This window comes from Silurus aristotelis (genome assembly GCF_946808225.1).
Source record: "Silurus aristotelis genome assembly, chromosome: 12".
Lineage (NCBI taxonomy): Eukaryota > Metazoa > Chordata > Actinopteri > Siluriformes > Siluridae > Silurus > Silurus aristotelis.
In genome coordinates this window covers 13,813,165-13,868,659 of record NC_139585.1, presented here as the reverse complement: position 1 = coordinate 13,868,659, position 55,495 = coordinate 13,813,165, and the positions used below count along the sequence as shown (strand labels likewise).

Below are 55,495 nucleotides of genomic sequence, written 5' to 3'. Positions count from 1 at the left end.
TTCATGTTCCTTCTCTGCACATGTCCAAACCATCTCAATCTCGCCTCCCTCACCTTGTCACCAAAACATCCTACATGTGCTGTCCCTCTAATAAACTCATTTCTAATCTTGTCCATCCTCGTCACTCCCAACGAAAACCTCAACATCTTCAGCTCTGCTACCTCCAGCTCCACCTCCTGTCTTTTACTCAATGCCACTGTCTCTAATCCATACAACATCGCAGGTCTCACCACAGTCCTATAAACATTCCCTTTCATTCTTGCAGATACTCTTCTATCACAAATCACTCCTGTCACTCTTCTCCACCCACTGCACCCTGCCTGCACTCTTTTCTTTACTTCCCTAACACACTCTCCATTACTTTGCACTGTTGACCCCAGGTACCTGAACTCCTCCACCTTCTCCACCTCTTCTCCCTGCAACCGCATCACTCCACTGCCCTCCCTCTCATCCACACACATGTACTCTGTCTTACTCCTACTGACTTTCATTCCCCTTCTCTCCGGCGCATATCTCCACCTCTCCAGGCTCTTCTCAACCTGCTCTCTACTCTCACCACAAATCACAATATCATCTGCAAACATCATAGTCCAGGGAGACTCCTGTCTGACCTCGTCCGTCAACCTGTCCATCACCACTGCAAACAGGAAAGGGCTCAGGGCCGATCCTTGATGCAGTCCAACCTTCACCCTGAACCAGTCTGTCGTACCTACTGCACACTTTACTGCCGTCACACTGTCCTCATACATGTCCTGCACCACCCTCACATACTTCTCTGACACACCTGACTTCCTCATACAATACCACAACTCCTCTCTCGGCACCCTGTCGTACGCTTTCTCTAAATCCACAAATACACAATGCAGCTCCTTCTGTCCTTCTCTATACTTCTCCATCAACATCCTTAAAGCAAATAAGGCATCTGTGGTGCTCTTCCTCGGCATGAAACCATACTGTTGCTCACAGATGGTCACCTTTTCTCTCAGCCTGGCTTCCACTACTCTTTTCCATAACTTCATGGTGTGACTGATCAACTTAATTCCCCTGTAGTTACTGCAGGTCTGCACATCTCCCTTATGCTTAAAGATCGGTACCAGCACACTCCTTCTCCATTCCTCAGGCATCCTCTCCCCTTCCAGAATCCTGTTAAACAATCTGGTTAAAAACTCCACTGCCATCTCTCCTAAACATCTCCACGCTTCTACCGGTATGTCATCTGGTCCAACCGACTTTCCATTCTTCATCCTCTTAATCGCTGCTCTCACTTCCTCCTTACTAATCCTATCTACATCCTGCTTCACCAACTCCACATCCTCCAACCTTCTCTCTCTCTGATTTTCCTCATTCATCAGCTGCTCAAAATACTCCCTCCATCTTCTCAACACACTCTCCTCACTAGTCAACACATTTCCCTCTCCATCCTTTATTGCTCTAACTTGCAGTACATCCTTCCCAGCTCGGTCCCTCTGCTTGGCCAATCGGTATAAATCCTTTTCTCCTTCCTTAGTGTCCAACCTCTTATACAGTTCCTCATATGCCTTTTCCTTGGCTTTCGCCACATCCCTTTTAACCTGCTGCCGCATCTCCTTGTACTCCTGCCTACTTTTCTCATCACTCTGTCGATCCCACTTCTGTTTTGCCAACCTCTTTCTTCTAATGCTCTCCTGCACTTCCTCATTCCACCACAACGTCTCCTTGTCTTGCTTTCTATTTCCAGATGTCACACCAAGTACTTTTCTAGCTGCCTCCCTCATCACTCCTGCAGTAGTTGCCCAATCATCCGGCACCTCTTCACCACCACCGAGCCCCTGTCTGACCTCTTCCCTGAACCTCACACTACACTCTTCCTCCTTCAGTTTCCACCATCTTATTCTTCTTTCAAACCTTACTTTTCTCCTCTTCTTCTTCGCCTCCAAAACCATCCTACAGACCACCATCCGATGCTGTCTAGCTACACTGTCCCCCGCCAACACCTTACAGTCTCCAATCTCCTTCAGGTTGCATCTCCTACACAGAAGATAATCCACCTGTGTGCACCTTCCTCCACTCTTATACGTCACCCTATGATCCTCCTTCTTCTTAAAATACGTGTTCACCACTGCCATTTCCATCCTTTTAGCAAAATCTACCACCATCTGCCCTTCCACATTCCTCTCCTTAAAACCATACCTACCCATCACCTCCTCATCACCTCTGTTCCCTTCACCTACATGCCCATTAAAGTCTGCCCCAATCACCAATCGTTCTTTCCTAGGTACACCATCTACCACTTCATCTAATTCACTCCAGAATCTTTCTTTCTCCTCCATCTCACAGCCAACTTGTGGAGCATAGGCACTGATGACATTTATCATCATCCCTTCAACTTCCACCTTCACGATCATCACCCTATCAGAAACTCTCTTCACCTCCACTACACTCTTACTGTACGCTTCCTTCAGAATCACCCCTACACCATTTCTCTTCCCATCCACACCATGATAAAATAGTTTAAACCCACCTCCAATGTTCCTGGCCTTACTCCCTTTCCACTTGGTCTCCTGAACACACAACATATCTACCTTTCTCCTCTCCATCATATCAGCTATCTCTCTCCCTTTACCCGTCATAGTACCAACATTTAAAGTACCAACCCGAACCTCTACTCTCCTACACTGCTCCTTTTCCTGCCGTCTCTGTAGACGCCTTCCTCCTCTCCTTCTCCTCCTTCGGCCAACAGTAGCCCATTTTCCACCGGTACCGTCGGCTAACGATACCTGTGGCGGTCGTTGTTAACCCGGGCCTCGACCGATCCGGTATGAAATTCTAATTTGTGATCCGCATATTTGATTTGGCACATGTTTTACGCTGGATGCCCTTCCTAACGCAACCCTCCCCATTTACCCGGGCTTGGGACCGGCACTAAGAGTACACTGGCTTGTGCCCCCCTAATGGCTGGGTTAGGTGCACTGAAAAATATGTCCATTTTCCTTTTCGCAGTTATTTTATCTAGTCTATGACACTGCAAGGCAAGTTTATTTATACTGTAGCACATATAATAAACAAGGGCAATTCAAAGTGCTTTACATAAAGAAAGTAAAACTATCATAAAAATATTCACAACAATAAAAACAAGGAATTAAAAAAAGGTTTAAATTTGTATTTAAAATTAATTTAGACACTTAAGAACAGAATAGAAATTGATTATACAAAAAAAATACAAGGATGTCAGTTCGGACGTAGCATTTAGTAAATGCACATATAAACAATATGCTCATTGTGTGTTAATGTTAACATTATGTCAAGTCATCCCAAATAAAACACTGCATGGGAAATGGCTTTGGCGTGTTAGTGTCAGTGCACTATGCTACAAGCTATTGTAAGCAAGCTAATGTTAACTAGATAAGTCATATTTTAATCGTTAATAGAGCAGATTCATGGGAAATTACATCGCTAATCAGCATTTTTGCCGCAAATAATTTATGAATGAGTCTGCATCTACTACATTAAAGAGAATCGCTTTATTTAAAGTGAATAAAATACCCTAGTTAATGGAGTTGAACATTAATTGAGTCGCAGACACACACCTGACTCGTGTGTGTAGAGTAGGTGTGATGAACTGGGAAAGCAGGCAAAGGGTCAAACCACTGTGAGGAAGGGGAGGGGGGGAACTCAACTGTTTCTAAAAGCAGTTTTTTCATTTGTTTTTTTCTACTTACACAATTATTTAGGTATACAAACATATATTTTTCACACTAGATAGTGCGATATGTTTTTTTTGGGGGGGGGGGACGACAATCCTTGGCAGGGGGGTGGACATGTCTTCTCCGCCCTCCCCCCCCCGGGATTTCATCCATTGGATAGAAAAACTGGAAGGGGCAGGAAATGTCCGAGTTAAAAAATCGACTCGAAATCTCAGAGAGAGAAAAAAAACTCAGAAGGTTACAAGAAAAAAACTCACAAATTGAGCAGGAATAAACTGGAAGTTTTATAAAAGTTTTATTATCGGATTTTAAAAAAGAACTGGAAGGGGAGGGGCAAGGAAATTCCGAGTTGAAAACTTTTCAAGTTGTAAGTCGAAATTTTCAATTGTAGTGAAACCTACAGTACAATGATAAACAAACCAATTTATTGTACAATTAGATCCAATGACGAATACAGCTATTCAGAGATATCTAATGACAGTCATGAACCTGATCCTTTTTAAAAAAAAATTTTTTTCTCCAAATGCCATTTCCCCCTCTTTCCCCCTCTTCTAATTTGGCTAAGGTGGGCCAAATCAAAGGTCACCATGGGCCAGTTTGACCTGTGGGCCCTAGTTTTGAAAGCTCTGCCCTGGCTTCTATTCACCCAGGCCTTTTTTTAAAAATTGTTTTTATTGAAATGCATTGCTATGTAGTGTTTCCCTGGGCTCTAAATACTAATGCCCTCATCCTATTCCTACTTTCCTTTGCAATAATACACACTTCACTCTCTTAAGTGCTTAACATTACCATACCCCCTGTGTGTTTTATTATCAAGTAAAGTGTTTACAATCCATGCAAGAAAGGGTCAAATGTACTTTATTTTTTACATCTTTAAATGTCTTAGCCTTTTTATATTTGCACACTGCATACCGCATGCGTGATAAAAGTAGGTAAGTCGCTTTGTTAAATTTTCTTCATTTATTTACAGATGGGGCGCACAGCTATTTGGATGATTTGATTTACTTCCTGATTTCCATACTGTCAACATGATAGCCCCTTAAACTTTGTAAAAACATTACGGTATGATTATCTAAATCAATCCATTTCTCAGAAGCATGATATATTTTGCATCACTTTGTATAAAAGTTGTTCATATATTTTTATGGCTAATGTTGAACATATTAGCTAATGTTAAAAGTGCGTTTAATATTCCAATCATTTTAATTCCATATTTAGCACCCAAAAGCCATAACACAAAACCACTGACAGGTGAAGTCAAAAACTTTCATTATATCAATAAAATGGCACCTGTCATTCTTGAAGATTTTGGCAGGTGCCATTTTAATAATATAATGAAAGTTTTTGATGTAATAGGAATAAAGAGCAAACGTAATGATCTATGCGACTTAGACAAGGGCTAAATTGAGATGGCTGGACCACAGGGATAGAGCATCATCACAATCACAGGTCTTGTTAGGTTGTTCCTAATATGCAGTTGTGTCTGAACCTATTTATATTTAATCATGCTTTATAACTCAACAGCGTTGTCCCGCTAATGCTTAGCCATGATATTCAAAACAGCCTCCAAACTATCATTTGCATACAAAAGCTTCTTATTAAAATTTCCCTTTTCCACAGCTGTGGTGCAGGTCGACTCAGATTGTCTGGCAGCAATTTCAGTACAAAACAGTGTAAGAAAAAAATGATGAGGACAACGAAGATCGTAATGAAGAAGTTTATAACAGCGTAGCAGTGACAAAATACACGAAGCACTTTGGGTTCATCGGAGTCAAAAAGAACCCAGAGTAAACTCTGCCCAGATATTTTATATTGTTCTTCCCTTTGAAGTATAGACCAGAGTATCCTTTAAATGTAAAATAGACATAGGACATGCATGAGGGAACAACTAGCTGGGTGATCGAGGCGGAGGTCTCTGTTGTTGACACCTTTGCTGGTGCCGGCCCCCCAGCAGGACAGGATAGGGTATTGTTTAAATGATAATCATGGTCTCAGACACCTTTTGGTTAGAAATGGTCCTTGAAGGCTTGCTGTCTCTCCCAAACAGATTCAATCAACACTATGATTAGGATTGATACAACTGAAATTCTATGTCAAACTACATAAATACTTTTGTGAAATTTAAGCCGTTTTGCGGATGAGCTTAATTTGATATAGCGTGGGGTGGAATCTGGGTTGAGGCATTCTGTAATTCTTAAAACATTTACACTTTAACTTTATAAAGGATTTAGAAACCTTTAACCAGGACTTTCTCTTTACAAAAGCTTTGAGCAGAACTCCTGTGGGGGGGCAGGGAAGTCAGCCTTCTCAAGAACATTCAAGGAGTAGAGAATTACATATTAAATGTTTGGCTCAAACTGTGCTGGCCTCCAGCTGATCAGGACTTGCATTTGGAATCTATGTCCTGCAAGTACAGGGGAAAAAAACCCCTTCCTACACAAAAAAAAAACAACCAACCTACGCCCCCTAGAAGGGAAGTGTTGCACTGGCCTTAAAACTCGGACCTTTCGGCTGTGAGTTCGGTTCAAAGTTTAAGTGCTCCAGCGACCAATCACAATAATCTCCTCATATTAAGTCAGCTGGTCAGATGTACAGGGTAATGCACGAGACTTGAATTCCCGCAGACCTTTTTTTCCCTCTCTAACACATTTTTGCACGACGTGAAATAACGCTGGTTCGAGTTTTCGACCTTGTTGCTAACAACAGTTAGGAAAACTCGGCTTTTTACAGATTTTTTTATTTTATTAACTTTATATACATTTGCATCTGAAAACTGCGGCCAGCGGTGGAAATGTGTGTCAAGTTTTTGTCAGTTGTGCGCGCGACCGGTGTCTTATCCAAACTGCCGAGACTTCTGCACAGGACACGTATTTTATCACCGCAACCCAGCTGGTAAGCCATGACACTTACACACACACTCACACACACACTCACACACACTTCTGAATTTTGGCAACTTATTATTCCCCTAAATCTTTCACGGGACTCGAATCTCCGTGCCAACGCCCTATATGCTATTTTATGCAACAATATATAACAATATATAACATTATCTCAAACATCCTTTTTCCATTTGCACTTCCTGTTTACTGCAGCCTTAAGGTACAGAAAAAGAAATGTATCTTCTGCTGTTTTTATTATTTTATCTTCCTGCATAGAGAGCAGATGAACAGGGGGCTCCTGGGTATTTTAAGAGCTATGGAGATATGGTTAAATCTCAAATGGCTCCCTAACCCCCTACATAGGTTTCCTAGGTTGTCTCAGAGAAAACAGATTCCATACCATATGCTGTGCACTGTATATGTTATGGGAAGTGATTTGGGATGCAGCCTTTTTTGGGGTCATTTTTATTTTCCATTTCATGCAGATAGACCACACGTTGGTGTACATTTTTGTAATTCATAAAAAGCTTTTTGTCGTTTATTCACATGGGCTTAATAGAAAATCACTTTAGGCATAATCAGTGCATCAACATATATATGTGCTCTGTGTTTTGAAATCTTAATAACTTCTATGGCTCTCACAACTACCCCAATGTTGCCAGTATCAGTCAGAGCACAATATATTCATTTCTAGCCCTTTTATGCTTTTTAACAAAGCCATGTTGTCCTTTCCCTGTTTCATTCGTTTGTCACTTCCATGCGTCAACTTTTGTAAGTCCAACTCTGAAGTTTTTAGGAACAAGTCGTTCCATTCTAATAACATTTTTGTTTGCTATTTGAGGGATTCTACATATAACACATTCCCATATGCAAATCCTTGTAGAGATCTACATTAGGACCTTTTAAGCGGTTCTCCAGAGGCACAAAGCAAAGAATGCATCAGAGTTTCTGGCTTTAATCTTCTGTTGTTCTGAGCTTATGTTTTTAATTAACTTGTAATTTAGCAATATTAATTCTTGACCTGGTTTTAACTTTTTTTTTTTTTTTTTTTTTTTTTTTACCCAGTTCCATTTATGTAGACACTCCTCCCAGTGTCCCGACCCTCACCACCAGCTATGCCCATGGAGTCACCTCATTTTCCTTCCAGTCTCTCACCGTGGGCCGGAGCCTGCAGCTTAGAGTGGAACGCAACCCTGATCGCGAAGCTGTAGTCTTCCTTCAGGATGGCATCAGGAAAACTTTTTCTGAGTTCCAAAATGACGTGAGTGTGTCACTCCTTTTGAGTGCACTGAAGCAATTAAAGAGGGAGTAATAAAAAGATGATCTTTGGTAACATTTGTTGCTATGCTTTGTTTAAATTTCAGCCACTTTGTTTCCAATCACAGCTTTAATGTTCTTTCATGTTTCTTTTTTTTTTTTTTACTTCTGCCCTTCTACTGTTTCAGATTAATTCCTTTATAGAGTTAGAGACCTATAAAAGTCAACATGGCTCTTTGTGTGATGTAATTTACAGTCCAAAGTTCAAGTGTGACATATGAAGCACTGATACGTTACATTCAACATCAACTTATTTCCACTAAAAGGAGCTTTTGAGTCTGACTGCATGTTTAGCATTTAATACTTTTAAATGCTTTCATTCAGCATTTTTGTGAAGTTGAGCTGCACATCAATAGCTAGTCTAATATTTATTCTAAAACCACACATGCCCAACAAATAACACTAAATGCTGCTATTATTATTATATTTTTATATAGTTCATACACATTTAAGGCTTTTAATAGTGAATACGTTCTACTACAATCTATATAAAAAGTTAAAGTGTCTGTTACTTTCCTCTGTTTTTTACTCCCTCAGGGAAATGAAACATTCTTTCATAGTTTTTCATAATTGCATGTATATAAAATTAAAGATGATTGATTGTTCATGTTGAAGTGATAATGGTCTTATGTAGGTGGATCAGGCAGCTGCAGGACTGTTGGCTTTGGGACTGAAGAAGGGTGATCGATTAGGCATGTGGGGACCCAACACATATGAGTGGATTCTAATGCAGTTTGCCACAGCAAAGGCTGGCATCATCTTGGTGAGATTTGCTTTTGGTGTTTCAGTAGGCAGCATAAACAGCAAATTCCTTTTATTACATTTTAATACCACCAATACTACTACCACTAATACCAATTAATAAATTACCTTTTTAAAAGCAACTTTACATCGGAATCCGCAGACATTGACAGGAACTGACATAACCTACTACAGTATTTAAAAAGCTTTTACAGGAGTTTTTTTTTTAAACCTCCTGTAGGGGGAAAATTGTAAAAAAAGACAAGGGTTTTAAAGTTTTTAAACTCTTTGGTAAAAGGGGAAATGAAAGAGCAGTTTCTAATGGAGAAGAACAGAGTGCCTCCGACAGTGGACAATCATGAATCTGACCCCAAAGTGAACAATCGGTGTCGGCTCACTAAAATGAATGAACAGTAGGGAGTGTAAGGATTGATGACATTTTTTATGAGATAGAGGTGTCTCTCCATTAATGTTAAAAATAAGGTTTATATATATATATATATATATAAAATGATAAAATGGCTTAGCTATACATTTACACATTTGATTTTAATTTAGGCATCATTGACATAACTTTAGATGTTTGATAGGTATCAGTAAAAGGCAAAGATGTTCCCTTTAACATAACATTAGTAACATTAGTAGCTGAGACACAGTACATTAATATTTCATGATTTACAGTATCAGAGCTATGCTGAGATTAAGAAGTAGGACATTGTTCAAGGTCCCACAGAAAGGTATAATGTATGTTATCTAGGTAGGACCTATGAAGTTTTTACATGCTTTATAACTTTGAAGAAATGTTATCTTTTTTTATAAAGGTATCAGTGAATCCAGCTTATCAGTTGCAGGAGTTGGAATTTGCACTAAAAAAGGTATAGCTGCTATTGATGCTAATTATAATTTTTTTTTTGCATTTGGTCTCTATATTGTTCTTCTGAGTTTGCCTAATGATTTTCCTTGGTTTAGGTGCAGTGCAAAGCAATTGTTTGTCCAACTCAGTTTAAAACCCAGAGGTACTATGACATGTTGAGGCAGCTCTGCCCTGATATAGACACCACTTCCCCGGGAGGCTTAAAGAATTCCAGGTGAACATAAACATCTTCAATAACAAGCCAGGCTCGAGAAATATGACCTATATTTTCTTTAATATTCATGGTAATTCTATCACAATAATAACTTGCAAAAATTGTACTGTGATCATTAAAATATGAAATCACAAACATGCAAATATTGCTATTTATCAGTAGATTGGTGTACCTGTGGTTCTGTTTGCTTTTGTGTTCTCTTTTGAAGGAAACAGCTTAATGATTAATGCATAAACTGGATTTTAAAAACTAGTTTAAGTTGGTCTAGTTAATAAGTCTTTCTTTTGCAAGAAACCCTGTGGTGAAGTGACCAACCATAACAGACACCATGTGCTTTCATCTACAAGAAAACAGTCTAGTTTGTAAATAAACGGGAAGAGGAACTTTTTCGGTTGACTGAATATCACCGCAAGAGTCAGGAAGTCTTTACCTCATTACAATACCAAATTTGAAGAATTCACTGAACTTATTCTAGTTTGTATGTCTAAAAAATTATATCTATGATGCACTTAAAATACTTGATGTATTTACAAACCTTTTTGCGGTCTCTTCAGGACTGTATCTTGACTGAGGCACTTACAGTATATAATTATTTTTTTTTTTTCTGCCTTAGGTTGCCAGATTTAAGCACGGTAATTGTAACGGACAGTAAGCAGCCTGGTGCTTTCCAATGGAATGATCTGATGCAGGCTGGAAGCAGCCAGCATTACCAGGAGCTTGAATATTTGCAGAAAAAACTCAACTTTGATGACCCTATTAACATCCAGTTTACATCGGTATTGGAGTGTGGTTTTGATAAGAAACGTACTTGGAGAAAACTTATTTAGCTATATAAACCTAGCATGCAAATTCTCTATATCTCGCTAACAATTCTCTCATTCCAGGGAACCACTGGGAGTCCCAAAGGAGCTGCTTTGACGCACCACAATATTGTCAACAATGCATATTTCATCGGTTTACGTGTAGGATATGATTGGAGGGTGAGTGCTCTGTCATGGTGTGTGGTGGAATTTGGACACTAGTGCAACAATTTGATTGGAATTTAAAACGTTTAAACAGGAAGTGTGTCATTTTATTTACTGTAAATGTATATTATTTGACTGCTTTTTCCCCTGTCCTCATTCACCCCCAGCGGAGGATTAAAGTGTGTTTGCCAGTTCCGTTGTACCACTGTTTTGGCTCAGTGGGTGGGGGGATGATAATGGCAGTACATGGTGCCACACTGGTATTTCCGTCTACTGCATACGATGGACGTGCCAACCTGGCAGCTATGCAGAATGAGAAGTATGCATGCATGTCATACTGTCTTACTTATCTTATTGTCACCTTGTTCATCTTTTTTTTTCATACACACCAATCATTTATAGCATTAAAAACAACTGCATCCTGCCTCAATTGCACTTTGCCACACTGCAATAATTGTTCAGGAAGGCTTTCAGATCCTTTTGGTGAGTTCAAGGTCAGACTTGGCCCCTAGATTCCCCTGATCTTAATCCAACATGAGTAGAATGTGTGGGACAAACAAGTCCGATTCATAGCGGCCCACTTACTTTACCAATTACAGGACTTAAAATAACATCTGCTCACGTCTTGGTGCTACATACCACAGCACACCTTCAGTGTGACCTCAAGACCTTCAGTCTTGTTGAGTAAATGCCTCGGCAGGTCAGACCTGTTTTGCAGACACCCATACAATACTAGGCTGGTGGTGTTAATGTTATGGCTGATTGGTCTTTGGTCTATAATGCTCTTTAAAATTCTTTGCTAACCCACATGAGATTTTAGTTACTGTGATTTTCCAGTGAAAGGACAAAGATTGAAGTGTACTTACCTGAAATATGACTTAAAATGTGTCTCAAATTTTTTAATAAACTAGATCACAACTCTTTTCCTTATGCAGATGCACATTTGTCTATGGCACCCCTACAATGTACATAGACATGCTGGGACAGCCTGACCTGGCCAAGTTTGACCTGTCCTCTGTTGAAGCTGGTGAGTGATATAGATTTAATTTTAAAATACAAAACATATTTTTAAATATGTGTGTAGCATGATACATATCTGATTTCCTATTTATTTGGTGGTTTATTTCTTGTATGACAGGAGTTGTTGCTGGCTCTCCCTGTCCACCTGAAGTTTTGAGGAAAGTAATCAAAATCATGGGCATAAAGGAAGTGACGGTGAGTACACTGGATCAAACTGAATACTACAGACTTAATCGTAATAATTCACTAGAGGGAGACAGGGCACTCTGCATTTTGGTCATTCCAGTGATCTAAATTTAAACTGAAAGAAAATTAGCTTTTTTTTTTGTATTTAAAACAACTTTTGTTGTCACACTTTTGTTGTCATCATTACAAATGCTGTCAGTAGATTTCAAAGTATTTTGAAAATAAAATCCTTGAATTTCTGCATTTCTTTATTGTGGTATTGAATGGTATATGTGTGGGGAAAAGCTAGAAAATTGTAATTTCACACACTTGTCTATTGTATCAAATGGTGCAAATTTCAGATGTCTCCTTGCCATAGTATGTGTGCAAATCCAGATATTCTGATGGCTATATCTGCACACTACATTATGCTGCTATAATACTCACACTAGACCTCATGATCTTTTATTCATTCATTATTCTTAAGCAATTTATAAAATCTATTCATAATGTGATTGTGCTACCTGTATTCACCAATGATGGGCTTCAGGAATGCAATTGCACAATCATCTGGCTAATGCATTAAATCAAAAGAGCATTATGAAAGTAATTCCGGGCTGAGCTCATCTCATCTAGCAATTTTCTTCCTGATTAAAATTTTGCATTTCATCCAAAAGCAAAATTCCACACATCACATAATTAACATAAGTTTAAAAGTTTAATAAAATGAGTGCTCTGTAATTGTACATAATAGTGTGGCATGCAGCTTTGGCAAAAAAAAAAGTCCATTAAATTTTTTGAATATTCCATCTGTATTTTAGCTTCCTGGTAGCGTAAGCATGCACATTTTTATTGGAATTGAGACGCACCATAAAGAAGCAGCACATGGTACAATTTATGAAATTATGAAGAAAAAGCTTGTGCTTAAGTTTATGCTATCCATGAGCAGGTTACATTCCATAGTGTACTTTGAACTTTGTTCTGCTTACTTTGTGTAATGTTATAGATCTTTCATACAGTGTCGTATGTTTATGCTTCAGACTTTTATACAAATCCAGGATTTAAAGGGTTGGTTTAATATTGTAAAAATTAATTCATGCAGTTTTCTGCTGATAGTGAATAGATGTTTTTAATCAGAGCAAACCGTTCCTATTGGCTTTCACACTTATTATTCCAATTATCTAGTAATTATTGCATTTCTAGATCCAGATTCTGTAGTGTACTGTATTGATTCTCCACACACTTATTGTTTATTAGCACCTTGTAACTACTGAAGTTGGCAAATGTATTCAAGCAGGATGAAGTTTGGCAAATGTGCAATAAATGTTATAAATGGATCTTGCAAAGATTTACGATTTAGTAGAGAAAATTTATTTGAAAAGGAAAATTTATATAAGAGGTCTCATGAGTATGGATCCTAATTGTTTATAGTTATAAATAAACAGGATTATAAATGTTATTACCACAACTGAAAATGAAAATGCTGGAAACTACATCGAACATCCTCAGAATGTTTAGATTAGGGGTAGGACCTATGTATGGCTCTCTGGGTCTTTTATTCTGTTTTCCTTACAAACTCATTGTTTTTCTTATTTTATTTGTTACAAATTGAGTGTTCATATATGTGCTGTTTCATATAACTAGAAAGAAAATGGATAGTCCTGAAGTAGAAAGTAGCATTTCTTCTGTACTCTGGACATGGTGCCGGTCCCCTGAACAGACGTCTCCTCTAAGTCTCCTGTGGAAAGACACAAACAAGGGAGCCAAATCAAACAGCCAAGCCAAGTACTAAACATCCGTGGCTGGCGTAACCTGTTCTAGCCATGGCAAGAGAGAAAATGGAAAAGCACAGAAAGCCTAAAGGATACATTTAAGCCAGGGATTAGTAGGAATAAAGCAATCAATGACAACAGTAAGAGGCCATAGTTATAAAACAATTAATCAAATTATTAGAGAAGTTGCATTGATCTCCCATTTGTGAGATCTAATAGAAATCATAGCAATTTTAAGTAACCCAAATAACACGATACATTTTTTAAAATATATATATTTGTAATATATTTATTATATTTATTTGTAATTTATGTTATAAATTATAAATAAGCTACTATTATTAATATTTTATAAAAGCATAGCATGTGAATGGTGCGTTTAAATGCCATTTAACAAGCAAACCCTTAGAAATGCACTTATAAGGAGCTCTCTTACAGAGTTCATGGAACAGATGTGGTTTCCTTCTGGAAACCACTTCTGCCCTCCTGACAGGAAACACTTTTGGCTGGACATTGATCTCCCAACACAACAAACTATATATTTTTCATGATTTGTTTATATTTACAAGACATGGGAAATGTTTTAGATTGATGTTTTTAGGGAATTCCTTGTAACGATTACACAAATTTCTGTACCAGAAATAATCTAACCTAAAATTGACTGTTTGGCATTTTTAAATGTGCCATTTCTAAATATCTTTGAAATATTATGATTTATAATAGATCTAGAGGAAGAACGATCACATCACAGAACGAACAACTGTTAATGACCTCCAAAAAGCAATTTGTTACCTTTTCAGTGACGTGCTCCCTTTTTGTCTTTCTTCATTTTGCACTTGTTAAAGGCAGGGCTGTCTCGGATTTGTTTCCCTTTTTGATTTGGAGGTGATGCACAAATTGCATCAGGACGATGTTGACTGGAGTCCATCCATCTAGAGATGCAAATAGGTTGAAGAAAAGTTTTATTTAGCATCTTATCTTAGTATCGTAGCTCATAATTCCTCATTTACTTATAAGTAATAATATTTTTTTTTGGTGGTTTGTTTTTGTTTCTAGTTTGTGATTCATTAGTTGTCTTGTTCTTACCTTCTAAGGTTGGCTAGATTGCAGGTGCAGCTCCATGGATTGTTGAACATAGTGAGATTCTGCATGTTGGTCAAAACCAAGTTGCTTGGTAGGATCTTTAACTTGTTGTTCTCGATATGCAAAGACTTAAGCACCGTCACACCCTCAAAAGCTGCATTAGAAAACTGATTGGATGGAAATGGTGAACAATGCTTAATTCATCTGAAGATATGGGACATGATTCTGTTGCTTTTCTAGCTGTAAATCTTGAATTTCTGAGGTAACTGGGCTTTACTTTTTATTTTGAATGATGTTATCTATTGACCATTGTGTTGACATAGCACTGCTTACAGACAGACCTCGCTTCTTGCATAACTTGTGGAAATGAGCATTTTATGAATATGAACTTGGAGTCAGGACTGGCTATGATTTTTTTCCCCTTGAGTTGGAAAGGTTGTTTCACATGAATGAGGCTTCACAGTCCTTCTCTTGTGCCAGTGCTTGTGTAAACCTTTCTGCACTGCCATCCTAACCTTCCATTAAACTTCATAAGCAAATGCAAGACTGTTAAAAACTTCACTGAGGTGCTAGAAGAACAGTTCTGCATGGTGTGAGTGACGCTCAGCTTAAAGAGAAACCCAGGGACAGAGACATTGCAAACAGGATGTATATATATAAAACTGAATGGAAATATTATTATTTTTTGTTGTTGTTGGTTTTTGTTTTTTATTTCCAACCAAGTCAAAGAAGAGAAAGGAGCTAGAAAAGTTGGACATTTGGGACCTATGGATGATGATGTCCAGAGGGAATGTTTTTGCTCACTCTCCTTTCTCACCAAAATGCCTTTTTGCCAAAAATGCCTCCAAAGAGACCAGTTGTGCATTCAGGTGAGGCAACTGGACCCTAAAAATACCTCTCTTCGTGGGCCTGAGAACATCATGTTACTGAATTACCTGTCCTCTAACCTTCACTGACTTCTTTACAAAAATTCACACATTAAAATAACAGTTGCATAATTATAAGATGTAGGAACGTTTGGATGGGAACCGTCAAGCAAACATACTAAAAATATCCTTGTTAGCTAAGTTACTTTTATTCATGGCTTTCCCATGTCATAACATTAATGTACATGTGAAATTTAAATGAGGAACAAGAGAACTCCTGTTGTACCTTCATGCACTATGTTCCATAGTATTGAGGAACTCAGATTAGTAAGATCCACACATCACATTTAACTGGGACTAGATTGCATGTGATATATAAATGTTTTTTAATTTTTTTATTTAGCTAACATATAAAGGTATCAGAGTTGAACCTGAACATATGGGCTTTAAAAAATCTCTGTTCTGGAGATGTAGTACCTCTGTCTGGAAGAATATTTGGTGCAGGTATGGAAATTACGATCAAAGCTGTATTGCACTTAAAGCACACAGCTATATTGATGCAAGCTTTACTAACTTCAATGCATATACGAAATTCCTTACGGATCAGTAGGGAAATCCTACTGATCTCAGTACATGTGCAGCTTTATAAAGAGCACATGGGAGTCCTAAATCAAGAGGGTGGGAGCAGCATCAATGGATCTTGTTAAAGTGTGAAAGACAGGAAGCTGATCTATATATGTATTATAAAAAGACTTTTGCAAGTCCATAGATCATGAATTTCATGAAAAAGAAAATTGTTCCTAGTCACAAACGAAGTCTTTTTTAGAAGCATTTTGAGAGACAGTTTATTGCTTGATTCATGAGGCTGGTTATTAATAGGCTCATTAACTCAGAAATATGGTATGTACACTTTTGGTTTCCTTGTGGTCTAAGATTTGTAAACATCCTGAATTTCATAGAGAGTCTCTTCAATGCTACACCAAAACAAATCGTAGATTTTCTTTCTCTACACAAATAAACCTGCTGACACGATTTGTGTGTTTTTGATGCTGTGCTTGAAATGAAATACTAAGTATGCCTTTTTAAAGAAATTATAAAATGCCCATAAGGATAATTCCTGAAAATAATACATCATTCTAGATATACTGTATTAGGAATTTGTGACCCTGAGCGACTTACCTTCTCCAGGCCCATATCATTAAGATGCAGTTTTTCAATATAGCGTCCAAAACTCCTGAATGCATGGTCAGGAATGAAGGCGAGGGGGTTTTTGGACAAGTTAAGCTCCTCAATAACACGCAGCTTGCTCATGGCCTCGATGGGATACGTAGACAGCTTGTTTCGATCCAGTGTGAGTGTGGCCAGGTTCTCCACTTCATCAAGAGAGCCAGGCTGCATTGACCTTAGATTATTGTTACTGATATGCAGCAAGCGAAGGTCTTTAGCACCTGTAAAGGTACCTGCTTGCAGGTCCTGGATCTTGTTGTTATCAAGCTGTAGGATAAATAGATTGATCATGGGGGAGAAGATGCCTTTTGCAAGACCTGAGATTTGGTTTCCATCCATGTAAAGGTAGGTGAGCTCAGTTAGGTCCTCAAAGGCTCCATGTTTGATGGTACTTATTTCGTTGTTAGAAAGGTAAAGGTAAATAAGCTTTTTGAGGCCCTTGAATGCATGATTGGCTATCTCACGGATCCGGCAGTGCTGCAAGTGCAGTGAGACGAGCCCCTTCATTTCACTGAAGCCCCCGGTTGGAAGCATGCCCAGGTTGTTGCGCTGCAGATTGACTAGGCGAGTAGCCTCAGTGATGCGAGGAATCTTCTTGAGGCCGACGTTGTCACAGATAACATGCTGTAGGTCACCATGACAGTGACATGGACTAGGACATTGGCTTTCTGTACCCATTATAAGGATAGCCAAAAATTGTATAAACACCACTAACTGGAATTTTTTAACTTGCATGTTGTCCCAGCTGTCAGTTTAATGTTTCTCTCTCTTGCCTCCTCCTGTCTTGAAGCGTCTGGAAGTAAGAAGGTGCTCTGACAGCTGCAGGGATCCTGAGAATAGAAAGAGAGTGAGTAAGAGAAGGTAAGAGTGCTGAAAGTGAGCACTAGAGGTGAGCTAAAGAGAGAAGGAGAGGGGGTGTGTGACAGAGTAAAGGTGGGCAGAGCAAAGATCTTCAGGGAGGAATGGTTATCCTCTGATTGCGCTAGCATTTATAATGTTTGCTCATGGTAAAAAATAGTTTTTTCTTGGGTTTGGGACTGACCAAATTTTTTTTATGTGGTGTTGCATACTGGATGAAGTGGGATGTCTTTATTATAATTAGGTCCACTCTATTATAATGAGGTCCACATGTCAGTTTTACAAAGTGTAATTTTACAGAGAAATTAACTTAATCAAAAATGTTAGGCAGCAAATCCTACACAGGTCCATCTGGATTTGGGATTGTAAAGATAAAAAGAGTTGATGGAATTTATACAAGAAATACACATTGAAAAGTAAGGTTTCTTTCTGCTTTAATATGAAAAAAAACCTGATATCCTTTTAAAACTATAGTCAAGCTCATAACTGTGGAGCAGTTTACATTCTGTGCCAGGGGCTTGCAGGTAATAGGAGAATTACAGTACGTCTCTCCATACCTCCATTGTTTTGCAGTCAGCAGTAAGAGAAAAAGATTCTGTGTGGACTGTTTTATAACACATAAGCATAGCCAGATGTGTGGCTTGAATCTGCTAACAACAAATGTGTTTTCTTTCTGGCTATCAAAAGGATATTCTTTACCTAAATGTCTTTTCTCTTTTTAAATATGGCAAGTATTTCATGAATAATTACTTCTGTATTTCTGCAAAGTTGGGATATAATGTAGCTTATATTTTAGTTTTTTAAGCAAGTGTAATGTGATTCTATAAAGAATTATAACTTTCTGTATAACATTGGATAAATAAATAAAAAAGACTCAATAAGATTGTCGGTTAATTCACACAGAGAAGAAAACACCTAAGGGAAATGTTTTTCCCTGTGGACCTAGCACCTGGGGCTGCTCACAGGAAAAGTGGAATCTAGTGTTTGCTCAACAAATGTAACATTTTATTGGGAAAGCATTTAGTGCATGCTTCCACCAGGTCAGATCTCAGTCCACCCCTGCAGTCACCAGGCTACACAATTGACTTTGCTCCAGACAGCACATTTGTTTTAAAATCTTAATGTTGGTTGTGTGCTTTTTTGGAAACATAACACACTTCTTCACTGTAACAATAAACCACACCTGTCTTCACTACTCAGAAACACGGTGCACAAGCTCTATCATGTGTATTGTAAATGCATAATATGTATATTCTGCATATATATTCCATATCATACCTCTTCATTATATTTCTAATATGCTATATTATGTATGCTTTAATTTTATTAATTTCCTTTGTCTTTTTGTATTTGTATAGCTGTAAATAGTCCAATGTAGTCTTCTTATTACTGTGTTCACTCAACAAGACGAATGATGCATCTATTTGTGAAATTTCTATAGATGTCACTGTAACAAAATAGTATTGAAAAAGACCTCGGTTTCAAGAAAGTATTAATATAATCCACTAAATTGCATAGAAATTTGCTTTTTCTTCTCAGATGGCCCTCCTGTAAAGATCACATTTTGTAAGGAGCCAGTGTAATAAATACATTGGCAACAATTTAGCAGACTGACTGTTTTTACCCGAGTGTTCTGTTTTTGTTTGGTCTAACCAGAATATATTGTTCTGAAAGAGTTCTGGTCTCTGTTCTTGCTTTTTTAGCAGGAGTTTTGTGTGGGGTGTAGAAACAGAGATGATGGTGGTAAAGTTCTTATTGATTTCTGTATTGTTTCTGATGCAAACAAATATAATTCTTTTTGGGGGACTGTTGACTTTTTGCCTACTTTTTAAAAATATTTGTCTAAGAATGCAATATGAAGTCTTGCATGGCACGTCTGTTTAGTGTTTCCATATTTTCATGAACTTTCCACTTGCAGCAAATCAGTTGTACTGACAGGGATGCTTTAGGTCTTTGCACTTTGCAATGGCTGAGTTACTTTTCCATTCATTTGTTACTTAAAAAGGTTATAAGTAAAAAAAATGTGCGAAATTCCTTCTGATATATGGTGCATTCAGCGTTCCAATTCATCCCAATTCCAATTCATGAGAAGTTTTATAGCAGGCCACTCAAGATCTTCAATTTCAACCAACATAAGCTTTATCTTAATAGAGCTTGCATTCTGCACAGAGGCACAGTCATGCTGGAACAGGTTTTGGTCAAATTAAGGAATAATTTCATGTTCCCACATCCAAAGACATCCTATACAATTGTGTACCTCTCACTTTGAGGTAACAGCTCGGGGGAAGAACCAGAAATGTCTGGAAAAGTCAGGTGTCCCAATACTTTTGTCCATTTGATGTATATTTTTTAATGATTTTTAATAAATATTTTATGATCGTATTTATCAATACAAACAGCCCATAAGAATGTATATTTTAATATAATGAAATGTGCAGCATTTAAACAAAATGTTTAATTGCATTTGATTGATAGAAGTATAGTATTTTTATTAAACTAATTAAACAGTTCAGTGTCAAAGAAAAGGCAATTCTTAAATGTGCACCGCATACCACATCTGCCTTCAAGTCCAGGTTTCCTTCGCATGCTGACACAGCTGGCTGCCTCTCATTCAGCCAGTTTAGCCAATATAACAGATTGAGGGTGGGCATGCAAACCCCACTGAATGAAAAAGTCTAAACATTGGAAACCAGACATCTGAAAGTTGAATAAAGGAATTTAGGGGCTTAAAATCCACTTTGAAAACTTGCTTCATTGGCAGTGACTGTTGTTATGTTGGAACAGATTGCATATGGTACCACCGAGAACAGTCCAGTGACCTTCTGTGGCTTCCCAGTTGACAACATAGAAAGAAAGACAGAAACTGTTGGATGTGTCGGTCACCACATTGAGGTACACAAACACAAACAAATTTGCTTCACAAATTTACATTCAAGTAAGATTTCATTCTTAATTATTTTTTTCCTTTTAGGCAAAAGTGGTTGATCCTACAACAGGACACATTGTTCCCCTTGAATCTCCAGGAGAGTTAATGATTAGAGGTTACTGTGTCATGCTGGAATATTGGCAAGATGAAGCCAAAACCAAAGAGTGCATCACTAAAGATCGCTGGTACAAAACCGGGTATGTGCGGGCATTGATTAATTGATTGATTTTTAGCATGGATGAATTTACAAAATATTAGATTATCATGACACTCAACTGATACTGTGCTCTACAGTGATATTGCTAGTTTGGACAAGTTTGGCTACTGCAGGATAGAGGGGCGTATTAAAGACATGATTATTCGTGGAGGAGAAAATATTTATCCTGCTGAAATCGAGCAGTTCCTGCACACACATCCGAAAGTCCATGAAGCACAGGTAACCAAGCATAACCAGGGAGTCACATTTTATTTATCATTCCGTTTTTTTTTTTACTATTTAATCAGACAGCTAGAGAAATTATAGACCTGAATCTACACATACAGTAGGCCTTTGTGTTTTGTATTTTTTTTTTTTTTTTTACTGGGATAGACAAATCAGCAGTCTCAGCAGTGTGGACAGATTTTGCATCCAGCCTATTATTATTTTATTTATTTATTTATTTTATGTATTAATACTTTATAGAGGTGGGACATACCTAGAAGCTGTAACTGTACCACAAACTTTCACATCCCACCACCTGCTGCACTACATACATTCACTCACAATTAAGGCTGATGGTAGAACTGGGTGGCTTAATTGGCACACAGATAATGGACAAGCCTTTCAGAATGGGAAAATGGATATAAAGGTGTTAGCCAGACTTAAACATATCAGAGATATTTGCCAATGAATTAGTAACTGTGTTGTGGGAAATAGTAGCTCATTGGTTAAGATGTTCTAATCAAAAGGTTGTGAGTTCAGATCTTAGCTCCACCAAGCGATCCCAAGACCCTTAACCCTAAACAGCTCAGTGTATGAAATTAAATGTAGGTCATTTTGTACAAAGTGTATCACAGAAAAGTAGCCCAATCTCCAATCCTCTAAAACCGGTGCCATGCTCTTTGGAGGAGGCTGTAGCCCCTTACTTTCTGTCTGCTGACTGTCCATCTGTCTGGCAACTGAGGCGGGGTACTTTTTATAAGGTTGTCTAACAGCTAACATAAATATTAAGGGGAATTCATACAATGTTGTTCATTCAGTATTTATATATATATATATATATATATATATATATATATATATATATATATATATATATATATATATATATATATATAAGATCATGGCAGATATGGAGTCACTCATCTCATTAATTGCAGGTGATTGGGGTAAAAGATGAGAGGATGGGTGAACAGGTTTGTGCCTGCATCAAACTGAAGGATGGACAAGAATGTACTGCAGAAGAGCTAAAGGCCTATTGCAAAGGCGAGGTCAGATACACTTAACTGACTCGAACACCTGACTAAATTATATTCCAACCCATATAACAAACATCACATTAACCAATTTTTACTTGTTCTGTTTATTTCTTTATTTCTAGATTGCCCATTTTAAGATCCCCCACTATGTTCTCTTTGTTAAGGGCTATCCTCTAACCGTTTCAGGGAAAGTAAGTGCATAAACCTTTACACGAGCACCAGGGCATATGAATTTATTTAGCAATTTACAGCACAGTGAAACTTTATAAAACTATAAATAGGTTTAGCAAAATGAATTTCATTCCATCCATATTGTTTGCGTAGTCCCGCAGTCTGGATAAATACTCTCGCAAATTCCTTGTGGTCACCACAGGTCACCACCTTTTTTTTTATTTGTCTCTGTAGGCACTTTGGAAAAAATGTTAAAAATGTAAGAGTGGTGTTTTTTTGGGCCTAATCACATGGATCTCACGACCGGAGAAATTTTAGCAATTTCCCTGTCTGCAGAAAATCCGCAGCAGTGGTTTCTATAGTCCAGGGGCAGCAGTCTGTACAGGACTTATGCTTTTGTGGTTAAGTATGGAAAGACAGAATCCTTAAATAGCCTTGAATGAATTACTTTTTTTCACCTTTCTTAGATCCAGAAGAACAAACTGAGGGAGCAGACAGAGAAACAGCTGGGACTGTGAACTCAAAGACTTGTGGTATTGTTTTTTTAACAAATGAAATTTGAACATAAACTTCCATCAGTGCACCAGTTTATAATCTTTTTTTTATTTAGAAATTTTATATTTTTACAATGTTAACCACATATAAGGCACATTTTAAGGTATTCTGTGTGTATAATATGCATCAAGAAAAGAACAATGATGAATTATAAACACCACTACTCCTATATCATGGCATTAAATCAAGTCTTATCAGAAAACATGTGAGTAACTAAAATAAACATGTTCCATTATTGTTGCAAATAATGAAACACAAACCTCTATAATGGGTCATGATTTAAAAAGAAATAAAAAATGATGCTAAATGTTAAAAATATATTCTATGGTATGCACTACAAAATTCCAGAGGTTAATAATATTTTCTTATGTTTCTTAGAAACGACAAAAAGTAACATTTTAAAAGAAGAAACAGGTTCATAGGATGCTCTGTATTATATATTAGTAGTCTGAGTTTAGTTTTGGTTTGTATAATAAGCATATTTTTAAGCTATTTTTATTTCATAAGTAAAGTCTTCATAGAAGTCTATAATGGTTGTTAAAAAGTCTTGATATCCCTATCTACAGTGCGGGAGATCCCAGTGATAATGCATCAGCTACAATTATAGAGTTACATGTTACATGTAACATGTACAATTAACAGGTTACATGTGAAATGGATTAGAAGCTACTAAGACAAACTCAAAGGTTTTCTAAGACAGAGGTCATTGTGATAAACTACCTCTTTAAGCTGATGATAAATAAAACAAGAAAAAGTCCTAAACACCTTTGCTAAGGAAAGCGTTTCCATTTTAAATTGAGTAAAAAGAGAAACATTGCAAGTATGTCTAAAAGCTTATGAGAAGTTTCTGTTATTGATCATAAAGTATGAGTTACTGAGAGAAAGTATGCAGTGTATAGTACTGTGCAGAATATTTAAGCAGTTGTGAAAAAAATGCGATAAAAGTAAGAATGTGAGGATTTTGTAGGATCAGAGTCAGGTGTATGATTGAACAATTATGCCAAGCAGGTGCTAATGATAAACAATTTAATATGTAGGTTGAAACATAGACATGATCTAAAACAGAAACAGCTGTGAAGGAGGTTTAAACCTGGGCAAGAAACAGCCAAACTCTGTTACTAAGGAGACGTTGTGGAAGACAGTTGCACATCACAGGTACATCATGGCATGACTGAGCACAGCAAGAAGACACAAGGTAGTTATACTGCATCAGCAAGGTCTCTTCCAGCCAAAGATGTGGAAGCAGACTGGGGTTTCAAGATGTGCTGTTCAAGCTTATTTAAGGAAGCACAAAGAAATGGGCTATGTTGAGGACCGTAGGCACAGTAATCAGCCCAGGAAACTGAATGCAGCATGTGAAAGACTAATCACACTTACATCCCTTCGACATCGGAAATATGTCCAGCAGTGCCAACAGCAAAGAAATGAAACCAGTGGGACCCAGTTACACCCAGTTACCCCCAGCTACTGATGGGAGAAGTCTGTCCTGAAGTGGTTTCCATGGAAAAATTGAGGGCAAAAATATACCTCTTACTTGAAAACAAGGCTAAGCAAATCAACCATGCATGAAAACATAGGAACTGGGGTAAAGAACAATGGCAGCAGCTGCTCTGGACTAGCAAACAAATATTATTTTTAAAAAAATTATTGAAATATTTGTAACAGGATTCAATTTGTTTACCAAATGGCTGGAGAGTGGTACAATAATGAGTGTCTGCAGGCAACAGTGAAGCATGGTGGAGGTTCTTTCAAGTTTGGGGCTGTGACTCAAGTATAGTTGGAGATTTGGAGATTATAGTGTCCTCAGTGCTGAGAAATACAAGGACTTATCCATCATGCAATACCATCTGTCTGGTTATTCTGCAGCATTCTACAGCAAGACAACAACCCCAAACATACAGCCAGTGTCATTAAAAACTGCCTTAGGTGTAGAGCAGAACAAGGAGTCCTAGAGGTCATACTTTGGCCCTCACAGAGCCCTGATCTCAACACCATGTTTGTCTGGGATTACATAAAGAGACGGAACGAGTGAAGCAGCCTAAACCCACAGTAATGTTTAGCAACATCCCATATGTGTTTAAAACAACCTACTTGCCGAGTTCCTTTAAAAACTGTGTAAGTGTACCTAGAAGTATTGATACCATTTTGCAGGCATAGTGTGGTCACACCAAATATTGATTTTATTTGGATTTCTCTTCTGTTTGTTTCATTTCCAATTTGTTAACTGATAAACTATATAACCTAAAATTTTTGTATTTTTTGAAAGCATTCTTATTTTACAGCATTTTTTCACAACTACCTTGCATTTACTGTATATTTCAAGTAGGCAAATAAAAACATTCATCAATTTTATGGCACACACGTTCACTCCTAAATGGCAGTCAATCGTTACATAATGTGGTTTATGCTGTGGGATGTGAGAGGAAAAACACACAGACCTAGAGAGAACAAGTGAAACTCCAGACAGTAAACTGAGCTCAACATAGAAACTGGGAAATCATTAAATAAATGCTTTTAACCTGCTATAACAGAAACAAAGGTGTTTACACTCATATCGAACTTGAGCAAGTGCTGCTTTAGTGCACAGTGGCCACAATATACAAATAACACACACAAGAATCTTGTGATTTTTGTACTGGAAAAATCTAGTTTTTTTTTTTTTTTTAAAGCATCTTGAACATTAAATCACCATCAAGTCCTTTCTTATATAAATCTGTGCAAGTGCATAGGTCTCAGAAAACTTTCAATTGTAGCTCTGCAGTACTTAAAAATAAAGCATTGCTTGAAACAGTGGAAAAATCCACTCCACAGATAAAGAAATCCATATTTCAAAATAACGTAAAAATAAACATCCACACAGAGACAACTTAAACTTTTATTCTGTCCAGTTTCATCAAACCACATACAGAAATCCTAAGGTCCTAGTCCTTGGGGAGAGGAATTCCAACAACTGACTGGCTGTGTCCATGTAAATGTTCTCTGGCTTTGTCCACCTGGTCTTGTGTGCAGTAGTCTTGCAGGAAAACCGTAGCCAGATTACTGAGGCGAGGATTCTGTGTAAGTGAGAAGCGCAGCATGCACTGCACTACTGCACTGTCTGTGGTTTCGGAGCGTGATTCTGCTGTGGTAAGGTTCATCAATGTTGTGATGGCAGACAAGACGGTCTCGTCTCTGTGACTCGATAAGCATCCTGTGACTAAAGGAATTCCACCACTTTGCAAAATTTGATTACGACACTCCTGATCCATGCTGAGGTTACACAGACCACCTGAGGAGACACAAACACAATGAAGTCAGGTAAAGAATGCTTCATCTAAAATATTACAAATGTGCATGCATCACATTAGTAACACTCACCAATTCCAAACTCCACAAAGTTCTCATTTTCCTCTGTCAGCATGTCCAAGAAGAGTTCAGTGATCTGGAGCATCCGCAAGGCTTCCATGTTACGTGGATCATAGGCAAAGTTAGCCAGGTTGGCCAGAATTTGCTCTTTAGATCCTAAAAAACAGCTGAAGTTGCCTTTTTTCTTATTTATACAAACAAAAAGGTGCGCATTTATGTAAATGCTTTATATAAAACCAATACCTTCACTGTCAGTGTCCTGAAATTCAGTTACAAGCCCCTGCAAATATTCCAACCTTTCTGATGCACAGAATCGATCCATTCCTGTAGGAAATTGTAGGAGCACAACGTTTTTAAGGATCCAGATGAGAAATATCAGTCAGATTTTTTTCGAAGATTACAATGAAAAGTAACCTGAAGTGTTATTCCGACTAACACACATTTCAGACCCGCTTTATGTATAATGATTAGATTTTAAATTGAAGGCATAAATAAAGCTCCATGAATCAGAATGTATAACAAACCGCGTGCTAAACAGAAAATAATCTACAACGCGGCTTTCCAAAGCCGCTCTTATCAGTGTTGTCCCTCTTGCAATGTAAGCGTGCCACCTTACGCATGCGTACTAGGGCTTGTAAACAACGTACCAGCACGAACCTCTTTCTCTCTGTGGTGCGCGCATGAAATGAAAGACATCCGGTCCGTTCAAAACAAATCCCCGTGGCTCTTTTTTACAAACATTAGTTCCGGCCTTATAGTGCAATTTTCTTAAAACGTAGTAAACATCTTTGTAATATTTAATGACATGCCAGTGAATGAATCCGTGCATTTATACCTTATATTATAGTATAATGTTATACAATATAGTTTACATGTAAAATAAACACAAAATAAAAAAAACGATGAAAATGGTCTCCGGAAGTGTTTTGATGCGCGTCTCGAGGTCATAGAAAGTAGAAGTTGTGTGTGAGGACGCTTAATAAACACTTCTCTACGAAAACACTGCTGGATTTAATCCTGCACCATGAAGCAACACAAGCTGTCTGCAAGAAAACGCCTTACAAAACCGCTTCTATTCGGCACACTGCTCGCAGGACTTGCAGCAGCCTTCGTTAACAGGTAATGACAATGCAGTGTTCACGAGCCCTGCACTTCTGTGTGCGCTCTTAAACCAGTGTGCAAACGCCCCTAATGTATTACAGTGTAGTTGTTTGTTCGTTTAAAAGTATATTCACACAACATTTTTGACAAAAAATAAAGTAATAGTTTCAGAAATGCAGAGCCAGAAACATAAGCTTTGTATAATTAAGCATTTATAATCTGTAAACTTAATTTTAAATGCACATTGGAAATTTTGCAGGTTGATAGTATTAATATATTGTATATCTTGTTATCCTTCATTAGCAATTAACTTTTGACAGAAATTAAACATGACTTTGTCTCTAAAGGCACTTGTTCTTTGAAGACGTGGAAGAGCTTCGAGCTCAGGAGCGAGCTCGCAATGATACCAGACGATTAGAAGTGTTAGAAAGGAGGCAGAAACAAATGGAAGAGCTGGTGGAGAGGAAAAACACAGGGGACAGTTGAAATCAGACATTGCCTATGGAAGGTCATATCTGCTCCCCTGTGCTGAAAAACAGATTGGCTTCTGTCTGTCTAAAAAAGGATTCTTTTTCCCCCTGACAGCACAAAAAAGAACTGTCCAGCTAAAGAGATAATAAAAGGACCCATCTGTTTTTGTGGACAAGAATAATTCCAGTTAATTACATGTCTCCATGAGTAATGAACACTGCCAACAATCTAATCACCAAGAAGCTGTATACCATCAGTGGAATGGAACATTTAAATGAATCACAAGAGATGTAATCTGACAGTATTTGTAATCCAGTCACAGATTTGTATTGCTTTCTGAATGTTAAACCGCTGAATATTAATAATATATATATATATATATATATATATATATATATATATATATATATATATATATATATATATATATATATATATATATATTATATAAATAAGTAAATGAATGTTTGTATTCCATTGACACATTAGCCCACCTGCTAAGTGAGATATGCATTCTGTTAAAGTGTCGAATTGTCAAATTCTCTGTCTTTATATAAAGAAAATGAAATGAAACACCTAATAGATTTTTATTTAAACATTAGGCAAATGTTTTATTCGAATGTACATTTTAAGGCAAACAGATTTTCAGGCAAATACATGTAAAATAAAAATGTGCACCTTCATTTTGTTGTACTGAATGTTCCAGAGTTAATGTTTAATGTAAAACTTGGGAACACATGGACTGCAGTTTACAAATCATACCGATTTATCATATCCATCTAAGAGAATTTAAACCACCACAGCACCTAGTCATGGCTGTTCCTGCTCTTTGAAAAATCTTTGTTTTTTGCTTAACTCTGTTGACACTGTTGCCTTCATATTAATGTCAAAAACAGTTAATCAGTTTAGACATGTTTGTCTTTTTTCAAACAGGAAATATTTAAATATGCTCAAATTCTTTGCTGTGAACTGGAAAGCAGCTTTTTCCAGAAGACCATAAAAATATGTTCATAAGTATTAAAAACAGAGTATTTAAGGATTATAAACAGTGAAAACCATGCTTGAAAAAAATAGGAAACATGTACCCAAAAATAGGGGGGGGAAGTAGTTTATGGAAGAAAAATGTGCAATGAATCTCAAGTTTATATAAATTTCAGTTTTGTTTAATTATGAATATAGTTCTTAACAGTCTGACTTACTGATAATGAAAGAATATTTGAAAAACACTCTTTATCATTTCTGTAATGGAGTAAGGGTGTGCAAATGTTTTTTACATGACCATAGCGGTGTATCTTAAAAGCTGAACTGAGCTGTAGTTTGTATGTGCAGAAATGTGTGGTAATGAATATGTATTGAATTTTCCTCAGATAGAAATCTTCCCACTTTCTGATTTAGTCAGAAGCATAAAGCGTTCAATGTTTTTATACACTTCATGAAACAGCAAAATTATGTATTAATTGGGAGCAGGATGAGCTCAATGAACTGTCTACAGCACATCTGCCAAAAAACCTCAGAGAAACACTTTGGGAGCAAGTAGGGAATCAAAAATCTGTTGGGGATAAATTAACCCTATACTAGACTGAAAAGCTAGGGCTAAAAATCTGTGCAGCTTTAACACTCACCATTAAGAGGTACATGTGCCAGATTTGATTTCAGATTTTGGTTGTGTGATTGTTTATTTGTCTTTCATATTATATATGAGAAAAACACAAGACGTGCTCATTCAAAATAACACAAACATATTCTATTAAGTAACCAGTGTGCATTTTTAAAGCCTGAGGTTTACTGACTATCTTTACAATCTATACCATTCATTCATATCCTGCTGAATTCCATACATATACTGGTACTTGTGCTTTAGTGTATTTTGTTATGCATTAAGCATTATTAAAAGGAAACATGGGACCTGCACAAAGAATAACACAATACTTGTACTGAAGTCTTGATTTGTCATCATACATGATTTTGAATTCTCATCTCTAATCTTACTGTTGCTGCAGTATTACTCTGGTCAATACAGATGGATCAGTTAATCCGTTAAACCTGGTCCAAGGGTATCTGTTGCTTAAACTCTAGAAGGGACACAAGATTTACTGGACGTATTACAGGTTCTGACAAATTACATAAACAAGTTCTAGAGTAAAGTAACAAAGCCCACTGCTGTGTTTAGGGTTTGTAACAGAGACAGTAAGTTTTATGTTTTTTTGTCATACTCATGTCTTTGCCATTAAGTAATGCTAAACTTGTATAAAGTGTAATTAGCCGAAATGAACCAGTACCTCCAGTAATCCAAGATTCACTAGAATCCTAATCCACAGTAAAGTACTGAAGATAAACGAATGAGTTAATGCTTGAAACAGCACACTAGTGACATCTGTTGGTCAAATCCAGATATGTGAACCAGGCGAACTTAAAATATACAACATTTAAAACTACATTCTATAGATTTCAAATAAAAGAATAATATTATACTGTAAAAAATAAAAAGATCGTGGAGTGAAAGATTTTTATGTTGTTTTTCTTTTTTTTTTTTTTTGGAACAGGTACAACATTTATTTGTTCCCCTTGTTGATGAGGAGCTAGTGAATCCCAGATGAGTCATCTGATCTCTTTGTGGAGTGGAGTTTGATTTGTTTGTTGAAACAAAAATGAGGTGTTATGAATTTCGTTTCAAACTGAGTGTTTCAGGCTGAATATCACCTTCCTGCTTTGTTATTGAATGCTATTTCCCCCCTGACCAACCTGATGCTAATTGACAGCCCATCACTCAGTCTGGAATACCAGAAGCACTATCCAGTCTAAGAAAAAAAGCTTAAAATCCTTTAAAAGTCTAATAGAGTCCCCCATGCCTGTGTCACTCTATGGGAAGGTTTTGAGTGACACTGACAAGGCTTGACTATGGAGGATCCTTTGGGAAACCCCTGCATGATAGACACTTGGTGGACAGGGCTGTCCTCTCCTCACAGCCCCAAAATGCTCCCTGACCCCATCCAGTTGTCACAGTCAAGGGACTCAGTCAGGCTTGGGGAAGCTCAGAGGAAGATAAACTGTTTAGACAGACTTCTCTATAGTTTTAAGATCTACCACAGGGTGATTATGCTTTAAATTAGTATAGTTAATATTCGCCAGTGTAATAGGAAAATCATTCTTGACACTTGGGGTTATATTACTGGAGAAATAGCCAGTTTATATTATAAGTACATCGTTGTAATAATGTGTACATGTCATTTTTGGAATCCATTTCAAGATCTATGATTAATTGGACTAGTTTATACAATTTTCCAATCAGCGTCTGATAGGAAACACAGTCTTTAAAGGTCATTTATTCCTCATCTGTAGTAAAAGAACCTATAAGCTACTGAGTAATAGTTCTGTCTTAAGGTTCGGGAGAAATAAGAGCATTCATTTAAATGGATTGTCTGTTATTTATATTGTTCCTCTTTGGCATGTGCAATTTATTTTGATGGCTTCAAATATTATTTTTTTTTTATTATTGGGCTTGCTAGTTTTTCCAGTGTTATTTCCAGACAGCACTGTTATGATAATGTATGGTGGAAATGCATTAGATGGTAAAGCTTAAGTCATTAATTTCTATTTAAATAAATCAAGTAGTTACTGATGGCGAAATAGTGTAGCATACCATGTTCTATGTGGGGTTCATAAAGAGTGACAGAAATTAATTTCCCCTAGTTTATGAATGTGTGTGCACGACACCCTGAAATGAACTGTTCTCCTCACACTTGGGGTTTCCTAGAATGGGGTTCTTAAAGATCACACACACACACACACACACACACACACACACACACACACACACACACACACACACACACACACACACACACACACACACACACACACACACACACACACACACACACACACACACACACACACACACACACACACAATCTGATGGTGTAAGATTCTTATTCGGTCCTCCAGGGGGCACTATGTGATTCTCAATAGAATTGCTTCTACTCTGTAGAACAATGGCAACATGCAGTGGCTACTGGAGTGATGTTGTAACCTTCAATATGTACCAAACACATAGAATAACAGCACAAGGTCAGTAGATAGCACTGTTTAACAACTCTTGCTTTAAAATATATGCGAATGCATTATTGTTGGAATTTCTCCCATCTCACTTACAGAGTCTGATGAAGTTGCTTGTCACTTTGAGCTGGATTGTTCGAGTGGCTTCTGATCTAGAGCTCTGTTAGGTTGAAATGACTTTTAAAACAGCACCATGGAGTCTGCTCTCAGTGTCCTCTATAATGTGGACATTGTGACTGTTTGCATGGGCTACTGTACACTGTAGGGCTCTAACTGCATAATATACTGGCATCCTTAACATTTACCAGATTGTATTGAAAGGTGATATTGATCAAATTTTTCAATACCAGATTGGATATTCTGATATATTTCGGTATAATACTGAAGGACTGATGCTGTGGTTAGACACAACTCACTTGTATATGTATATTTAGGGGCTAAAGCTTATCTGTTTGTGTACAATTTGTTTTTATTTGTTCTTAAATCTCTTCAAGGTCTGTTTTAACCACAGCACAGCTATAGGCTATATTACTTTGACTGGCTGACTGTTCTCAAACCATTAATCTGAGCAATATTATTTTATATATAGAATGTTTGTAAATTTTAGTGCTAATTATATGCCAAAATATTAATAACAACCAGCCATCATCTCTTTAGTTTTTATGGTCCAGTATCAGTTCAAATACAATTATAGCCTTTACCCATAGTGCTGATTTTGCTTTATTACAAATGTCTCTATCAGATCAACAAACGTTGATCTGTGGGGTTTTTAATATCATATCTGAAGTGCTTATCATACATTTTGTTTTTAAAGTAATTCAGTATTTGAAGGCACTCAATAGTTGTTAAAGCTCAAAGTGTGCTATTTTTACTATCAGAGTACAAAACTCAATAACTCACTAACCCTCTGGCACTGTCTGAGGAAAAGCATCTTATTATATTGGACTGGAAAGAACACAATACTAAAACATTCATTTTAAAGTCAAATGAAATGAAATATTTAATATTTCGTTTTTGCTCCTGATGACAATAAATCCATTAAAGTTGAATAGGCTCACTATTCAGAGTATTCACAGAGAGCAACAGAACATAATTACACTTACATTTTATTATTGCATGTGTGATTCCGGTTCAAGTTATTTACATAATAGAGCAGGCATAAACAATAATCTCTTTTTCATTAAAGTGAATAAAAAAGAAAATAGTAATTATATATTCAACTAATGAATGCTATCTATGTCCAAAATTAAAGATTTTAGAATGGTCAGGATATAGATGAGCAGATTGTAAATTTTTTTTGCTCTTCTAAAAGCTAATTACGTCAAGCTAATTACCATAAATCTGATTAAATGTAATTACAGAGATGCTGCTTGAAGTTATAACACTTTACATTCTTTATTAAAATCTTGGCTTTTTGTTTAAGAAAAAAAAAAAATCTAACAATGTATGTGCTAAGCTATGCTGTATGGAATATTAGCAGCCAGGCCAAAACAAATCTGCTCCTGACTCAGGTTTAACCTACAGCTGCATGGCAAAATAAAGGGGAAAAAAATCTGTTGCTTCATTATTCTGTGCAAGACATTTTTGCTGCCAGTGTTTGGGTCTACTCATCCAGTTAGAGGGATGCACGAGTGCAAAGGAATAGAATGGTGTTATATTCCTCTGGTACAAATCCAGAGACTTGTAAGATCTGTGCCAAGGTGCACTGAAGCTGTTGGCCCTGCATCTTACTAACCCACTTTATGCTGTTTATTGCTTTAATTTGTTACCTATCAAGTGTGTAAATTATTCAACATCTTTTTTTTATGGCCTCCTTTGTATTTATATTGTCTGTATGATTTGGAGATTTTTTTTGTTTGTTTTTTTTTTTAGGTACGCTGTGGTGTGGAAAGAGTGCTGGAAGATGACAGGGCTGCTTGAATATTAGAGTTGATGTTTTATTGGAGTTCAGCCGGAAGCAATGAATTAGAGAGAACATTGACTTTCGGCCAGGTGCAACACACACGACTCACATATTGAATGAAATGTCCATCACACAATTACCACGCTGACCACCAAGGGACTCATCATTTACAAGCACAGCAAGTTCCTAAGCTTAATTTACAGTTCATAAGCTTTTTGCTAGTTTGCAAAATGCAAATATTTTTTAATAAAATGTTTATACCTGTAAGCATTACAGTGCAGTGTTGACTCATAATAGAACCAATATGTTTATCTGAATTATAAGGATAAGGACCAGCCTATAAGTCAAAGATGAATGGAGTGTGACTTAAGTAGAAGCACCATTTGTATTGAGGAAACAGAGCTAATTAGAAGTAACAAACATTTAATCATTAAAAGAAAATAGGAGAAGCTTTATTTTGGCTATAGAATTACATTGCATATGGTAAATGTGGAGTTGTAAATAAAGGAATGGTGAAAAAGCAGGTTTTTCCACAGAGACCACAGTACATTGCTACACTGACAGCACTTCCAGCTATCTACTTTTACCACATTCTGTATATGCGCTACAGAAAAGATTTATTTCTCTGTAAGTTGTTTTTTTTCAAATCTGCTTATATACAGATCAGCACTGTAGCCTTCTGCACAGGTCTAATTCATAACCAAGAATGAGTGCTCTGGAAATGAAGCCTATTTAATGAGATACATAAATGATAATTATGGTTATGACCCCTGAGATACCATGTTTCTCAAAGTAATTAAAGATAAAATTGCTCAAGAGCCCAGAAGCAAAAGGACAAAAGAACACTTACATAGCTTTTATTTCCATTACTGATGTTGAATTATTAATAAAAAAATAAATGTGTCAAGGGTAAAACACTTTAGATTTAGGTTCTCTTAACTAGCATTTTTTATATCAGTAGTTTACATGAACAAGTCATCATTTTTCAATTAAAAATATAATAATAATAATAATAATAATAATAATAATATTAATAATAGTAATACTGATAATAATAATAATGATGCAGATAAATATTTATCATTGGTTAGTTAATAATGTAAACAACATTAATGCTGCATTACTATTAGAGGCACAAGATACAGGTATTTCAAATCTTCTTAATGAGAACATTCAAAGCCTCAGGCTTTAGAGGGAAACTTAGTGTAATATTTCATCCATTTCATGGCTGCAGTAGTGTATACCTCATAAAACACTGATTTGATGTGGCTGTAATGCTTTCTGTAAAATCCTAGTTGTAGGGATTATGTGGTTAAAATTCAGTCAAATGTGATACAAAATTCTGAATATGTTTGCCTATAAATAGTGCGTACATTACTGGTGTATCATAATGTATCAAATAATTGTCATCAGTATATTTGTTCAGACTTAACCCAGAGTTGCCATGGCCTGACAAGGGCAGGAGGTTTTTTTTTCACGATGAGTAAATATAAATCCTACCATGCTGTCTGTGACAGAAGTGCTATCAGTATGGTCTGTGAATTTGGATAGATAATAATTCATACTCAATTAGATTTACACACAGCTGTAGGAGAGTTTACTGTTTTATTAAAATCCCATTCACAAAGTTATAAAATTTTGCTTGTAAATAGTATATTTTATCAGTTCAATTCATATTGTCAGCAACATTAACAGTAAACCAATGTCTTATCTGTATTTGCATCTGTTTACTCCATGGATTACTTATCTTTGGATTTTACTTTATGTATATACAGTAAATACAGTAGCTATTTAAAATAAACAGTAAGCAATATAAAAACTATTAAGCATGTATATTTGGAGTAAAAGCTTAAAAACCCACTTCTGTCCTGTGTGCTCCACAGATTTCAGTTTTCTCCCTAAATTCCAAATTGTTCGTTGTGTGAATGTGTGTGTGCAAACGTGTCTTAAAATGGGTTGCATCCTGTTCAGGGTGAACCCGCCTTGTGTCTTAACAGACTTCAGACTTCCCCTAAGACCTATAAGGTAAGTTATGTAAACAAATGGAAACAAACACCTTATGTTTAAGAAGAATGTACTACGAATATAGTATATAGTATACCACAAACATCACTGTGACATCACTGTGACATCACTGTGACATCACTGTGACAGTGAATGGTGCCTCCTTCACAATACAAAGTGTAAAGTAATTGTAAAGTGAGTGGTAGACACTGCTAAGTTATACAAAAGATTTTTATTTTGGAATAAATATTTTTATTTTGTATTTTTATAATTTTTTTATTTAAATGTTTGCAGCAGTTTTGTCTGCATTAAGCATGGGCACTGATCTCACTTTATCTGCCAGAGCAGAGTTGTTAATTAAAACGTTTCTTTGAAAGATGACAATGAATAAAACTATATTGCCATTCACAATGAATTGTTAGGAAATTCCATCCTGAAATGTGACAACATCTAGTGTTCCTTAGTGCCTCAAATTTCTGTTTTAAAATAAGCAGCCTTCCCAGGGACCATTGCTTGTTTGCTTAAAGCAAGAAACAGCATGAAATATGAGAAGGTAAGAATATAGAGCTCAATGAATTCTTGCCAGTGTTCTGTCTGCACCTCAAAGACGAGGATTAATGTCAGCACTGGCATGTCTGTGTCCTGTCTGCCAACAATTACATTGACTTGATCTGACAAATATTCTGAATAGGAGGTGAAACCTTTTCTCCTGGCACGCACCATCCAGTGGACATTAAGGAAGGAGTGAAAAATTGTAGATAGAGGATAATAGGACCTTTCTGAAGGCCTAGGAAAAGACTAATACATTCTGCCAATGAACTGTTAAGTAAATGACTGCACTTTCACTGAAAAAGTTCATTTAAATTAAAACGTTATATATGCAGAGAACACATAGATGAGGTTAAGATCTGTTAAATAAATAAACAGACAAACAATTAGTTGGACATAGATTTCAGTGTTTTTACTTTTTAGTACCATTTTCAACACTGTGTGTGAAAGGCAAAAGTGATTATGTAGTTCAATGATATAATTTAATCTCCATTTGTGAATGGGGTGGCGAAAGTATTGTGAACGCCACATTTTGTACTTCTGCCTCCATCTATGGTGTAATTAATTTACTTTATTAATTACGCTGGTTTGATGATAATGTAGTCTGTTGATTAATGACGCCAAAGGAAGGTTCTGTCTCATCCTGGAAGCAATTAGCACTGCAGAGCACCTACCCAGCTCTGATAACATGCTCTGTATGCCAATTTTCTGCAGAGTTTATGAGATTAGTTGAAGTCAATGTTTAGGTTAATGTTTGAGTTTTTAACTCTACATTAAATTTAAAACAACTTCATTTTTGTGTTTGGTTTTCTTCCATAAAATGTTAATTACTGTAGCTATTTATGTCACTTTATTGTAAAGAAATGTTTATCCACCAGTGCTGTTGAGATGCATTTAAATGTGCATTTAAATGTTTTGCACAAATTAATATGTTAAGACTAAAGATATTTCTCACTCCGACCTAAAACACGATAACTGCAAAAGTTTAACACGGCAAAACCACTCTCAGTATTCAAACAGTTTGTATGTACTTTGTCAGAGAGGTATATTCTCTCTTTTACACCATGCATATACTGTCACAGCCTCCAATATTCTCTCTTTTACACCATGCATATACTGTCACAGCCTCCAATATTCTCTCTTTTACACCATGCATATACTGTCACAGCCTCCAATATTCTCTCTTTTACACCATGCATATACTGTCACAGCCTCCAATATTCTCTCTTTTACACCATGCATATACTGTCACAGCCTCCAATAAAGCATCCTCTTGGTGTCCAATAAAGTTGAAGGCGTAGCATAAATGGGATTGACAGTGTAGCATTAGAGGGCATCTTACTGGTGATTATGTGTGTACTTGTATGTGCATGACAGGCAGCATATAATTCTACAAGTGCTCTTGGACCCCATGTGGCTTGCAGATGTAATCGGGACGTCTCTCTGTGGGGGCATGATGAGTTCATTAAGGTTGATCAATCTGAGGAAGAAGTGCCTGCTGTACTGATAATGCCACATCTACGCCTGATGCCTGTTCCTGCCATTCCAACTCCCTGTGACCCAGACGTCATGGTACACTGACAGCTCGAGGATCTCAATTTGAATCCTCTTCAGTAATGCTGGAGTGGTTTTAGACTCTTCAGCAATGATGATATTGACGGAAGGATGTGATCGGCTTTGTTATAACTGCCATTCATCATAGTGATGCACTCTTTATGTTGGTCTCATGTGTTCTCAGTGTGAGTATGTCTCTCTTGAGAAGAGTAGTAAAGTTGTTATATGTGTAATCTCTTCTTCTGATGGGATCACAGTACATTTTCGTTTTATTTTGCTTCTGGACAATGTCTTGAGAGTGACTTCACTGTCTTCTGTCAAAAAGACTAAACTTCACAATGGAGAATTTTTCAAGAAACTTTTCAGGACAATCCTAACATCCTTTTATTCTCAGACATTAAGAGAAAGTGAAATAATGTGAATGGATATATTTATTGTTTTCTGTGTGGCTATTTTTTGACATTGGCTTAATTTCTTCCTACACATTGGGACAAATCGATGTGAAAATAAATAAATAAATAAGTGAACTAGTTATAGCCACCAAAACTTCTGTGTGTATTGGTGTCTGTTGCAAGTTAATAAGATGTCAGGGAAGATTGATGGTTGAGCCATTGGAGGAGCAGGAGGTTTGGCGTGAGACGGCGCTGTGCTCTTTTATGAAAATAGGCTGAAAGGGAGAAGAGTTGAGCATTACATCCAGCAACACAGTAATTGCCAGGAATGGCACACATACAGCCACACAGTGTAAACATATTTTTTTTTATTATTGTGCAGTTATTATGAGAAATTTATTTTTATGTTTGCAAATGATCATTTGTAGAGTATGTTTGTGACTTGTTTTGCCTGAATTGATGCTAAGAAGTTTTTATAGTGATACATGCCGCAAAAAGCAATATTATTATCAGTTAAATTTTCTCATTATCTGATTGAACTTCTGGATCCTGATGCTTGTGGCTTAATTTGACTGACAATGTACATCTATTCTTGGAAGTCAACTTGGCACATGGTGAATTTATCTGTCAGCTCACGCTCACAGCAGGAGTAAACGCTTGTGTTTGGTGAATTAAACCTTTCCCATGGGTGCTTTGTTTATCTGAGAATAACTGACCTACTGAATATAAAGTGTGACCCACATGTGAAGTATAGCAATATTTACTCTGAGTGAACTTGACATGCTATCTCCTGGGCTTTGAGCTTATCTCTAAATTAAGTCCCCTCTCAGGACGTATCAACAGTTTGGACTAGATCTAATTCAGTTTCACATAGAGATATATAATCTCTCTCTCTCTCTCTCTCTCTCTCTCTCTCTCTCTCTCTCTCTCTCTCTCTCTCTCTCTCTCTCTCTCTCTCTCTCTCTCTCTCTCTCTCTCTCTCTCTCTCTCTCTCTCTCTCTCTCTCTCTTCATCTTCTTCTTCTTTCTCTCTTCCTCCTTAGGGAGGAGCCCATGGAGGTTTGCCTGTCTTTTCAAATCACAGATCCATCACTCTGGCACTCAAGCAGAGAAGGGAGGGTCTGGATGACTGGATGAGATGAGAGTTTGTGAGTGTGTGTGTGTGTGTGTGTGTGTGTGTTTAAAACCATATACTGTGGTCCCTAGGCTGATTCACACCCGCGTCAGAAAAGGAACCATCTGCTCTCTTTAGAGGATTTGCTTCAGGTCAGGCTGATCAAGAACAAAGACAAAATGTTTCCAGAAAACAAAGTGAACCTATTTTCAATTCTGTGAAATACAGGTCTAGTAAATTCAAGTATAAAGTTCTTGACTAACGAACAAAATACTGGTTTTATCTCTTAATCTGGGCATAGCGTAGTACAAAAGGACTGTGACGTGTAATGTATCAAAGGCTTTCTGCAGCTTAAATCTCAAAGGATATGCGTCTTGCAGCTCAGCCGTGTTAAACCCTCACTCCTTATATTCTGTCAGTCCATCAGACCTAACCAGACCTGGACACTGAGCCCCAACTCCTCTCATCCTTCACAAACTTGACAATCAATCCCATCCTTGACCGGCCTATCACTCACAGGAAAAATGGACAAATGGTACCATCAGGTATGAAGGAACTAAACCAAATAGGTCCAATCTTGCCTTTAGCAATTGGTGATGAGTTTTATAGAGATATTAATACAGACCTGTATATGTGCAGGAAGAAAAGAAAAAGAAGTATATATGTTTTTCTAGTTTACTTGAAGGAATTTTGCCATTATATAGATGGATGATTTAATGTGTTAAACAATGTCTGCAATTTTTATCCTTCGAAAGGATCCTCTCATTTAGTTCATATGTGGTAGAATTTGGTTTCATTATAATACATTTGTTTATTATCTGCATTCATTAAACATCAGATCATTCATTAACACAATTTCAGTTCACATAATATGCTTGAGTTGTAATTTTAGGGATGTGTGTGTGTGTGTGTGTGTGTGTGTGTGTGTGTGTGTGTGTGTGTGTGTGTGTGTGGTCAGAGATATTTCTGAAAATGTGTGTGTATGTGCGTGAGTGTGTTTCGCATATTAATTGATCTCCATCCAAACTGTCAACATAGCTGGACATAAACATAGGAAATGTCACCTTGATGCTGCCTGTGTTGTTTGTCTGAAAGAAAACAAATAATCCAATGCAAACCCAACCCTGCATCACAATTACAGTTTAAACTGACAAACAAAATGCAGCAAATATAGTTCGCTGCACATGTGCACATGTGTAGGTCTAAGATGTGCTGTTGGAAATATTAATGTTACTTCATTTACATTCTATTTGAATGATACATTACATGGAAATATATACTAATTCTAACGTTGTTATTTGAATGATACTGTGCCTTTATGCATAATCTAAAGCAAAACAAATCAATCAGAACAAAACTACTATTACTACTACTACTGCTACAAAAAGAATTGATTTCAATAATTACAATTTCAAGAGTTGCCCAATGACACGTTGTTAACACAGCATGTTTGTGAGATTCACTGCCAAGGAAATGATTTAAGGGCACATTAAGTCAACACTGATAATTACAGCCCCACTGCGAGTTATTTTGTATAATCTAAAGAGCACTGAGATTTAAAATCTGATTCTGATGATGATGATAATGATGATTTAGATTAAGTTAGGAGTAGCAAAAGACAAGAACAATGTCCTTTCTTTGCAACACAGCCATATAAATAATCACACATAGCATGTGCTTGACTAATGGCCTTCTGATGTTTATTCGAAATATTTTTAACCTCAGCTCTAATAATGGTGCCTATTATGTGAAAATGATTCAGTCCTGCCAGACTATATTTAAATGCTCATATCTAGTTTATTATGACACATAGCATCACACATGCTTTTGTAGGAGCTACTTTGACCTACAAATGTGAGGTCAGATTAGTCACTGAATATTCCTAATTAAATCAGTGGACCACCTGACAAACTATTTGGTATGTTGCGAGAGAGAGAGAGAGAGAGAGAGAGAGAGAGATAGAGATAGAGAGAGAGAGAGAGAGAGAGAGAGAGAGAGAGAGAGAGAGAGAGAGAGAGAGTGCTGGTGTGTGCTGGTAAATACATACTGTGTCACAGAGCCAATTATTTTACGGACAAGCAGTGAAAACATGGTTGATCATCAAATGAAATTAAATGTAAAGTTCACTCCAGTATCTATTTGATTGTTATTATGTGTATACAGTATGTGTGTTTTATGGGAAGGTGACATGTGGCTCCCTTCTGTCCCCTTATCCTCAGATGTGTACGAGACAGACTAAAGTATGCCTTCAGCATCTCCTAATCACTAGGGACAAAGGAAACACTGTGTGACAAATATATTGTGTCACATTCTTTCCCCAAATACAAGTCTTTTCTCCATGAGTTTGACTCACGCACTGGCAATCTTGAAGCGCTTCTGAGATGCCTTCAAAACAAAGCATTTGATATTTGCAGAAACACATGCTATTATAAACTCTCAATTGGAGTCAGACAAAATACACCTGGTCTAACTCCAGTGTGGCTGAATGAGCACAAATCTCCGTAAGCACCCAATCTAGTGGAACATAGAGGTTATTGTCACAACAAATGGGGACTAAATGTGACATGAGATGTTCAAAAAGCACAAACAAATCTTATGGTCAGGTATCCACCAACTTTAGTCCATATAATGTGTATGTAGGTTACAGAAAAATCTAATTAAGTCTAAACAAAGCATTAATAAATGTAATTTATTTGCAGTAATGCAGTGCTCTCTAACATTGTGTGGCTTGGGGTGTTCCTTGAACCTTAAGACCATTTTAAAACTGGTACATTCTTACTTTGCTGTTGTCACGTTTGGTTTACTCAAACTAGAACCACTATCTCCTCCAGTTGACAAGGAGATTCCATCCCTGTTTGCTGACCTGATATGCACTTGCCCTGCCACTATTGATGGCCAATTTATGCTTTTAGATCATACTTCTGTATCTGTCTCTTATTCACTCTCTGAGCATATAGGTTAATCAATGAGTCTAACTGCATGAGTCTGCATCAATATATATTCCTTTCCTGGCACCAAATTTTCTTTTTGTTGAAGCTCATAGTGTAGCCACTGTCCATTGGAGCAGTGAGCTTCTAGTCCATTATCTGTGTCTGTTCTGGTCATGCTACTCCCTCAGTCTTTGTCTTTGATCCTGCTCATGTTCTTGACCCTGTGTCTACCCCAGTTGTCTCAGTTTCATACTCCTGCTATTGGCACTGCCTTCTATGCATCGGTTTGTCTATGACAATCCTGTCTATTCCATATTTTTCTGCTTTAGACCTTTAGCTTCCCTTCCTTTTAGCTATTGAATTTTTTGCAGTGTCAGGCGTATTCCCTGTCATTCCTATTCTTATTCCCATGTCCATCTCACTCAGGCGCTGTCTGTTTTGACTTCTGTCTCTGATCCCTGAGTCAAGCAAATCCTTGTGTCAAACCTTAATGTAAAATCTTATCAAATATTTGTATTTTCTAGCCACATTCTCTTTATAATTCCACTCACAGTCCTTGTTATTTTCCCTAGAGTCAGCCTTGGTCATTTGTTCAGCTGTATCCTTGTCCTTTTCCAGTTTTAGCCTGTTTCTTCATTAGTGTCAGCTTGTGGTTTTAATTTAATCTCCACTCGTAGGCCAAGATCCAATTTATACATGCTTGTGTTTTCCTCCTTTTCTGTTTGTGCTCTCCAATCTTCCCCAGTTTGTATGGATGGTTCTGGCACTTGACTCATCCTAGGTGGTTCAGCCCAATAACAGCTACTGCCCAGTGGTCTGGATCTGAGTTTTTCCTTGCCTGGGCATTGTTAGTGGTGTTTTGGAAAGGTCTTTTTCAAGTCAGGTCAGGTTTTGACCCAGTTGGCTATCTGAACACATACCTAATACACTCTTTCAGCTTGAGACTTTCTATATTTCTTCATTGCGTAATCTGCTCATTCCCACGTAATGCAATTTAACCTTATCTTCATTATTTAGGATAATTGTTTTTCCTTTGCTCACTTCTGTATCTTTTTTATGTGTCCTTTATTTTTTTTGTATGCTGTTTATCATTGTATTCCTTCTTGTCCTTTCCTAGTTTTCCTTGTTCCATTTTTTAGGGGTCCTGTTTATTTGTGTGTTTTGACTCTAATCCATAGACTCTAACCCATAGATTTGCATTTGTAGCTGTACTGTGTGTGTCTTATCCGTAATCTTATGCATGCGGTTTATCACTTATTGTAGAAAAGACCTAATGGATAAACAATCTCTCTACAGTCCATTTTAGACATATGAGGGTCACCTTTGAGAGCAGATATATGATGTCTAATGTTTGAGAGGTCATTTATTACACTTATCTGTTGGCATATTGATTCTCAGCTGGAAAGCAGAAATCATGTTACCTGCGGGTGTACTTTCCCCTGTTGCATTTGTCTTCATACATGCTGAAAGCAAACAAGAAGATAGTGAACCATCTTACCAAAAAAAAAAGAATAAAGACTATATTCATATGTTCACACAACACAAAAAAACATTTTAGATAATGTCTTCCTTAAGGACATTATGGTTAATTTAAATATTTCATTAAAATAATTAGCTTGATAGGGAAAACAGTTCCTCTAGCTTATCCCATGAGTTTAACTACACAGCCACAGTGAAGTCATGCTCTGCAATGCTAACTTTAAAACCATGCTCTGCTCCATGTTTTTTGGGGAATAAGTGTGTCCAGTTGGTTGATTAAAGTCCTTATTAAGTCTATAAAGACTGTATAGTTCATAAGGGACCATCTACTATGGTCTCGCTTCAATTAACTCAATACTTAACACCACGAATGCACAGATACTCAACTGTGATAAATTTAAATGAATCTCAGTGACAGATGAACTGGGTGGGAAAGAATTTACTCCCTGCTAACACTGATTTTCCATCCATCTCACTGGTATAGGTGTGCCACTCTTTTCCTATTATAGTATGCCGTGCTGTGTAGTTTTATCAGTTACATATATCAGCTGAATTTATCACAGGTAAAGCAGAGTATTAGAAACATCTTAGAGGCAAAATGAGGAAAAAAAAATTAATAAAACAAAAATATAAAATTACATATGCACAAAGTAAATCATAAGATATAGTATAGTATGTTTCATGAATTAACTAGCCACCAAAAAAAAAAAAAGTAGGAGTGAGGTGTAAAAAAGGATAGAGTCCAAGCTCCTCAGAGATTACGTATTAGAACACATGCAGGGATTTGGGATAAAAGGGTGCCTGAGCTTATTACAGATCTGAGAGGCTTTCGGGTCCAAATTAAAAGCACCCCACTGTCCACAGATGGTTTGGCTTTACAGACATGATATTGAACAGAGCAGTAAATTATTCCTGGTTACACCTTTAACACTTTCTATGTTCTTAAATGCCATCTCTGTGGCTTATTTCTCTTTCACTTTTAAATTGTTATACTAAAAATGCTTGAAAAGTGGATCACAAAGTAAAAAAAAATGTAAATAGCTTTAATTTGTGACAAAAATCCACCTGTACAATTTCTTATTTTCGCCAAAAAAATTAAGCTTTTTTTTTTTTTTTTTTTTTTTTTTTTTACATCACAATTTTTAAACAAGACAAATTCAAAACAAACAGCATGGGTGGGCTCATCTTTGTTTTGCATGCACAGTTTCTGTGAGGTTCAAGTTATCAAAAGTTGCTACATTATACTACAATGTAACTTTAATTGGGCCGTTAATTTTGAACATGTGACATCCATCAGACATGGCCATCTCAGGCCAGTTCAGCTCCTAGTTTCACAGGTGGCTGTGTTTATTGCGCCCACCTATTTGCTTTCAATCTGTCAGCAGCAGGGCCATGCGTAAGAGGAAAAAGGGCATTTGGCAAGCCATCTTTCACATGACACCCAAATGCTGCGTCCCATCTGCCAGACAGGCATCCAGGCAAGGACCAGCATTTGGCAGTGGCTTATCTGAGACACAGTCCCTCTTCTCCACTTTCCTTATGTTTCTGTGATTTTTTTTTAACTTCCTTTTGACTTCTGAGGTCAAATGGCAGCTTGTTGAAAAGAATTGTATGTTTTTATTTATTTATTTATTTATTTATTTATTTTTTAAATAGGTAATGAAATGGTCGAGATATCTCTCTTTTGAATGAATATTGTGTGATTTTAAAAAAATAAGAATGGGAAGAAATACACATTTGACAAGTAAAGCTTTAAAGCATTAACTGGAAACAAGCATTTTATTTTTAACTTGCTCACGTGGACCAAAAGGGACTTTATTTTCAATTTGTTTGTCAGGTTGCTAAACATGGCAAGTCATGAGCCTTTACAGGCCAGAGGATGGAAGTGGCCTAATTTGGGGCAGTGATTATCAGCCTGTCAGCTGGCCTTATTAAAGGTGCGAGTGACCTGTCTGCTCACCACTGCTTCTTTGACTCACTCAGTCACTCGCGAACAGCAGGCGCTAGTGTCTAGTGCACAGCTTATTTTCAACTATCCACACCTACAGTTCTGTGATTTCCAACATGTGAATGTGTCATATATATAAGCTAGCATGCCAGACTGTTCAACATGCCTTTTTTTTTCTTTTACATGTTTATTTTCACCCTATTTCTATTACAAGTGCGATCAGCTTCTTATTTATTATGCACTTTATTGAATTAATATCTAGTTATGACAAATAAACTTAGTATGAGTCAGAGAACTGCAATAGTTCTTAATATAATCTCCATTTTGTTATAAAAGTGTCAGATACACAATTTTCAGTTTGCATACTTTTTAATGGCACAATAAAAACATAAATCAAAGAAACATGTAGCATGTAGCAACTATAATACTACTAATATTAATAACAGCCACAATAAAATGAATAATTTAATATAAGGAATACAACAAATAATAATTGAAATAACTTTCTTCTATGTAAACATAACATATAACAAAAACAATCACCATAAACATTTGAATTATAGATGCAATACTCTCAGATCCATGCTGTTACAGAAAATGAATCACTGTCTTCTGACAAATTTGAATTAAGAAATCAAGAACTCTGTGCTATGTAAGGAGTAATTTAATCATATTTTTCTTGTTAAATAACACAGTATATTTTTCTTTGACCTATAATGATAATGTTTCAAAACAAGCATATTAATATAAACCTGCTGTATGAATGGCAGGTGGAACTACTGTCAGAGCTGTGCTATTATTAAAAATGAACATGTTTACAAAGCCAGTGCGGCTGTAGAGTTGGTAGCAATAGACATGTGCCAGTGGAAAGACATAAAACACAGTTATAACAACAAAGTAACACAGTTTTCATAACAGCATAAAAATAAACGATTGAATGTGGAAAGATAAGATTTTAGCTGCGCTTTAACTTACACATCAGAGTGAGGGATTTTTTTATTATTTTTTTTTACATAATTGGTGTAAGGAATTCTCTACAGCTAAGAACTACCTCTAAGATGTACTTGTGAGCAGGGATTTAAGGTGCTAATTAGGTACTATGTATACACTCCTTTTGTTTCTTCATTTTTCATGCCCGACAATGACCTACAACAAAGCCTGGTGGTGCATCAAATAAAGATCCATGATTATAAAACATGATGTGTATTTTATTGATTTTGAAACCAGACACCTGGAGCCTTTCAGCAGAACATGAGCAGTTGCATGAGATTGATAACATTGATTTAGAGTAAACACTGATCAGTCTACTCATTGTAGGTACTGTAAAAAATATTATCCAATTACAAAAGGTATTTTTTGTAGCCTTGTAGGAAACCTTGCAGAACGATGACAATAGATCACATCTAGAATTAAAACAGATACCTCCCAAACAGTCAACCTTGGTCATGGAGGGGAAAACTAAGGTAAATTGTTGCATTCTGTATGAATTAATGATTTTAGGAATATTGAGTAGAAAGTACACAATATATATATATATATATATATATATATATATATATATATATATATATATATATATATATATATATATATATATATATATATATATATATATATATATATATATATCTCAGTCAGGTGTGTCAGAGAAGTATGTGAGGGTGGTGCAGGACATGTATGATGACAGTGTGACAGCAGGTGGAGGTTGGACTGCATCAAGATTGGGCTTTGAGCCCTTTCTTTGTTTGCAGTGGTGATAGACAGGTTGACGGACGAGGTCAGACAGGAGTCTCCGTGGACTATGATGTTTGCGGATGATATTGTGATTTGTGGTGAGAGTAAGGAGAAAGTTGAAAAGAGCCTGGAGAGGTGGAGGTACATGCTGGAAAGAAGGGGAATGAAAGTCAGTAGGAGTAAGACAGAGTACATGTATGTGAATGAGAGGGAGGGCAGTGGAGTGATGCGGTTGCAGGGAGAAGAGGTGGAGAAGGTGGAGGTGTTCAGGTACCTGGGGTCAACAGTGCAAAGTAATGAAGAGTGTGTTAGAAGAGTGAAGAAAAAAGAGCATGCAGGGTGGAGTGGGTGGACAAGAGTGGCAGGAGTGATTTGTGATAGAAGAGTGTCTGCAAGAGTGAAAGGGAAAGTTTATAGGACTGTGGTGAGACCTGCGATGTTGTATGGTTTAGAGACAGTGGCATTGACTAAAAGACAGGAGGTGGAGCTGGAGGTAGCAGAGCTGAAGATGTTGAGATTTTCGTTGGGAGTGACAAGGATAGACAGGATTATAAATTAGCTAATTAGAGGGGCAGCGCATGTAGGACGTTTTTGGGACAAAGTGAGAGAGGCCTGATTGAGATGGTTTGGACATGTGTAGAGGAGGGACCTGGGGTATATCCGTAGAAGAATACTAAAGATGGGGCCACCAGGAAGAAGGAAAAGAGGAAGACCAAGGAGGAGGTTAATGGATGTGGTGACGGAAGACATGCAGGTAGTTGGTTTGAAAGAGGCAGATGTAGAGGACAGAGTAGTATGGAGATGGATGATCCGCTGTGGCGACGCCTAATGGGAGCAGCTAAAAGAAGAAGAAGAAGAAGAAGAAGAAGCAACAAAGAATGATATTTCCCTTCCCTCCATTGAGTGGAATGCCCTTGGAGAATATATTTACCTATCTGATCACCCAGTACCTTTTAAACCAACACCTAATTTAATTCTTTTTTCTCTCAACATAAAGGTCTCTGTCTGGCTTCACCCAGTTTGAATTCACTGCATTGTGAACATGTCAGCTCATTTGACATGAAGGGCAGGACTCACAGTCTGGTGATGTTGCGCTCTGCTTACTGCTGTTAGCACATCTTTCTAAGCACTTTAATCCAGTTTTCTATTAGACCGCCTCTAGACAGCTCATCTTTTTAAATGCATACTATAAAATGTCCCCAAAATAAAGTACAAATTAGGCAGTGCACTTTTGGAAGTGTTCACTCTTTGGGCCACCATCTGGAAGAGACCCAATGTTTAGATGTGGTAGGATTAAGTGTGAGACTCTGACTCTGACTGATGTGTAAGACAGTGCCATTTGCTGAGGGATGGCATCATGTCAAAAGGGTGGCATTTCACACCCACTACAGGGCAAGCTTTACATAGCTAATGTGAGAAATTTCCACAGGGTTGGTCATTTCTCTTGGGGAATGGAGTTGCATTCACTAGATACTTACATCATTTTAGAGAACTTTCACCTAAGTGTCACTGTTGTATTCAAAACACTCTGAATGTATATTTGACTTTACCCTCTGCACAAAAATAGCCAATTGCAAGCTGCTGGGAATTTGTGCATCAGGAAAAGAGCAAAAAAGCAAAAAACATAACTAAAGTCTGATCCAAATACATTTGATCAAAATTACCTTATGATGTTGCAATGGAAAAAATGTAGAGGCAGTACTTAGTTTAAAATGTATATAATATGTATCACTATAACGTGTGGTATTGTTTGTGGAGCTTTAATTATGAAGTGGCACAGTTTTTCTTACATTTGCATTTATTTAGTCTGTGTTATAACAGAGGTACACATCTTACATATTGTAAGTATTGATCAATATGGTTAGATAGAAAGAGAAGCCAAGTGCTTTTCCACTTAATGCTGATGACTTGAATGCTGATGACTGTGAACCCAGATTGTGTTAAATTTTACATGAAACATTTTAGTCATTGTCATGATTTTATCTTTGTGTATAAGAAGAGTATATACTGTAAATTATCTCCGTTTCAACGTTTTCCCCAAAACAGTTCAATAAAGCAAAACTAAATGAATAAATGTTATCACAATAGCTCATAAGAGTGCATTTGGTAACTCAAAATATTTTTCTAAACAAATATTTCTGGTTGAGGACTGAATAAAGCTTAATATTTTGTGTTTGGTGCCTTTTTTGTGCTAAGAAGTTTAAGACACGTTTTCTTAGATACACATAGTATTTGACGTTTTTGCTGTTTGCTGGTATAGTGTTCACCCTAGTTTTATTTAATTTCAACTTTAGACAGTGAACACAAACACTGGAAATGATGTCTGCTCTCAGCCACTGTTTTTCTTCGTGTCCTATATATCTCAACTGGCTGTCTGAGTTTGAATGACAGTTTCTGGGTGGTATCAATAATATATCTAAAATGTATATATATATTTTATTTCTATTTTTTAATTTTTTTCCCAAGTATATTCCTAATCCTTTTGTTGTCTCAAGATGATTTTGAATGAGCACTTAAAATCACATTAATACAGTTTAACAGTCACTTTTTGTGTCAAGCATTAAAAAATAAATTTAATTTGCTTTGCCTTTGACCAAGATACATCTACTCACAAGTTGTTTAGTCAAATTCAATACACTCCAGGTAAAAACTTCAGGGTGTCATTCATTCATGCAGCTCCTGTCTGTCCTGGCTCCATCATTCACAATGTCTCTGTTGCCTTGTCTAATATTTTAAAATGTCAAATAAAAAAAATTTGATTGCTATCTGATGTTTTCAGCATTAATTGGTCCCAATGTGGCATACTTATGTCCACATTGCTCTCTATCTTGCATGAATGCTGGAACATGATGGGTCACAAGAGCATACCTGGCTTACAAAAACACATGTTATTTTTCTCTGCATCAGTAAACACCCTGATTGCTCAAAAAACTCAAACTACCCAAAATGTGTTTCGAAATGTTGAAGACAGCAAAACCTATGAGATTGGGAGCAGAATTAGTGTGTGATTATGTGACTCTGCAGATAAATAGCACAGCATAATCATTGCAAAACATATTTATTAACCTTTAAATCCATTGACAGGTCCTGACTACATAACCAGATCTCTTTTTTATGTTTTATTTAATTAACAAATAATTGAATGTAACTTAATAGTATGTAATTTTAAGAGTTTTAACTCCCTCCTGGGTGTGCATCGCCAGAATTAATGACCGTTAGATTTAAATTCAATGCTCATCTTTGTGTTCTCACTGACTTAAGATCTCTAAAACCCTAAAAAAAAAAAAAAAAAAAAAAACCCCATATGACAACATTTTAAGCTATATAATACTGGTTGAGGGCTAAATCCTTTTTTTGATTGATGGTCATATTGTAATAAACATTTCTCAATAATAATAAAAAAAAAGGGCAAGTTAACTAATATAACACAAGCTTATATTTGGGTTTTGAATGCTTATCCAGCTTAATGTCTAGTTGTTTCTTTTTTATTAGATGTATATGTATTAAATAAATTGTGCAGAGATTATGTATAATTATGTTGTCCGTGTCATCGTGTTAGGTATTATTCATTCACTTGCTCACAAGTAAATGACTTGAAAAAATCATTTTAAATGTAATTTTGGTTCCTTTGCAACAGTTAAAGCTAAATCTAATTTATTTGAGAAAGGACAGATGCCAAACATTTCTTAAAAACATGTAGCTATTCATTAGTAGGTTTGTAAGCTTGAATATTGTGCAATACGGCAAGTACAACTACAACGATAATAATAATAATCATAATAATCATAATAATCATAATAATGTATTGATAATGTATTCCATTGATATATCACCTTTCTAACTATCAGAGGTTCAAATTAAGTACACTCTGCCCAGTCTTAATATAGCTGATGATTAATTTGTCATAAAATTAAATAATTAAATGAACCCTTTAGGCTGACAGAAGGTGGATGATTAGGTAGAAAAAAATATATGATTGGTTCTTAGGAAACTGTATTTTGTGAAGATATATAAATGTAGTGTAATAGTAATGATTTAGTATAAACAGTAACGTTAGTACCAATTTATCAGAGTAATCACAAGCATAATTTGTCACATTTAATTAAAAAAATTACATTGAATGGCCTTTTTTATTCTCCTCTTGCATGTGAACACACTAGAACTCCTGTATATATCAGCAACGCTTGAATGATATCCAGTCAAACCATCTGTGTTTTCTCTAGAATAAAAAGGTATATCCGCTTACTGTCATTTGCTGGTACACAAAATGAACTGAAATCTCTTTTTCCTGAAGCATGAAGCTTTATCCTGGAGTCCTAGGGACTAAAATTTGATCCAATATTTAGTTTTTTCTCAGTTTAAAAAGATAGCCATTGCCACTGCCACAGTCTTATAGGACAATATTGTTAAATAATTGTATCAGCTAATCTTTTTGAAGGAAAAAACTTGAGTACACCATACATTACTCAAGTACAGAATCAAACTGTGTGTGAGGTGTAGAGAATACACTTAGATATAATAACATTTCAAAGTACTAAAAGAGATGGCATGAGTAATTGACTTTTAAGTATAAGCTTACTTTCACTTATAGTAATTATATATTTAAAGAACTTAATGAATATAGTAATTATTGCAACTATTATTTATATTACATCAAACTAATGTATTTGGGTTTTATGCACTTAGGCCACAATGCAAAAATTAATCCCCTTTGCTCAAACTCATATTAACTTAATTTTACCGCTCAGTATATTGCCCAATGATTGTCTTTGAAAGTGCCATAAAACAAATGTGAGCTCATAGTTACAAAACTTAACACTTTCTTTCCTTGTTGTCCTTACAATGACAAGACAAAAAAGGTTCATGTATGGCAGAGAAAGCACTTTCTTTTCCAAAAGTTTAAAATTTACATCATAGAAGAAGAATTGTCTTGACTTGATTTTTTTAGCTTAATGCATGCTTTCATACAATTTACCGGTAAGTAGTTATTAACATGTATATGGATAATGCATTAATGATATCCTTTAAAAGTATTACTCAGAGTTTACAATGTTTATGCTTTGTCTGGAATTAGCCAGACAAGAATAGAACTAGTAGAGCTAAATTATAATACAGTTTTTCAGTATTCTATAGCACACGAATTTTCCCTAGTGTACATTCAACTTTTCACTTTTGTCATTTTAGACCCTGCATGTGAACTTGGTGCATGTGCACTTTTAATGCAGTTTTGTTGTTGCTCTGAAACTGTGGCCCTTTCTGAACTTCTAGAATGATGAGTGAATTTTTTGTACAATTAAATGGCTCTCCCTAATGCCTATATGGACACCTACACTATATTAACCAGAATAGTGTTGGAAAGACAATTGAAATTATTGTTAATGTCTCAAAGCACAGATCTTGGTATCTATTGCAGTTGAGGAAAATTTTTCAATTGAGTTCTTTGTCCCTTTTCTTACTGCCTAAGGATTTTATCAAGGCCGGGAAGTAGGTTAGATTTGTGAAGCGTGACCAGATCAGAATAGTTTCTGAACCCCCACAGCATTTCTGGTAAAGGTATCGTTAAGTGTAGCAGTGAGGGGGCATTCTGAAGACGAAGATGAAACATACAGCTGTTGGGTTGGGTGAAAAAGGACACTGCTATATTTTTTGTACACTATAGGACAAATAGAGACATGAAGAGGTCTCTTAGTGTGTTTACTGATGTGCACAGTTCACAGTGTGTTTCCTTCCTGGAAACAACTGTATAGTGCATGTGGAGTAAATTGGTATTGGGATTTGATTAGAGGGAATTACAGGGTGTTTGATGTTGCAGTTGTAATTGCCCTATTTATTTTTTATCATGAAACAAACAATAGCTCATAGGCACAAATATAATAGAAGTGTACTTGAGATTTTATAAACTGAAATAAACTGTAGGAAAGGTAATATAACTGCTCTCAGTTATTTTGAAATGTATTTTTCATGTATTTGTATATTTGTTTGGCAAAGAAGCATCTTGGTTTATTAGTTATTTACTCACTGTATTTGCTGTCAGTGAATCTCTTAATGATATGCTATGCCTTTTCCTCAGCCTCTCAATTGAGCAATAATCAAAGACAGTCTAATAGTAGCCAACCAAGATGAATGTGACACCACCTGGTCTTTATAAACATAAATGAAAAGTGTATGGTCATTAAAAAAGAAAAAGAGACTAAACAAATAGAGCGGCACTAATAAAGCCAACAGAATTCATGTCTCTTATTTCCATTAGCCCCACTGAAATATATTAACCTGTTGTAAGAGAAAACAAGCATTAATGGAATTATCTCTGCCCAAACTTTAGAATGTTATAAATGTAGTATGTTTCCTTATTAACAACTTGTGGAATAAAATATTATAACATTTAAAGCAGGAAGTTGAAATTTAATGTTTAAGTGTAATTTTGTACCAATAGAAACGATTTGTCTAAAACAGATGTTGAAGCACACCTATCTTAGGTGGTGCATAAGTTGTGTTGCTGTCTTACAGTTTCCGGATTTGATCTTGAACTTTGGTGATGTTTTATATGCTCTCTTAATATCTGTGTTGGTTTCCTCTGAATTCTCTGTTTTTCCCCACAATGCCACTAAGTATATGTATACATTAAGTATATAAAACACTAGGTGTCTATACCCACATGTCCCTATACTGTAGCTATAAGCATGTATATGTTTAGGAACAATAGAATAGTGGTGATCCCCCTCCCACCTCCCCCTTTTTCACAGTGATGTTTTGCTGTTGACTTTTTTTGTAATAAATATTGTTTTTAATGCATAATAAAATTAGAATAAGTTGTTGTTTGTTATTATTATAATCGGGCCAGTTTTAAATGCCATTGTTACAGACAAATGTGCAAAATATATTTTATTATATTACATACAGATACAGATATTGCATAAATTTACACAAGATCTGGACAGCCAAAAATAACTAAAAGTGGGTTCACTGTGACGCTATGTGTAAGTGTTCCATTTATATAAATAAATGTAATTTTGTTTAATGCTGCACTCTGAATATTTATATATTCAGTTTGAAATAGACAGCCGGAGACCCAGAAGAGATGGGAGTATGGGAGGCATGAACTTGTTATTATCAAGGGCACTGACACCTTGCCTGTGATAACTATGGATAATGTCTGGAATAGCCTTCGAATGGCCAGCCGGATTGTGACTTTGAAATAATTCCCTTTGGGAGATTTTTCTTTAAGGCCCCAAAATTGAATGTCCTGTAAAAACCTTTTTTTTTTTTTCTTGCTCAATATTTTCAACTTTGCTCTTTTTTTCTATTACACACATGTATGTAATAAGACATTGCCCAGTTTTTTACTTTATCATTCTAATATAAGGCAAAAACTGGGTGTTGGGTGTACATTGTCACATATTATATTTATTATATATTATAAAAGGGGGAGTGGTGGCTTCAGCGGTTAAGGCGCTGGGTTGCCGATCGGTAGGTCTGGGGGTCAAGCCCTGGTATCGCCAGGCTGCCACTCTTGGGCCCTTGAGCAAGGCCCTTAACCCTCTATGCTCCGGGGGTCCCTTACGAGGGAAATATTAAGGTCCGTGACGTCGGAGTGACGTGGGGCCGCCTTCCTGTGGCTCACCACCTGCAGGAGGGACCGTAAGGGACGGTGCTTTGAGGATTGGGCAGCAGTCGAAGGTGGGGGCCTGCTTAGACTGCTGCCCCCGCGACCCGGATTATGGATAAGCGGGAGAAAATGAATGAACATATTATATTTAGCAAACTCGTTTGAAAATCTTTTATACTTAGGCCTTTTGAAGGAATACATTTATATGGTAGACTTCATTCCGGACTTGCTGGGTGGTTCAGATTCTTCTTAATTACAGAGACATTTGTTTCCAAGTGCTTACTGGCAAACCTCTAAGTGTGTCCTTACTCTTTCTTTGGACTGGTTGCATGACAACCTGGGGTTTGTTAATTTGCTGCCATGTTATGAGCCATGGCTGACTGCTGGGGCTGTCACCTTGGAAGGACAAACAGAGACAGAGAGTAAACAGTTGCAAGGTTTATTCAGGCAGCCCTAGACAGTTAATGTCTTAATAGTCTTTACTAGAGAGTCTCATATTGAGTATAGTATGAGAAACTTTCTCATAATAAATG

At 36.6% G+C, this 55,495-nt stretch overlaps 3 protein-coding genes and 1 long non-coding RNA gene across 6 annotated transcripts; 2 read left to right on the top strand and 2 right to left on the bottom strand.

Annotated features, from left to right (window-relative positions):
• The first annotated feature begins 6,141 nt into the window (after positions 1-6,141).
• acsf2 (acyl-CoA synthetase family member 2) lies at positions 6,142-23,045 on the top strand. The gene is made up of 16 exons (XM_083555850.1): positions 6,142-6,575; positions 7,631-7,826; positions 8,517-8,645; positions 9,445-9,498; positions 9,593-9,711; positions 10,325-10,487; positions 10,596-10,691; positions 10,844-10,995; positions 11,612-11,703; positions 11,815-11,891; positions 20,452-20,559; positions 20,639-20,790; positions 20,888-21,029; positions 21,953-22,063; positions 22,174-22,242; positions 22,690-23,045. Exons 1-16 carry the CDS (start codon positions 6,475-6,477, stop codon positions 22,738-22,740), a joined length of 1,812 nt encoding a protein of 603 aa, XP_083411976.1. The 5' UTR covers positions 6,142-6,474; the 3' UTR covers positions 22,741-23,045.
• Positions 13,210-19,367, bottom strand: chad (chondroadherin). The gene is made up of 4 exons (XM_083555852.1): positions 16,762-19,367; positions 14,720-14,883; positions 14,426-14,565; positions 13,210-13,599 (listed from the first exon to the last, which is right to left on the bottom strand). Exons 1-3 carry the CDS (start codon positions 17,542-17,544, stop codon positions 14,430-14,432), a joined length of 1,083 nt encoding a protein of 360 aa, XP_083411978.1. The 5' UTR covers positions 17,545-19,367; the 3' UTR covers positions 13,210-13,599; positions 14,426-14,429.
• Positions 23,046-24,931: 1,886 nt separating the features above from the next.
• Positions 24,932-27,240, bottom strand: armc7 (armadillo repeat containing 7). Of its 2 annotated transcripts, none has more exons than XM_083555853.1 (4): positions 26,770-27,240; positions 26,366-26,446; positions 26,135-26,278; positions 24,932-26,045 (listed from the first exon to the last, which is right to left on the bottom strand). In XM_083555853.1, the coding sequence occupies exons 1-4, from the start codon at positions 26,816-26,818 to the stop codon at positions 25,699-25,701; spliced, it is 621 nt and encodes a 206-aa protein (XP_083411979.1). In that variant the 5' UTR covers positions 26,819-27,240; the 3' UTR covers positions 24,932-25,698. The 2 variants fall into 2 exon arrangements, with proteins under 2 accessions (XP_083411979.1, XP_083411980.1); XM_083555854.1 differs by having other exon boundaries at positions 26,647-26,770.
• Positions 27,241-39,674: 12,434 nt separating this feature from the next.
• On the top strand, positions 39,675-54,746 carry LOC310734167. 2 transcript variants are annotated; one of them, XR_014535984.1, is made up of 3 exons: positions 39,675-39,810; positions 46,993-47,085; positions 54,404-54,746. It is a non-coding gene; the product is annotated as an uncharacterized lncRNA (long non-coding RNA). The 2 variants fall into 2 exon arrangements; XR_014535985.1 differs by having other exon boundaries at positions 39,675-39,858.
• Positions 54,747-55,495: the final 749 nt, after the last annotated feature.

Bases quoted from the DNA above. Each gene is read 5' to 3' on its own strand.
- acsf2 (XM_083555850.1), top strand. From the start codon at position 6,475: ATGTGTGTCAAGTTTTTGTCAGTTGTGCGCGCGACCGGTGTCTTATCC. The intron at 10,692-10,843 runs GTGAGTGCTCTG...ATTCACCCCCAG, and splicing joins GTGTAGGATATGATTGGAGG to CGGAGGATTAAAGTGTGTTT. The intron at 22,243-22,689 runs GTAAGTGCATAA...CACCTTTCTTAG, and splicing joins CTCTAACCGTTTCAGGGAAA to ATCCAGAAGAACAAACTGAG.
- chad (XM_083555852.1), bottom strand. From the start codon at position 17,544: ATGCAAGTTAAAAAATTCCAGTTAGTGGTGTTTATACAATTTTTGGCT. The intron at 14,884-16,761 runs GTAAGTCGCTCA...CCATCCAATCAG, and splicing joins ATGATATGGGCCTGGAGAAG to TTTTCTAATGCAGCTTTTGA. The intron at 14,566-14,719 runs GTAAGAACAAGA...TTGCATCTCTAG, and splicing joins AATCTAGCCAACCTTAGAAG to ATGGATGGACTCCAGTCAAC.
- armc7 (XM_083555853.1), bottom strand. From the start codon at position 26,818: ATGTCTTTCATTTCATGCGCGCACCACAGAGAGAAAGAGGTTCGTGCT. The intron at 26,447-26,769 runs GTACGTTGTTTA...AATTTCCTACAG, and splicing joins AGAGAAAGAGGTTCGTGCTG to GAATGGATCGATTCTGTGCA. The intron at 26,046-26,134 runs GTGAGTGTTACT...GTGTCTCCTCAG, and splicing joins CTTTGTGGAGTTTGGAATTG to GTGGTCTGTGTAACCTCAGC.